The 63,711-nt window shown below is 39.2% G+C and overlaps 8 protein-coding genes across 10 annotated transcripts in view; 4 read left to right on the top strand and 4 right to left on the bottom strand.

Annotated features, from left to right (window-relative positions):
* meis3 (myeloid ecotropic viral integration site 3) overlaps positions 1–2,329 on the bottom strand; it is a 25,016-nt gene extending 22,687 nt beyond the window's left edge. The window contains exons 1-2 of the mRNA XM_088012115.1: positions 2,298–2,329; positions 1,335–1,431 (exon numbers count right to left, since the gene is read on the bottom strand). Coding sequence (XP_087868241.1) covers positions 1,335–1,431; positions 2,298–2,329 — 129 coding nt within the window. The remainder of the gene's footprint in view (positions 1–1,334; positions 1,432–2,297) is intronic.
* Positions 2,330–2,396: 67 nt separating this feature from the next.
* On the bottom strand, positions 2,397–11,877 carry prss16 (serine protease 16). The gene is made up of 13 exons (XM_088012170.1): positions 11,817–11,877; positions 11,460–11,635; positions 10,538–10,637; positions 8,316–8,445; positions 7,644–7,767; positions 7,006–7,083; positions 6,774–6,821; positions 6,553–6,672; positions 5,917–6,081; positions 4,341–4,482; positions 4,082–4,261; positions 3,749–3,894; positions 2,397–2,877 (listed from the first exon to the last, which is right to left on the bottom strand). Exons 1-13 carry the CDS (start codon positions 11,875–11,877, stop codon positions 2,806–2,808), a joined length of 1,542 nt encoding a protein of 513 aa, XP_087868296.1. The 3' UTR covers positions 2,397–2,805.
* Positions 11,878–14,914: 3,037 nt separating this feature from the next.
* LOC106914202 (lysophosphatidic acid receptor 6-like) lies at positions 14,915–16,909 on the top strand. Its single transcript, XM_014980832.2, has one exon. The coding sequence runs from the start codon at positions 14,999–15,001 to the stop codon at positions 15,848–15,850; it is 852 nt and encodes a 283-aa protein (XP_014836318.2). The 5' UTR covers positions 14,915–14,998; the 3' UTR covers positions 15,851–16,909.
* A 5,979-nt stretch (positions 16,910–22,888) lies between these two features.
* Positions 22,889–30,457, bottom strand: itm2ca (integral membrane protein 2Ca). The gene is made up of 6 exons (XM_014980833.2): positions 30,009–30,457; positions 26,424–26,567; positions 26,144–26,332; positions 24,880–24,990; positions 24,010–24,160; positions 22,889–23,924 (listed from the first exon to the last, which is right to left on the bottom strand). Exons 1-6 carry the CDS (start codon positions 30,099–30,101, stop codon positions 23,833–23,835), a joined length of 780 nt encoding a protein of 259 aa, XP_014836319.1. The 5' UTR covers positions 30,102–30,457; the 3' UTR covers positions 22,889–23,832.
* A 1,693-nt stretch (positions 30,458–32,150) lies between these two features.
* cab39 (calcium binding protein 39) lies at positions 32,151–46,086 on the bottom strand. Of its 3 annotated transcripts, none has more exons than XM_014980834.2 (9): positions 45,892–46,086; positions 42,411–42,566; positions 40,092–40,256; positions 37,978–38,096; positions 37,027–37,195; positions 36,177–36,236; positions 35,688–35,753; positions 35,142–35,285; positions 32,151–34,098 (listed from the first exon to the last, which is right to left on the bottom strand). In XM_014980834.2, the coding sequence occupies exons 2-9, from the start codon at positions 42,522–42,524 to the stop codon at positions 33,910–33,912; spliced, it is 1,026 nt and encodes a 341-aa protein (XP_014836320.1). In that variant the 5' UTR covers positions 42,525–42,566; positions 45,892–46,086; the 3' UTR covers positions 32,151–33,909. The 3 variants fall into 3 exon arrangements, with proteins under 3 accessions (XP_014836320.1, XP_014836322.1, XP_014836321.1); XM_014980836.2 differs by lacking the exon at positions 45,892–46,086 and adding an exon at positions 45,050–45,828; XM_014980835.2 differs by lacking the exon at positions 45,892–46,086 and adding an exon at positions 43,333–43,626.
* Positions 46,087–50,444: 4,358 nt separating this feature from the next.
* On the top strand, positions 50,445–53,658 carry LOC106914206 (snaclec purpureotin subunit beta-like). The gene is made up of 3 exons (XM_014980838.2): positions 50,445–50,761; positions 51,110–51,204; positions 51,431–53,658. The coding sequence occupies exons 1-3, from the start codon at positions 50,473–50,475 to the stop codon at positions 51,551–51,553; spliced, it is 507 nt and encodes a 168-aa protein (XP_014836324.2). The 5' UTR covers positions 50,445–50,472; the 3' UTR covers positions 51,554–53,658.
* Positions 53,659–54,457: 799 nt separating this feature from the next.
* her8.2 (hairy-related 8.2) lies at positions 54,458–56,972 on the top strand. The gene is made up of 4 exons (XM_014980839.2): positions 54,458–54,944; positions 55,025–55,120; positions 55,204–55,282; positions 56,245–56,972. The coding sequence occupies exons 1-4, from the start codon at positions 54,882–54,884 to the stop codon at positions 56,604–56,606; spliced, it is 600 nt and encodes a 199-aa protein (XP_014836325.1). The 5' UTR covers positions 54,458–54,881; the 3' UTR covers positions 56,607–56,972.
* A 2,978-nt stretch (positions 56,973–59,950) lies between these two features.
* On the top strand, positions 59,951–63,197 carry her13 (hairy-related 13). The gene is made up of 4 exons (XM_014980841.2): positions 59,951–60,442; positions 60,577–60,663; positions 60,758–60,839; positions 61,918–63,197. Exons 1-4 carry the CDS (start codon positions 60,356–60,358, stop codon positions 62,328–62,330), a joined length of 669 nt encoding a protein of 222 aa, XP_014836327.2. The 5' UTR covers positions 59,951–60,355; the 3' UTR covers positions 62,331–63,197.
* The last annotated feature ends 514 nt before the right edge of the window (positions 63,198–63,711 follow it).

Genomic DNA, 63,711 nt, shown 5'->3' with positions numbered 1-63,711 from the left:
GAGGGCAATGAAGATTTTCAAAGGTTTTTATAAATGAAAATATGAAAATTGTGGCATGTGTTTGTACTTAGCTCCTTTCTGTTGCCCCAAAATAAAATCTAGTGCAACCAAATGTCATCAAAAGTCACCTGATTAGTACAGAATAAATTAGTAAATAGACCCCACCTGTGTGTAATTTAGGATGCATTCACATTAGCACTGTTCAGTCCGCTTTAATCAAACTCTGGTTTGTTTGCAAGTCCTATTCACTTGGGAATGTGTGAATTGGACTCTGATGAAACAAAAAAAAGCTGGTTCTGGTGAGTTTCCTGAGGTCTCAGTTCAATTGAAGTTAATATTTGAATGCAAGCGGAACGGTCGCTCCCAAACCAGTCAGATTTGTTTCAGATTTATTCATGCTAAAACATTTGAAATCCAGATGTTTTGCTTCCTCTTTACCGTTATGTGCTAATATATGTTGATCTGCAGGATGAAATCCTAATAAAATACATTCGGGTTTATTGTCATTGATTGAAAAAACTGTGAAGAGTTTCAAGTCCAAATATTTCCACACAGCACTGCATGTTGAACCAGCGCAAAATTATCCCCGCGTTTACCTGTTGAAGGTACGAACACCTGCCATGCCTCATCATAATTTCCCACAATGCTACAGAAATGTTATGAAAAGTAATCTGAGGGCTCCTACCCTCTCCCCCTCCTCCTCCAGGCTACATTTTTCTCCTCCACCTTCTCATCTGTCCACAGGAGTGAGAGATGGGATGGCGGGATTAATACTCTTCCGCCCAAACCAAGCCGGGGAATGATGGATGGACGGGCGCAGGAAGGGAGAGGAGGAGGAGAGACAGATTAAAGGAGAGAAGTCTGAGGGGTTCATAAATCCAAAACATGGGGTTGGAGAAAGGAGGGGAGACCTGCATCGTATCAGACTCTAATAACATCTGCAAGAAATCTATAAGGAGGTAGACAGAGGTGCAACGAGGGGGTCGGAAGGGGAGAGATGGGAGCGGCGTAATAGCATTAGATGTAATCCAATCATGGCAATAAGATGTGAATGGATGAGTGTGAGCAACTGTGATTATGCAGACGAGAGTCGTATTGAGGAAGGACAGGTCTTGGTGCTGGACATGAGGAAAAGTTCTCACAGGAGCTTTCTGCTGCAGAGACACCGAGAAAACACTGTTTACTTACTGGAGTTTTGTTATTTTGACTCAGAAAATTTAATCGCCCTGCTCTTTCATGAAACCCATGAACTCTCTTCGCGCAGAGGCCGTCTCCACGTTAAGAGCGGTTGTGCAGCCGTGACCTGACTCGGTTCAGATGGAGTGCTTCTTCACCTCCCTCCTCTTCTTCACCACCCCATCGCTGCCCCCCTCACTCCACCTCCCAACCTCCTCCCCTTTATCCACCAGGGCCACATTTTTCATGGCCCAGCTGTCGGAGAGCCGTGATTGGTTGGCTCAGTGGACAGATAGCCGATAGGCTCTGATTAATAGTTGAGGCCCAAGAACTTCCTCATTGATCAACAGGACAGGCTGCAGAGAGAGAGAGGAGGAGGAGGAGGAAGAGCGGTGGTGAGGAGAGAAAAAGCATACCCTGTCGCTCTGCAAGTGCTGGCTGATAATCCAGATAGCAGCTAGTGGAGTTTGTACAAGTGTGTGTGTGCGTGTGTGTAAACTTGCAGTATTGAGGGGATAAAGATTGTTTGAAGCAAGATGCAAAATAAAGGAATGCCGTTTAAAACTCCTTCTTTCTCGTCAGCTGAGCCCTGATGTGCGATAACATCTGAGCTTTAGGTGGATGAGTAAATATTTAGTCTCAGCATAGATCAAATTTTTGTTTTTATTCCATGAAATCCGTTTTTGCTCTCGTCAAGCCGTGATTTAAATCTGCTTTTTTAACGTGTTCAATCCCAGATCGGTGTTTCTGTGTGTGTGTGTGTGTGCGTGTGGGGGTGTGTGTGTGTGTGTGTGTGTGTGTGCGTGTGTGTGTGTGTGTGTGTGTGTGTGTGTGTGCGTGTGTGTGTGTGTGTGTGTGGTGTGTGTGTGTGTGTTACAGTATCAGTGTGTGTTATAAGGCCTGCGTGTCTGTGTGTGCCCCCCTGCTGTTCTGTCCAACCTCTAGTTGATTGATGAGCTTCACTCCCATGGAGGTCAGCAGGGTCATGACCTCCCACTTTTGACCCCCCTGTTGAGAGGTTCACGCATACATGCACACACACACACACACACACACGAACACACACACACTCCTACACACACGGAAACAGATGGCCTTGGGACAACTGCTTCTCCCCTCACCTTTTCTCCCCGAACACACCCTGAATCTTCATGATTTCTCTTGATGTTAGAAAATCAACTGTATCACCTCCTTGGAAAAAGTCAGACACAGCACTCTGGTTTATTTTCAGTTTTTATTTTTTCTTATGGAGAAAAACGAAACAAATCTGACCAAAATGTTCCACCATGACGGGCTTACTGCATTAAACACAAACAGCAGATTAACGGTTCCAAACTTTAATATTGGGTGTTTTTCAGAGGAGTTTTCTTACAAAGTTGCAACACCACACCCTAGTGATGAAATAGTGTAACAGCAGCAAGTGAATCTTGTAAAAACCACACAAAAATATATTTTTTTAATATCATAAAATGCTAACGGCAGCATCCAAATCACACAAGCACAGAGGCTGGCTGCGGAGCTGAGATTACTATGGACACAACAGGAGGAAATGGAGGAAAGCAGTCAGATTCTCTCAGTTTCAGAAAACAATGATAAGAGCTGATCTGGCTTTAATATCACTGATCACAATTATGCTCCTGATTTTGTCATCTTCTCCAGGGCGGCTGTCTTCAACCAGCGGGCGACATGGTTCTCAATTTCCTGAGAGAAGAAAAGCAGGAGAATATTGTGTTTAAAATGTCCTTGTACTAAATAGAGTCTCCATTAGCTTTTAGGGTCCACCGTTATATTAATCGTGCCGATTAGAAAAATATTTAGATAACAGCCAACACCAGGAATATGCAAATTTAGGTTTTAACTTACAGTGACTGTAAATAACCTAATATAAAAGAAAGAGTTTCAAATTTGTCATGTTTTGAAGTATTATGTAAAAGGACTTTAATGTGGCATTAAATGCAGAACAAAAGTTAACATTTGACTTTCACAATGTGGCAAAACCAAAATAAAGGCTACAGCTGATGTTGTTTTGTTGATTATATGTTAATTATGGATTTCATTTAGAATATCAGAGAAAAAGATGTTTAATACTTTTTGAGTTTTATTTGTAAAAAGAAAAATAAGATGAAATCATGTAAACTTTTAAATATGACCAACAAAACTTATCTATGCACTACCTTATGTTGTTCTAGCAAAGGGATGGGCTGATGTGAAAACTTGGGCAAATATCGATATCTGACATTCATATTGCTTTTATGGACAATAACCAATATTTAATGATGGTTACCATCACATCACACTATCACATGACCAACCTCCTCCCTCTCCAGCAACAAGATGGAATCAGATATCGGTTGTTAATATTGTCCCAGTTTAATTTATCGCTCTAATATCGATATGTTAAAAAAATGACTAAATCGACTCATATCGATGGCAGCACCAATATATCTAATGGCCAAAGTTCTAGCCATTTAATCCTGAGAAAATGCATTGAAGTTTATGGTAGTAAAGTATATATGGTTTGAATATTTTTCCAAGTTACAGTATTACACTGGTTTCAGTCAGGAGACCGTACCTGCCTCCCCTTCCTGAGTGAGTGGCGGTCTGTTAGTCTTTCCTTTGACATGTCGGCACAGTGTGCAGTGTCCTTAATGAAAACTGTCTGAGATTCCTCACTGCTGTCCTGAACCACTGACAGCTCCTTCCATGGGTCCACTCCACCTGCGGTGATGATGATACACATGTATTTAATGGCCCTGCTTCGCTGTTTTCTTATCTAATCTCGTCACAACAGACAGTTTCTTGCTGCGTTTGATTGTCCAGAAAAGGAGGCTGTTTCTGCTCACTGTGGTAGGGAGCTTCAATCTTTGCTGGATGTTTTTATTTCCTTCAGTGAACAGAATCTTACCATTAACATACAGGACCCTGTAGGTGTTGGGGTTGTCCCCTCCGTAGTAACTGTTTGTGAAGGCGATGCGTGAAGGCAAAGAATGCTGGGAAATACCAAACACCTTGGTACAGATCTTAGTCTGAGCCTGTAGGGTTACCATCCCAGAGAACGGACAGGTAGTGTCTTCACAGGTCTGATCTGTAAGAGCAACGAAAAAGAAAGTTTAAGGTACAGGAGGAGGGATATTTGAGTGATTATTTGAGTGTGTGTGTTTTACAGAAGCCAAATTCAGTGCAGGTCTGGTAAGTCCACTGTCTCTCTGCTCTTCTTCTGCTCTTGTGAGACGTGTCCATCAGGTTCTTTACCGTTTCCTCGTGAGAAACGTCCAGACACGATTCATCAGAGGTGTTGTGGTACATCTGCACATATTTATTTACACATTAATCATTTTACCTTAGAGCTACTCATTTACAGGTACATCTAGAAAAATTTGAATGTTGCACAAAAGTGTAAAATTTCTTCTATGGAAATTTATTAAAGAAACCCTGAAATTCAGTGTCTCAGTGGACATTAGTCCAATCAAAGATCAATGTTTTAAATGCTAATGTTATGGTTATAGAAAATATGAGCATTCATATGCTCTCAGTACTTGGTTTGTGCTCCTTTTGCATTCATTACTGCATCAATGTGCCGTAGCATAGAGGCAATCAGCCTGTGGCTCTGTGTAGGTGTAGAGGAAACCCAGATTGGTTTCATATCTGCCTTCAGGTCATCTGCCTCATCTTCTTCTTGATAACAGCCCATAGATTTTCTAAGGGGTTAAAGGTCAGGGGAGTTTGGTAGTCAATCAAGAACAGGAACACCATGGTCATGGAACCAGCTTTTGGTACCTTTGGTTGTGTGGGATGGCACCAAGTCATGCTGGAAAATAAAATCATCATGAAGTGCTCTGGAAATTCCTGGTACACAGCTGCACTGACTGTGGATTTCAGAAAACCCAGTGGACCAGAACCAGCAGATGGCACAGCAAAGAAAACCATCACTGACTGTGGAAACTTCACAGTCTTAAAGCAATGTGGTTTCTGTTCCTCTTCACTCTTCTTATAGACTCTGGTACTGTGATTTTTAAATTTACTTTAATATGAAATTAAGACTCTGGACCGTTGCGCAACGGTCCAGTTCCTTTTCTCAGAGTAAGTCACCTCTGATGTTTTCTCTGGTTTCCTGAGGGCTGGCACAGGGAATATGGCATTTGTAGCTCATTTCTAGTATGGTGTTTGTGACAAAGCTCCCAGGGCAGAGGTTCTTCCTGTTGCTGGTGCACTTTTTCCATCCACTCAATTTTCTATTAATGTGCTGGGATACAGAACTCTGTGAGCAACCAGGATCTTTTGTGGTGTTGATGAATGTCTTCAGGACGTCTGTCCAGTCAGTAGTCTTCCTTATTTAGCCTACTGACCCAGAGTAACAGATTGTTCAAAGGCTCAGGAAATTGTTGCAGGTGTTTTGAGTTAATTAGCTGATTAGGATGTGACACCATGCTTTCATTAATGAGCTTTGTCACATTATTTAAATTTTTTGAGCCACTGAATTTTGGGTTTTCATAATCATAAGAAATAAAACTTCACATCACTTTCTGAGATGACTGGCAAGAAATATTGCACTTTGCATAATTTTTTTTATCTGTACCTGTAATATGCACATTTTCTAAAAGTATTTCTTGCTGGCACCACCATATTTTAAGCCCTAAGTGGATTGGGTGAGGTATTCACTGAAATGACTCTGTGCTGACCTCTAGTGGTCATTTCTGAACATGAACATTTAAAATAAAGATCTTAAAAAGCCATTTGAACCTGTGAGAGTTTCACAAGGCGGTTGTAAGCCTCCATCTCTGCCTCCTTCTCCTCACTTGTTTCGGTCATAACACCACACAGCTCCTTTATCGACATCAACACTCCTTCTTCGTTGTACTGCACACTTCCCATGACGATGTCAGCCAAGTTTTGCATCAACTCCATCTGCAGAAAGGAAGTGTGGGCAAAGTGTTCTGTAGGTGCGTTTATCTGTGACATGTATCTGAATCAGAAGATTGCGAAACAAAGTGTGGGATGAACCACTAAAATACAAGCTAAACTACATGGGCTAAATCAATCTTGGTCATTTTTTCATTTTTTAAATTTGTCTGTCAACACTTGTCAAAGTGGGCAGAAAAAGTAAATATTAATTTGCTTCATTTCTTCAGAAAAAAAGAACAAAAATGACCAAAATTAGACTTTCTCAAAGTAGTAATGGGATGAAATGACCAGCACCCCAAGGTAAAGTAAGTTGAATAGTTGATCAAAAGTTATCTTATTGTTTTGAACTCATAACAAATTAGTCTAAATATCCACATCATAGCTTAAATAAAACACTAACTATTTCATCTTAAAAGCTGTCAAATCAGCCCAGAGTTGAAGCGATCAAGTGTTTTGTTTCTGACGAGTCATCACCTGATCATCAGGATTTTTGGGAGTCTGACAGCAGCCGAAGTCTCCAGCCACCTTGGTGAAATTTCCATCCAGCAGCGTTGCTTCAACAAGAACAAATGCCTCCCGCACTTTAGCCAGACACTGCAGACAGGAGATGGAGCTGAATATACTCCACACAAACACAGAGAGGAAGCTAATGATTCTCATTTGATGAATAGACAACCATGTGGCAGCCTTCACACCTTCTCTGAGCCGCCAACAGCCTCATTCATCAGGCCCAAGCCGACAACCTGAGACAGAGGGAATGGCAGGCGTGAGTAAGGAGGAAACACAAAGTTCCAGACTGGAATCTGCTTCTGTTACTTTGGCTGCAGCCACAGGCCGGGAATCCAAAGTTGTATTGTTAAATAGGTTTCTTAAAATGTAGTTTTAAGGTTCAAGGATTTGGTAGATTGTAAATCACAGATTTCGTACGTTGCTATACTCAGAAAAATCCAGCTTTGCCTTCACAGGAGCAGAGGAAGCCACAGCTCCATACACCAGATTTGGAAACTGCAACACAAGAAGAATGGACACAGAAAATATAATTGTGTTGCTTTTTTTTTTTTTTTTTTTAACCTGTGAAGCCTATGTGGAAAGAATATGTGTCAAGTTTAATTATTTATCAAACACGAAACACATACAATAAGTTTTTCCAGAGGAGTTTGGTCATCACTTGACATGTTTCCTGCCAAACAACCGTACTATCATAAGATGTCCAGTTACACTTTTCTTGTCTGTCAGTCCAGAAACATGAGCTAAAATGAGAGTTTGGACATAAGTAGATATCTTGTTCAGCTTGACGTCATTTTATAGTTGTGCTGGTAAAGAATACAAAGACTAGAAGTTTCAACATGTTGTCCACAATGTCACAAACAGCTCAAAACATTAAATATTTTTCATTAATCACATCTGGATAAGATGAAAATTATAAAATTGCAAGAATTATTTCAGAAAAAAGGTTTAGGATTAATTCTTAAATGTTTCTCTATCATATATTTGCCATTTTAAAGTCACATTTATGAAACCACAACATTGATTGATGTGAGAGATTCATTTGTGAAGTGCTGCACCTTTCCTCTAAACCAGGCAGATAGAGATCCTGAGTATGAGCCTCCAAAGCTGATCCAGGTGTTTCTGCTGCTTAGATTGAAGCTCTGACTGATGTACTGATGAAATACAGCCAAGTCAGCAAGTCTGAACCAAAGAGAATAAAAGTACAGAGTGAAAATGACCCAAATATGCTCTTCTTATGGTCTTTTGTCTCAGATTATAGGGTTATGTATGTGTACATACATAACATCTGCAGTATACATGCAAAAGCAGACGGATCTAAGTGTAAAAATGACGGCGCTGTGTTAAGGATGTGGAAAAGCACAGACACTTTCACACACATAGCTGCATAGTGAACAGTGAGGGGCTTTAACAAGGCTGGCACTTGTCCTGATTAAAGGAAAGTGCTCCTATTTTTGAATTACTGTCCTGGAAAATGAGCTTGGTAATTTGAATCTATTAGAGTAGCTGAAAATGACTTTATGTCCATCATTTCCCAAAGAGTTAGAATAAGCTGAGGTTTCCCAAGTTACAATGAAATTGTTCTCTTCATTTAAGTACGGTAAATGTAACACCCAAAAATTTTCCCACAGGCTATAAGCTATGGACAACATTTGGTTAAAAATCTAAAGAATGCAATGAGGTGGAGCGAAACACGCAGACACACACACAGGTGAAGAGCCAACACTAACGCCTGCTGGCTGCTCAGGTCTGCCAGGTTCTCTGTTTTTAGGCCATCAGGATTGATGCTGTCGCCATAGAAACGGTGCTCCACAGCCAGCAGCAGAGCCCTGTGCTCTTTAGCCATGTCAACATGATGACCTGGAAAAACATGGTAAATACCACAAAGACTCAGTGTGAAAGCAGTTTATTCATTTAAACAAGAAACCGAATGGAGCTGAGTTGGACCTGAGTTTTCAAAGCTGTTAAAACGAGTAAAAAGTGATTTTGAAAGTGGAACTAAAAAGTGATTTTGAAAGTGAAATTATATGTGGTCATAAATCTGAAATTAAGCCTGTCTGTCTAATTATTATACTGAAGTTTGGTCTATAATTACTTATGCTGTAACTCATGATGTTTATTCAAGTATTACTGAACTACATGCCTTTGACATGAAGTTCTTCCACCATCAGAAAGAAGTTAATATGTGGGAAGGAAAACATCTGTTAATCAGATGCTAAGAGCTCCAAATAGGTTTTATTATTACCTTACACATAATATTTAATGACTGATTTAGTGTCCTGTTTCACTTTAATGTTTTAAAGTCTGGTTTAAACTAGTGTTTTGACATTTTTATCAAACTCTGTTTGAGCACAGTTTCACCTGAATCTGCTAATATATTCAAGAATTAAACATTGAAATAAAAATTAGACATTTTACAAATAGGATTCTTTTTTTTCTTCTTTTTTTTGAAGAACAAAGAATAAATGAGCTAGCTTTATGCTGCACAAATAATTTTAAAAATAGAATTTCCTTTCTAGGACAAAGAAGTAGAAAATATTACTCTTGAATATTACTATGTTAAGAACAACCTAAGAGATTACAGTAAAGTTGAAGGTATAAAATCTAAAATGAGTTTCAATATATAGCTATTCTCAACATGCAGTGTTTGTTTTTATCACTATTTTATTTAGTTCAAATGAAAAGAATTATGTTTGGTTCATTTTGAGTTTTAAAACAAGTTGTTGATATGTCCCTGTCCTTTTAAAATATTGATATTTTAATATAATATTGTGCAAAAACTACATCTAGAAGTCATAAAGGTGAATGTTCTGCCCAGGCTGGATGTTGGAGATGTTTTGATTAGTTTTAAAAAGAGTTCTATTGGTTTCTCTGTGTTTTATTTTGGAGGAGAATTTTTAGAGAACAGTGCATTGTGGGTAGCAGAGGCTGTTGCAGTTTGGAATACCTGTTGGTAGAGAGAGAGCCTGCCTGTTAATGTGTGAACTGCACCTCTTGTGTTGTCAATCTTTGCTTGCACCTCCGAAAGCAATGGCTTTTCACTGTACTGTTATCACTACGTGTTAGATACTCTGTATGTTAACGTAGGTCAACAGCAAGCCAAACTCAATTTCATGAGCCAGGAAGCTGAGCGTCTTGCTCCTTTAATACGTTTTCTTGACACAACTTGAGCAGTAGTGTAGAAAGCTCAATGAAAAGTTGAGTGAAACTACAAGAAACAGAAAAACAAACATACATCAGCTCTGAATACAAAGAATAAACCTCTTGTGTCTGAACAGAACTAACCTGAGCTTCAGTTAAAAAACAGTTACGTAGCAACTGTTGCTATGTAAATAAAAACTCAGAATATGGCTTTTCTAGAACAAAAAAAACATTTAAAAAACAATCTCAAAATAAACCAACAAAAAAGACAACACCAAAACAGAAGATTGACTCACAACCATTGCTTTCGGAGGTGCAAGCAAAGATTGACAACACAGGAGGTGCAGTTCACACATTAACAGGCAGGCTCTCTCTCTACCAACAGGTATTCCAAACTGCAACAGCCTCTGCTACCCACAATGCACTGTTCTCTAAAAAATTCTCCTCCAAAATAAAACACAGAGAAACCAATAGAATTCTTTTTAAAACTAATCAAAACATCTCCAACATCCAGCCTGGGCAGAACAGTGAATGTATAGATTACATTTCTGGTTTAACATAGTTTTTCAAAGTAAAAGAGATTAAAGATCAAATTATTTGTATATAATTGAATTTTTGTCTTGCCTTTTTCATTTACAGGTGCTGTTTAGCACAAATTTACCACTGTCCAAACTTGCTCCAGTCTCACAGTATCATTTCTGATATTATAGGACTTTCACTGACATCCATTTGTCAAAAATAAATGTATTTACTTGTAAAGTGAGGACAGAGTGTTACATGAACAGATAAAGGCATCTGTGTCCTACGGTACCTGCAAGAACATCAAAGTTATAAATGGGACCTTCTCCACCAATGAAGAGAAACACCGGACCATCGGGCCGCTGCCAATACGCCTCGTTTACGAAGAACCTCTGTGACCCAGACAGACACGAGCAGGCAGAAATAAACAAAGTAATAAATATACAATAAACTTAACATGCAACTAAACACACATTCATAACTGAACTGTCAGCTGAGCAAACAATTTTGAGGACAAAGGTTAATTGAATGCAATGTGGAAAAAAGCTGTAACATATCACATAACAATTGGTGAAGCTATGCGAATACTTTCCAGATGTACTGTATGTTCAGTCACTTGAACTATATAATCATTCAAACAATGGTACTCCTGAGATTCCATTTTTATGAATTTTATTCAGCAACAAATCTCTCAGTGAGCTTGATTACAGATTAAAAGGCACAATGTGAGGAAACATGTTGCTTAGAAAACCTCAGATCAGCACAGAGACACCAAATATCTCAAGTAGAAACTTTTTCAGCAGTAAAGTGACAGCTGTCAGTAGTCATTGCATTAATATTAATACATATGAAACATTGTTGTGGCACATGGAATATTTTCAGAATGCAGTTACCATAGCGAATAGCTTGAAAAGCCATTACACCTCAGAGAAAGGTTAAACTTTCAGCCATCCATGTAACTCCTCATTACTTTACAGGAAATGCTTAGAAAAGTTTCCACTATTTCCTGTTAAGTTATTTTAAATAATCAGTAGGACCATGTGTGACTGCGTATTACTTTAACAGAGAAATGTCCACAAAACTACTAACTCTAAGTCAAGAGAAGATGTTTCTTGGATAAAAATGATTAAAAATGCATTGTATAAAAATACATGTTTTTTTATTTTTATACGAAAATATGGAGCAATGGAAGAGTCCAAAATTATTTAAGTTACCTGAGTAAAGGTCTTGACATTTTGTCGATTGAAGTGGTCCAGCGGCTGGTGAACCCGGCCCTTTGTCACGTGTTGAAGAGGTTTACTTTTGCTAGCAAGGAGCGTCAGGAAAAATTCTTTGTGTTTCCGAGCCTGGAGATCATGGTAACGCTGATTAATCTTTGACAGAATCCGTCCTGCCAATAAAAAAAGTGAAAAAAACACATACTGAAAATTATATAATCCACCAAATAATAAACCTGAGCTGTGTGTGGGAGCTAACCCGATTGTTCTGGTTGTTAAACCTGGTGCAATAAAGAGGTTTTCTCGCTTATGACCAAAACAAAATCAGCTGTGCCCTAAAACACATTTACTCACCAGAATCTACAATATTCAGAAGAAAGAAAAGGACAAAGCCGCAGGCCGGAGAGAAAAGCATCTTTGATCACATTCAGATATTCAAACTGAGCTGGATACATCTCCTGCATGCAGGATTCAAAAGGATCTCATTGTTCTGCAACTTGTTATATACCACCTTGAATGGGTTGCACCTCACTGTCACTTCAGCTTTAGTGTGTGTGTAAAATAGACTGTTCAGCATAAAGGAGCATCAATTTGGTCATGTAATTGGATATTTTTGCTTTGTAATGGCTTTTTTGGAAAGCTTCAGTTACAGGCACTGAGAGGCCGTGTCTTCTTTCACACAGTCCACAAAGATTTATTTAGTTTTGTTAACTTTCTTTCTTTCTTTTTTTAATTACACAACTTACAGAGACAAACACAACAATAAATAAGTACAAATGGTTGCTAAGGTACTTAATTACCTCTTGAAAGTGATCATTTGTTTGCTTTTATTCACAAATAAATATCTGGAAATTATGGAGTATGGAAATACAGCTATGAATCTTTTGCTTTTTACATCTAAAGACTGACCTAGGTGCAGCTTTTGACACAGTCGATCACAAAATATTACTTAGTAGATTCACAACAGTATCTGCAGGACAGTTTTTAGGTGGTTCAAATTATATTTTAGTTTTTGTTTCTATTATAAACTCTGTATTTAAATGTAGGTGAGATACAGAGTTCAACAAAAGCCCCCTTTTGGGTCTCACACTTTTTAATTTATTAATGCTGCCACTGTGAAAGATCAGCTTTAATTTTTATCGCTATGCTAATGACAAACAGCTTTACAACCATGTGTCTCTGGACAACCTGCAGCCAACTGATACACTTTCTACATTTAAGACGGTAATTATTTAAAATTTTGTCTGTTTTGAATGCAGATACTTTTCTTTTAACTACAAAGTTTGTCACTGATCGAGTTGCAAACACAAGGACCAGGCATGTGGGGAGACTAGTCAGTGAAAATAAAGGAACAGAAAATATAATCAACAGGAAATAAAACAGCAAGTTAACCAGAACGTCTTAAAAAAAAACAACAGATCATCAAAAGAGCCCAAAACAGAAGACTGAGAGCTGACAGCTTAGTCTGCAATTCTAAAAAAAAGCCCAGAAACTGTATGTTCTGGGAACAAATTGTCATAAAATAAAAGTATTAATTATTTCAGACACATTCAAGATTTATCCTGAGAAGGTGTCTTGTTTCTTATTTTGACTGGAGCTGGGGAAAAGAAGGTGAATTAGGATAAATATTTCATTTAGTGGGGCTTCCCAATTATGAGAAATATCTAGTGCCAAATCTATGTTTCTTAGCCAATATGCAGATAAAAATTTCCAAGATTACTTGAAGAATTAAGAAAGTTACAGAACTATCCTTTCCCAAGAATATCCAAATCATTATCACAGAAGTGATAGTCAACAAAACAGAGGCATAAAGAGTAAATGGCTAAATAATAGGTTCAAAGACAGAAGCTTCTTCTTTAAATGAAGAAGTAGAAAATTAAGTCAACAGGGGCTTTTGTGGCTTTAAGAAACATAAACCCAGCCTATTTCACCGACTGGTTTGATCTGGCTTCAGCAGAGTGCACGCAAAGGTTAAAGCCGTTTTCTACGGAGGGCAGTGTCACATTTCACACTTCTTTAAAACCAAGAACTTGAGAAAGCACTTCCTGTTAATTCACTATCAATTCCTATGAGAAATATGCTGTTCACGCATTGCCTAATTCTTTAAACACAAGCAGCAGCAGCATTGCTGAGGAGAAATCTTAATTTGGAGGTCAAAGGTGGAGGTTTGTAAGCCTGAGAACATCCCCATCTGTGAAGTACAGGGGTGGCTGCACCATGTTGTGTGAATGCTGTGCAACAAGAAGGACTTAAAGTAGCTGCATCAAGAGGAAGGAAAATGATATGGAAAATAAAGTCATTTCTATTCTTGAAGAAAGCAATGAGCAACCACCTAAATGTTGTTTCAATAGTCTGGCAGGCTGCATTAAAGATGTTTTCTTTAATTTACAAATACTTGACTAACCAAGATGCTATTTAATTCTCTCTAGTTTAAGTTTATGTCCTACATTAGGAAAAAAAAAAAGAACGTGAACACACACACACTATATAAGTTAAATATTTGCACCCTCATGTATTTAAATCTGTATTCATAGAAATCTGATCATTTGGACTATTTTTATCTGATTCTATATGCAGCAGAGTCAAATCAATTAATCAATCAATCAAATTTTATTTGTATAGCACATTTCAGCAGCAAAGCATTTCAAAGTGCTTTACATAATTAAAATAAAAACAGCATGTGACATTGAATAAACAGTGAGAAAGAGAAAGACATTTTGAAAAAGATTTAAAAAGATAAAAACATTAAAACCCGCACCCCTTTTAGGACTTCAGTTAAATGTTGTTTAACTGAACGACAAATGAATCAGACTGAGGGTGAGTCACCTGAGGTGGTGTATCTTACACTACATTTGAAATGTAAGGAAGATATGCATCAGTAGGAGGGTGGTATAAGTTTGGGCGTCTCAAGAGTGTTGTGAAATGTTTTTACGCTACTGGAAAGTTTTGCTAAGAATAAAACTTCTTTCCTCAGCAACTGTTTCCGTTTTAAATAATAATAATAAAAAAAAAACTAATCAAAACATTCTTTTTTTTCCAGAGATAACAGACATTCAGTGAAATAATCTAAAACTAAATGTGAGATTAATGCACTTATCCGTCAGTACCAAGCGCTGAAATAAACAAAAATGAAATGTATTTAATGGATTAGGGACTTTGTTTGAAAATGTCTCACATCACAGGGGAAGTCATTGTTTTGTCATTATTTTAAGAAATAATATCCATGAAAAACAAACAAATTATTTTCAAAGTTGTTTTTATCTTCTTCGAGTATTTTTCCGTGTGAGTAATTTGTTACCCAAAAATGTAACCGCTGCCAAAGATTTGACTTCAGATATGTCTTACTCTCTTCCTCTCACTGTACAGAACACAGAAAGGTTTTTTTAGGGTACGTCAGAGAAACCACAATTCATAGTTAGTCACATAAATTTCCTGTCACTTGCTACCCTCAATTCATTTCTGACGAATGAAAAGCAGGGAGAGGAACTGCTCCTTCAACGGCTTTATTGCGGCAACTTTCTGTAAACAGCGAAATCATGTCTGTGTTTTATGCTGTGGTTTTTGGCTGTATTCTGGTTTTTGGTCTGCCTCTCAACGCCGTGTCACTGTGGATTCTGCTTTTCCACCATGGACTCAGATCACCCATCGCAGTTTTCATGATCAACCTGGCAATCTCAGACCTGATGCTGGGCATCACCTTGCCTATGAGGGTCTACTTCTACGCCACGGACAGTTGGCCTTTGAGTAACTTGACCTGTGTCTTCGTCACGATGCTGTTTCGCAACAACATCCGCTCCAGTTCCATCTTCATCACTTTCATCAGCGTGGACCGGCTGCTGGCTGTGGTTTATCCACTGAAGACACGGCACATACGAACCCTGTCCAATGCCGTGAAAGGAGCTGTCCTGGTTTGGCTCTTCGTGCTGGTGCTCAATATCCCGGAGGGCATCCGTTTCTCAAGACTTTTGAACAGTACGAACGGGTCAAAGTGTTTCGAATCTGTTTACTCTGATATAAGAGGAAAATCATCAACTGTCTACATTCAGTCCACGCTGGAGTTCATCTTGCTGGCAGTCAACGTTGGATGCACCGTCATGGTATTCTGGACCCTGCGTCATCACCTCAGTGAGTCTGCAAAGGTCAACAGCAAGGTGAACGTGATGGTGATTTTTGCCCTGAACTTGGCCATGTTTAGCGTATGCTTCCTGCCTTTGTCCATCACTGCATTAATTAGGACTAAAGGGTCTGACTTCACGCCCGTGATATGTCTCGCTACTGTGAACTGCTGCTTGGATCCTTTGTGTTATTACTTTTCCCTCGATGCCTTCTGGAAGAGAAGAGAGGAAGATGACGTAAGAAGAGATCGGAGGACAAATGAAAGTGAGTGAGAGTCATGATGCTTCACTTCACTTTTTAGTTGTGACTGATTCTTTATGTGATATTTGGTGCCAAGTTTATTTGGTCTGTCCTGTCTTCCTTTCTCTCAACCTGCTTTCTTCTTAAGCAGGACCCAGTCCTCGCCGTCCTGTAGTGATATGTTTGTGGTTATTGCAGCAGACCAGTAGAAGGATGTCACATTGCTTATTAGAATCTGATGAATTGAGAGATTTCAGAGCAAAAAATATATCAGAAAACTGCAAGAGACATACAAAACACACAAAACTGTTTTTTTTTTTTGTTTATCATTTTTGTGATAAACAAAATAAAGATATAACCTGATAGAACAAAACATGTACATTTGTGATCACATGTACACAACATATGTGATGACCTGGGGAATCACAAGGACTTGTGGAAATTACGTTAGCTAGTTGTATGATATGTGGCAACATATTTTTATTTTGTTTAATATGGGAATTTGCCAGTATTTCACAAGTCATTTCCACATCACTTTTCTTAACCACATCTCTTTTCACATGTGCAATGTGATTTTGCATCCGATATTTTCCCACTTATAGTTGCAAACAGAGGCACAAGCTCTTGTCAATGGTTACTTCTCGAGAAACTCAGCTTTTCTTGCTTTAGAATGTTGGTAATGGTGTCACAAAATGTACCTACAAGGAATCTTTGAGGACAAGCAGTGAGAGTAACCATGGCGACAGATGCAGGAATGAAGAAAGCCAGTATCAAAAGCAGTTATTAATGGAGAATAATGTAGTATCTGAGCTACATATTTATGTCTCGGTGACACATCTAAGCTGAGACCTACAGAGAAATGTGCAACGTGCTCACATTTCAGAGCTGCAGGCTGCCGCATAATGAGACGGGTCCCGGTAAAGACCAATGTATACAAGTGATGCTTAAACATAATTATGCCAAATATGAGCAGCTGTTGCCTCCACCAGTAAAAAGAGTCAGAGTGACTTTAATTTTGGGGAGAGGCTTTGTCCCCTCCAGACCTGTCTGTAAATTTTGGCTTGCTTAATAAAAATGTTTATTTATTTAAATTTGTCTTACAGAGTCGTTTTTTTGTTTGTTTGGGTTTTTTTACATGGACTAAGACATTATTTTTCAAAACTATATATTATGCTCACATCTAAACCTACATTCAGCTCCAGCAGTTCCAACCTGGGCTAAATAAACCAGTCTTGATTCAGGAAATACAAGATTAACATAATATGAAATTATGTTACTCTTGTAACACTTTCTAGGTAAAGTGTTGAATTTCATCAATTCTCCCTGATAATTTTACCAGAAACTCACTCTAGCTAGGTACTTAGCCAGAACAGAAGGTCAGAAGTAGCTAACAGAGCGAAACTGATTATCTCATCTTACTTTCTGCAAAGTTTGCACATCAAACTAAATGTATCTTTATTCTTTGATTAGTCTAATGAGGTTAGAATGATAGCCACATTGTACTTATTCTAGCAAAAGACAAAATCAACTTGGTGGTTGACATCAGTCCAGCAGCTTCTGCCCCACAGTTACAGACAGCAACAGAAAAAGTGGCTGATTGTGACTGTAAAGTGGCATTTAACACAAATTCATATCATTAATCCACATAATCATATTTAACATTCAAAGACTACCACAGCTGATAACTGAAACATTACTCTGCATCAAAAATTAAAACGTACCTAAGAAAAGAGGAAATCAAGCTGGTGGTTAACATATTTCCAGCAACGTCTGTCCTTGTGCATTAAATAAGATATAACCCTAAACAAAGTACAAAGCAATAGCTTACAAAGCAATACAAAACATAGCAAAATTACTCATGAAACACCATATATTATTAGATTTGTCTAAACTATATGTTAAAATATGATATTTGTAAAGAAAACACAGAGCTGATTCTAATACATAACCACAGTCACAGTAATAGAAAAAGGGGGAAAAAGCTCAGTTTCCGGTTACTATGGTAACCACCAACTGTCAAGAGCAGCACAGCAGAACTTAAAACACTAATAAAATGTCTGTAGAAACAACCTGTTGACTAAACAAAGTAAATTTAAAGAATAAATAAACAAATTTTGGTAACACTTTATTTGAAGGGGTGTGCATAAGACTGACATGACACTGTCATAAACATGACATAACCTGTCATGATCATAAAGAAATGACAGTTGTCATGAAGTGTCATTCGGTAAATAATAACACTTTTAATGCAAAGTTGCTCTAAAAGTTGTATTAAAAGTCCATTAAAAGTGGCAACTTTGCATGATTTTGTAAATTAAGATAATTTAATGCAAAGTTGGCATTTTTAATGGACTTTCAATGCAGCTTTTTGAGCAACTTTGCATTAAAAGTGTCATTATGAATGACACTTCATGACAACTGTCATAAACATTCATAAAGACTTCTTTATGATCATGACAGATGTTATGTCATGTTTATGACAGTGTCATGTCAGTCTTATGCACACCCCTTCAAATAAAGTGTTACCGAAATTTTTGACAAAATTCACATCTATAATATTTTTTTAATTAAACCCTGTTACACATGTACTGTGGAGAAGTTAAGAAGGAGGTTAAATTCAAAGATCAACAGGGATTCTTCAACATTCGGCTTAACTGATGCACAGACATGGGGCTGGGAAACAAGATCCTCCTTTGTTCAGCAAAGTCCATGCCAACAAACTCAGCAGTTTGAAGGTGACTAACCTGTCATGCACAACAATTGTTTATTTAATTAGATCATAACCGTGCAGCAGTTACTGCTTTTGTATTGCTTAATATGACATTGTTCATCTCTTTTGTGGGTGTTTGAAATAAATTGTCTGTAGTATTAAGGGTGCTGTTTTTTTCTGTAACTTCCTCAGTAGTTGAACCAGCAGCTCAAGTCCCAGACCATCACCAGATGGAGGGCCAGCAGCATAAGCCCACAGCAGACTGTAAGGATGGATTACTTCAGATTTGAAATGATCCAAAACAAATGGCTGCAAGCTTAGCAGAATTCATCCCTCTATTGCAGTGCAAATTTAGCTGCTAATTCAGCACACACCACTTTTTGAGTGCAACACCACAATTGCTCTTTTTGCAGAGCAAATATATCTGATGAGAGAAGTGGAAAGCTGATGTCAGATAATAAGTTCAAGCTTAAGTCAATGTCATATGAATGCAAGAAAGAAACCTAGGTGCAGAATAAAAATGAAAAGTCATGTGTGGATCAAATGGGTGTGAACACGTCTTATTCATATAGGGAAGAGGTTGTCCTATCAATCAATCAATCAATCAAATTTTATTTGTATAGCACATTTCAGCATCAAGGCATTTCAAGGTGCTTTACATAATTAAAAACAAAATAAAAACAGCATGTGATATTGAATAAACAGTAAGAAAGAGTAAGCTCCTACTTATGGAGCTAATCCTTTGGATAATGTCTTGATGAGAAAAGGTTCACTCTGGTATTTAAAAGGACACTAATTTGCTGTGTTAAGGCAATATAAATGGTGAGGTTTAGCAAGATCATTGCTTTGCAGAAACAGTATTTCATGCTCGCGCAGCTACCCACCAGTAACCTTCTAATAATGTTCAAGAACTCCAACAATGCAAGTGAAGTGTGAAATTCTAATTCTAATTTTCTCTCTCTCTCTCTCTGAGCTTCCGTCTATGGCAGAGCTGGTCGCTTGTTGAACTTTCAGAAGTTACGGCGGCTGTATTGTACCACAACAAAGGGAAAATAATGCAGAAAAACAGGTGAAGAACAACTCAAAACCGCTCGTATCCTTCTTGTTACTGTCTCTGCGCCAGCTCTACTCATACACATACACACATTGTAGCAACTGGCTGACAGACAGCTCTACAAGCCGACAGAGAAATTACATTAAAGTGTGCACATCAAACCATGGAAACAGTTATCGTTCAAAAACAGAACATAAGCCCACCAAGCAGAACAGCAAGTGCATTACAGTATTATGTAATAACATGGCAGGCACCTCTTATTCTTCACCTCGGTCTCTTTAATATTTATTTTTGTTCTGTTACAAAAATAACAGAACAAAAAAGTAAAGGGAAACTACTTTTCCCTTTACATGACTGGTGTAACCCAAACACTGTTAACACATGGGCTTGGTGAGGCCTTTTAAAATGCAGCTTATGGAAAATTTCAAAAATAAAAGCTTCATTGTTTCTTGTTCAATCTCTACATATTAAGCTTAAAAAAGGGTTCAATGGGATATTGTCTTAGGACCACACATTCTAATGATAGGGTCAACATGCTAGTAGTTCATCATGCTACTGCTTGCCCACACACTAGAGCTAGCATTTCAGCTAACATTGCCATTTTATATAGGTTTTATACATACTAAATTATGTCAGTGTTGGTCAGCATGCTGTTGATAACCCACATCCTACTGGTAGTGTCAACATGTTACTTGCTCTACATGCTAGTGATAGCCCTCATGCTTATAAGGCTAAGCCAAATTCTTGGCTTAGTCTTATAGCTAAGCCAAGAATTTTAGATGATTATTTTTTTTTTATTTATTAGCTACATTTATCATACTGAACGTAGTAAATGAATGTAAGTCAACATGCTAGTGATGCCTCCCTCCCATTGCTACAGGAATCAATTAAGCTAAACTTACCATTTTAGCTAACTTTAGCTTATAAACTAATGTTTGCACACTGAATGGAGAAATTTTATTTAAGTTAACATGTTAGTGATAACCCTCATCCTACTACTTAGTATCAAAATGCTAGTCACTCATTATTCTAGTGATAGGAATTATGCTATTTTTGTTCTGTTATTTTGTACCTAAAATAAGCATTTTAGCTGATTTTTTATTAGCTCCAATCATACTGAATGGAGTAAGTCAATATACATCAACATGCTGGTGATACCACACATCCTACTGACAGCATTTAAGCTAACCTTAGCATTTTGCCTAATTTTAGTTTATACACTAGTGTTAGTTTACAGAATGGAGTAAGTATGTTAGTCAACATAATAATGATTCGGGTCTGATCAGAACGCTGGCTTCCAACCGATACGTGCGATTTGGCAGGTCCCTTTTAAGTTTCTTCAGAAGTGTTCCAGTTTTGTTATTACTAATATGAACACTGCTGAGCAGAATCTACAAATCTGCTCAGCAAATTTGCTCTACAAATTTTCAAATCAGGTTAGATTGTACTCAGATGTAAGCCACCAAGAGCAGATGTCAGGCAACATATGGACTCATAAAATGGACACTAGAAATCAAGACGGGATTTCTTGTGGCTTCCTAAACAACAAGGTCTTGATTTGTCATCTCTGATTTTGAGCGAACTTATGGGGCTGAATAAGTTCCTTAACCCTTGTGCGTGCAAGAACTGAGGCAAACCAAAGCTTCAGCTGATGCTACCTACTAGTTTGGCAATGAACAGACACAGTGCAGCCTTTTTTCAGCAGGCTCACACTGTTGCTCTCAGGACTTGAGTGACAAATAATAGCAGAGTCATATTAAAAACACTGAGGCTGTGCCGTACAATGTTTCCAATATAAGAGAACTATTGTTGGAGCCTGGAGGTCAGGGGAAAAGTGACAGGATGAAACCCACAGAACTATTACAAATTTTGATTTGCAACGATTTTGTATGTTATGAGATTCTAAACCATGGGGACCGTGTCAGAAAGATCCTCCAGTCTACCAAAACACACTTTGATGTGACTCTGTAACTCTTTACTAGGACAAAAAACATCTCTGACACAGGAAGTGGCTGTGCTTCAGAACAAGCCTTTGGTACAGACATGTACAAGGAAATACATGTAGAGGCTGAACTGAAAAAGAAAGGACTAAGGAATATAAAAAAGCAGTTTACCTGTGAAGTCTCAGAAGAGCTTGTTGAAGATGTCTTGAAACAGCCATTGAATCCTTAAAGGATAGGTTTGCAACACCGGTGGAATGAGTTCCAGATTTGGAGTGCTTCTCAATTTCCAAAAAGTGGATGATCAGGAAATGTGCAAAGAGTACAACAGCCTCTGCAGGACATCATACACTGGAGATGAAAGGGAGATTGATGCAAAGGAGCTCACTGCACTGTGCAGATCAAAAACTCACCAAGCTTGCCTTCTGATAATATGACTTCTCTTGATCTCCTCACTTTCATCCACAAAAAACATTTGGAAGGACAAGAACTGTGTCCCAAGAGTTACCTGCATTCTGCCTGTGAATGTGGCGTTAGTAGAAAGGAGCTTCTTGAAGCTGGAGCTCATCCGGACCCACCAAAGGTCATCCACAGAACAGGAGTACCTCAAAGGTCTTCCAATAATCAGAATCAACCATGAGATGGGCAAGTAGCTATCACATGAGGACATCATTGATGACTTTGCAAGTAAAAATGCCAGGAAGCAGACATTTTGAGGATAGTATTTTACTGTGAATAAACTGTCATGTACTCCATTTTTGTTACTTTGTAGAGTTTGTCAGGTATTATGCTAATAAGATTGAGATTTTATAAGCATTTAGTGTTTTTATTGTAGCACTTTAAAATTGATATTGGCTTGTTGTATTTTCTGATTTAAAGGAAACATTTTTTCTTATTTACTGTCCTAAATCAATTACTCCACAGTATGAAGGAATAAATAAAAGGGAACAAATAGAAGGGGGCCTAATACAGAGCCCTGTGGCACCCCCTTGTGGACTGAAACAAATTAAGAACACAGAACACGAGTTCATGTACGGAGATGGTTACTGAGGTAATATGAAAACTTTGCCAATGGTTTCCCAGAGTCAGAAGTTTTAAGATATAATAAATTATATCCAGTAGGTGGTGCTGAACGGTCAGAATGAAGTCTTTAAGACAAAACGAATACACCTGCAGGCAAAAACATAGAAGCAGCTACACGTCATATAATGCAGTAATCTAAAACAATATGTTGGGATTTGTGAAAAAGTAAGGCAGTAAATGTAAAATTAGGTTACTTCCTCTCACAAAATTCCAATTTGAATTATGTTACAAGACAAATAACCTAATTTTTATAATAGATTCTTTAAGAAAAGGAGAGCCAAACTCTCAGTTTAGTCATTTTTATTGAATTCACAGACAGGTGACATTTGGCAGACAAACTATACAGATCAAAGTTGTCGGGTAATGTGCTCCTTTCATGTCTTTTTGACTTTAGCCCAGTTTCTGATCTGGTCTAAGGCTTTAACATCATTTCATCAAAACACTAAGGTTTTCTCTTCTCTCTTATAGATAAACCACATGCAAGATAAAACCATGTTTAATGAAAAATTAATTTGGCATACTTTTCAGAAATATTTAAATTAAGAATGAGATGTGCGTCTTCACATGGCTGACTAATGGAACATCTTAAACCTAATATATGCAGTCTAAGTACTAATGCAGTGTTCTCTGCATTTTACATCATGATGGGGCTTTTGAAAAAAAATGAAAGGCATAAAAAGGAGCAAGAAGCATTAGGCATATAAGAAAAGATGCAAGCAAGCAACTAGCAGTTAAAAGTTTTACATTTCACAGAACAGAAAAATATTTGATTAACCACTGAAATTCCAAAGGATGACGTTTGTTGAGCGAAGTAAGACTTTGTGCTCCTGGTAGCTGATCATTAGTGAAGCTAAAACACAAATTGACCTCCAGAGCTTTAGGAAAAAGAAGCACTGCCACCTTAATGACACGTGGATACAGTAACCATCGCACACAACAAATCCCCACAGAGGTAGAGGAGAGATGTTGAAATGAGCTTTTATTATTGGCTTAAGGAATTGCTACATGGAAAAATCCTGTGATAAAACAAACAGTTTAGTATTGCATCACCACTTTAGGGGTAAATACCACTAAAATAACAGCAGCAACAACAAAACAGATAGTGGAAAACCATATTTATCCAAGAACAGCCGTAGTAAAGTGCAACTAAGATATGATCAGATCCACCGGAGGGATGGGGGGTGCTACAGTGGCTGGGGTAGTGAGTGGAGATGTGCAGTCAGGTGTTTACGCCCCGTCACAGATCACCGTCTCCACCACGAACGTGTTCTCAAAGTGGCGGATGTGGTGGCAGTCCTTCGCCTCTCGCTTGTTGAGGCCTGCAAGGAGGAACGCAAAACGGACAAGTCAGTAAAAAAAAAATTGGCTCTGGTTTCAGAAACGCTTCTTCTCATCCACACTTACGTCTGCGGGTGACGCGGCGAGTCAGGCGGTACGTATCCTTCCCGTTGCACAGGCGGTAGATGAAAGGCCCCAGCTGACGCATGTTGTGCACTTTGCCGGTCACCACCATCTCTTCATGGATGATGTAAGTCTGAGGCAGGTATGTTCCCTTCTGAAAGAAACAAAAACAGAGGAAATACCGCAGGGGAATATAGTTACCAAGGGGATTATAACAAGGAAAAAGATGTATGATGAGTTTTCATGGCTGTGTTAGCTCATGTAAACAGACAAATTCAAAGAGGACTTATCATGCAAAGTCCACTTTTTGTTCCTCCATTTGCACCTACTGCCTCTAAAAACAGTCCAAGCACCAAGTAAGTCACAATTGGTAGGTACTGCCACATTACCTAGCAACTCAAGTAGAACTACAGCATGTTTGGTCAGCTGGATTTTTGCATGCGCCGTACAATGGCTGCTGGAAACAACTTGTATTTTGTCATTTTCTTATTATTCAGAAACCACTTCCTACATCCTTGATGTATGTGCAGGAGGATCTGCTTCTTAGACGTAAAGATTTATAGTTTTACAATTGCGAATCTGTTTGCAGCCATTTTCACATGTACAAAGTACGAGTGTAAACATTGAGCTGTTGGGCGTGACCAGCAGATTATTTTTATTTAAAGTGATAGAGACCCTAAAACAGATGGAAGGAGCTCAAAATAAGCAGAGCTGACCAGACTAAAGTTTTAACTGCGAATAATTTGGTTCAAAAAGATGTAATGAACAAGTTTTGTGTAGCCCATGGACCTAGCATAATAACATGTCCCCTTTAACATGAAACACTGCAGGCTTCTGGGACGTCAGACAGGTTGACGATGACAGCGGCGTTACCTTGACGTTGATAAGAAGTTCCCAAAGATTGCGAGGAGGCATCACAATGGTGGTGTTCAGCTCAATAACGTAGCATTTGTCCAAAGCAATATCATGGTAGGCGGTTAATCCCTGGAAAAGGTAAGAAGTAAACAATATAATCTACATTTTTGGATTTATTTTTTAATAGGCCTATGATATGGAGAGATGAAACGTGTGGAATTTTTTATTTGAGCTAAAGCTTTTCAAGCCATCACGTCCAAAAAAGAAGATTTTCGTTCAGGAAAGCCTTTATTTCCACCTGAAACATGGTGCCTTATAAAAGTATCAACACCCCTTGAACCTTTTCACCCATTTGTCGAGTTTGGATCACAAAATTCAACGTGTTTTATACTGATTTCATTGTGGTGATCAGCAGCACTGCTCTCACAAATCACTGTTTGGATGCCATACTTGTTAGGATTTTATAGTTCAAATTCCATGCATGCGATTCCAATAAAATATCTGGTCTGCAAGATGGACTTCCACTGACCTCAATCCCCAGTATCGATGCACGTTTTCGTGTTTGAGATGCTAAAGCTCAAAGACACTGATAAAGACATAGTGATAAAAGGAGAGAACCAAATCAAAGGGTCAGAAAGCGGTTTGTTAGTCGTCCCAATATGGACTCTCACTTAACACGACAGGTCTGAGAAGATATGAGGAGGCTGGTGAAACTTGATAGGAAGATGGAGTCAAACAAGGAAATACTGGAAGAAAACCTGCTAAAAATTGTAAAGACTACACTCAGGGGGCTGTTCAACATCCAGGAGGCAACGACCCAAACCATGCAACCAGAGCTTCAGTGGCCACTGAAATACTGAATCTAGTCAGAGTCAGTGTAGACTGACTAGATTTAGGTCTAGTCAGAGACCGAAATCCTATTGATAATCGATTATAAACTAATGTCATTGTGCCTGACTTTTGCGAGAAAGATTGAGCAAAGTTTTCAGTCTGTTTTGAATCAGGTTAGCTGAAAACAAATGCAGACGGTAAAACTGTGTAAAAGAGAAGAAAAAAAATAATTGAGAAAACGTTACATGGGTGTACATATTTTCACAAGGCACAGCGCTTGGAAAGAACAAGATAAAGGGAAATCTAGTAATCACTTAAAGGGACATTACACTATAAATGCAGCATATGTCTGTCTGTGTGTGTGTGTGTGTGTGTGTGTGTGTGTGTGTGTGTGTGTGTGCGCGTGTGCGTGTGTGTGTGTGTGTGTGTGTGTGCGTGTGTGTGTCCTCACCCTGTGGAAATCATGGATTATATCAGCAGGATCACTCCCTCCAAAGTGAGGCACGGGCACAGTGATCTTCTCATAATTGTCAGAAAGGTAGATGCCGACATTTTCCTCCAGCTCCTGGCGTCCACGGAGTGGCGCGTAGACGGAGTCTTCAAAAAGGACCCTGCAGTGAAACAGGTTCTCCTCTGGCATCTGCGCGCGCACACATACACACAAAGATTAACATTCACATCAACAAATCGGTTCAGGAGCCGATCTTGGAGGAATTGCAGAAGAATCTTACATGAGGTATAAAGTAGTAGCGATACACGTAGATGGAGGCCAGAACCAGACCGGCCATGAAGACCACCAGGCCGAACGTCAGGCAGCAAAGCCCGTTGAGGGGCGACTTCTTGGGGCGCAGCGGCAGCACCAGCTCATCCTCATCCTGGAGGGAAGAAAAGGAAAAGTAGAGATGGTTTGATGAGAGATTTGAGCCACATTTTACCCAATTTAGATTTTTCCTCAAGGACTTTTTTTCCACCCCTAGACCTCCTGGTTGGAGCAGCTAATCATTAACATTACAAGAAGATGCAACATCACACATTTTGTAAAAGTTTTACTAATTTCAAAACAAAAAGAAAATTATTGAGCATATTATATTAGCACTTAGCACAATGGTGCCCACATTTTTGCCACAGGCCAAAATCACCAAGTTCAAAGAATTTTATTTGACTTTCCAATTAAAAATACAAAGCTATTTGACAAACCAAGCATGTTACATTTTAAGGAAACAAAGTACGTTGAGAGGTCTGTAAATCATCTGAGACATAAACAGTTTTTGCGCCTGCTGCCTTAAAAGAAAGGCAAACAGTTTCCCAATTTTTGGGTGGAGGTTGTTTGTTTTTTTGGGGGGGTGGGGTTTCTTTAGTAACAGTAACAACAGTGTATAGGTCACTTTTTATTCCAAATATTTACTGCATTTAGCCAAACCGGTGTGTTAGGGGGCGTTTACACGACAACGATCCAACAAAAACGGCACTTTTGTTCCGTTTTTGTTGGATCGTTTACACGATAATGTTCTAATTACGATCTGTGTTTACACAGTAACGGCACACATCGAAAACGTGAAATGTCCTGCCACACCACTAGTTGGTGCTAGATTCTTTGAAACTTAGGTGCACATGCGTAAAAAAGGAGTTGTACCTGAAAGCTGTTACAACTGTTAAGATGGCAGCTACGTAGATTCATTTTGTCCCCCCAAAATAAGTCGATGCCCCCCTGTTAAACTAGTCTGGAGCCGGGGCTGGTCCGTAGTTCTCTACATAAGAGCGCTGAACAAGCAGCCGTGTATTTTGCCACCTGGGCGGTACGGTGTGGTGAAGAGACGCTGAGGGAACCGTATGTGATGGGGAAACAATAACACCAGCATTGTGAGTAGTTTCTTCTTCTTCTGTGGATTGTAGGAAGCAGCTATGTTTTGCGTCATACTGACGAACACATCCGTTTTCTCTGTTTACACGACAACGGAAAACGGTACGTTTCAGAAACATCGCTCTCTGGAAGCCGTTTTCAATCTGTGCCGTTGTCAGAGAAAACATTCGGTGGTTTCGTGTAAATGCACGCTACAAACGCAACAAAACTCTTCCGTTTTCCCCCGAAATCGTTGTCGTGTAAACGGGGCCTTAAAGTTGAGTAAAAGTCACTGATTCTGTACTACAAATGTAAAGCAAAAGTAAAAAATACGTGCAAGTAATAGATACTTGGCGTTGTCCTGAACGTTTTACAGCTTAAAATAAGCCACTAAAATTTCACTGTTAAGCACCTTTTGCTATCCAATTATTTATTACTTAGTCCAAAAATAAAAAGCTTCACACTGTGTTGATGCTAAATGGCAAATCAAGCAGAAAGGGTTGAGCTTTTCATATGCTGATGTTGGAAGTATTATTTTAGCCACAGATGCATCCAGTGTACACTAAAACAAAAAAAAAAGCTACTATTGCATTTTAGGCGATAAAGTGCTTATTTTCTTATTTAAACTAAATAATTGGATCATGTTTTTATTGAACTTTTAATGTACTTCTAATATTGTATAAAAAAGGCTTCAGTGACTACAGAAAAAAAATCTGCAGAATGTGCCCGTTTCTACATCAATCATCAGAACAATTGATGGAATAAATTGTTTACTATAATAATCCTTAGTTGCAGACCGAGTCACAACTTCCATAAAAATAGTGTTTGGGTAGGCTCGACCTGTGAGCGTTTAGCATACATCGTTTAGAGAAAGTTTATGGTTAGCTAGTCAAGGGTCAGGGTGAAAAATCCTCTGATTCTGGATTATAGGAACATTTCTTGGTGCATTTCTAAGCAAACATTTCCAGTTACAAAAATGATGCTCAAGAAGAGAGCTTGGAGGCAGCATCCTTTCTTCCCACTCTTCTACTCAAAGACGATGCGCTGAAAATAGTCTGAATCAAACAACTGCTTAAAAAAAAGAAAAAAAGAAAAATTGAGAGATCCACAAGAAATGAAACGCTGCATTTCAAGCAGGAATTATCAAGCACGGCTCCATTCAGACAAAGTACTGTCATCAAGCCTGCTAAAGCAAACCCAGACTGGGATGGTGGTGAGTAATCTGCCAAAGCCGCCTCCAGTCTCGCAGTCCATCTGCTGGTGCCACGCGCCTCAACCTGTGTGGGCAGAGTGGCACTACATGCTCAGAGCGGGTCTTCCACTCGCAACCGTAATGATTACCTGCAGAAGTGATTCAGCGCCGATTGTGGAAGTGCTGCTGAGTGATTGCAGCAGGTAAACAACAAAAGGTGGCTATTCCTAGCCGAGGAAATGAGGGGAGAAGCAAGCAGGCAGCTCTCAGAAAGGAACATCAAAAGCAAACGACTATTCAGTGAGCTCTAGGGGGAATCAACACAAAAGACTTGGAAGCAGTGGCTTTGTTAGGCAGTACAAGGTGCCATCAGTGCAGCATCTTCCACGGGGTTGATGTTCCCGTCTCCGGCTGTTCTTCAAGGAAGCATTTGGAGAAGGAACACAACAGAACAGGGCATGTGCGAACACACTTTTCTTTGGGATCTTTGTGTTCCGTCGTCTCACTGAGGGAGGACAGTGTCTCTTTCACACCAGCTGACAGCGTGACACACCAACAGGCCTGTCCGTCCTCCGTTCAATACTTTTGGAACATCACAGGAGGACGTCGCAGAAGCAGCTCTGTCCTTCTGTCAGATCCACTTCCTGTGTCAGCGCAAGATCTTATCCACGCTGTCTTGCATTGCAGACCATCATCCTCAGAGCTCTGTCATGTATCATTGATGGAGGGAAGGATGCAGCCACAGCAAAGTTCAGGACTCCCTGCTCTGCCCGCTTTGTCAACTGTAACAAATTATTTTTGCATGCACTGCAAGATTCTGCATCCCATCTGCCATTTTGATTGTCAAAGCAGTTTTTTCCTTCAACTTTACCCTTTTCCATTAAAACGTAAGGTTTGCACTTTAAAACGTCACTGATGGGAGGAGGGGGTGACGGCAGCTAGTCTCTTTTATAAAAAAAAAATCCAATCAGTTCTGAACAAAGTGTGCATGTGAAAATCTTAAAAAATAAAAATAAAAAAAAAACTTGCATGAAGCGGAAAGGGGAGAAGTGGCGCCATGCACCAGCAGATGTAATTCTGTTTGCAGGCAAATGGCGATTGATGCAAATAAATAAATAAATAAATGTGCAGGAGTGCAGGTGCAGGCGGGTTTGCACCAACCGCAGATCGCAGTCTGGACAAAGCGGACATCGCGTTACATAAGACAGCAAAGGACAAAGTGTTAATGTGAGATAAATAAAAATAAAATAAAATAAAATAAAAACAGTATAAAGAAGGTCTCACCATCGGACGGGGGATGAGGATTTCCGTCTTGTCGCCGTCATTCTCCTTGTCCACTTTCTGTCCCGCCACAGGCTGGAAGCTGATCTTCACCATGGCTCACGGTGTGTGCAGGTGACCTCACCTCCTCCTCTGGGCTGTCTCTCGGAGAGGGGGGGTCGATGCTCGGAGACCTGGGTCAAATTAATCAAGTCCCACCAAACAGCGTCTGCAAGGCCGCCCTGCTCTCTTCTCCCCACCGTGGGGCCGTTCAGCTGATTTTGTCTCTCTCCACCGGAAGTGCGAGTGGCTGCTTTTTTTTCCCTCATCCAATAAATTTGGTTCTTAAAGGACCAGTCCGGAGTTTTTTTTTCTGTTCTTTTTCCTTACAGTTGAGCTCCAAGAAATAAAACCATATTAAAAGGCCAATAATTATTGCTGTAATGTTCGTATTTTGTCTTCTTTTCCATCCGTACGGTCACCGACGGGGACATTTTAAACGCACAATTCTAGGTAGCAATAATCACATAACAACGGTGCATTAGTCAGACCCTGCTAAATGGGTCACATAGGAAATCTATTTGCAGCTCCTCTCTGCTCCAAAGACAGCTGTAAAACGCCTGTCAGAGCGCCAGCATTGCCATCATTTGCAATCTGATCGGATTTATAAAAGTACGATCACGTGGTTTTGATATTCAGTTGTCCTGCTGTTGTGCAGGACACTTTCCCACCAAGACCACAAACTTTGATGTAGTTCATAAATCAAAACAAAACTGTTCAAAGATGTGAGATGGTAGGGGAAGGACGGTGTTTGCAAAGTAACAGATGTTTTGGGGTACACCTGTACTGCATAAATAAGTATTTTCTAGCACGACTTCATACTGCAAAAAGATAAAACTGACTATAACTTTTCAGCAAGAGAGGGGATTAGCACACTTGAAATAAGATAAAACTAGATTATTGACTTGAAACAAGCTCCTATATCCCAAACTACCAGAAAAGAGGCATTAAAAGCAATTAAAATAATTAATTAAAATTAAAAGAATTTCAGAAAATAACTTATTTTAATTGTTTGTGTAACTTGGGAAAAATATTTACTTCATCTTGCAGGTTTATTGTATTTTCGCCTTTCTGGAACTCAGGGAGGGTTTAGATAAGAACGGAGTGCTCCTCAGTTTTCAAGGTTTCAGAGGTTTTTGTCAACATAATGCTGAGCCAGAAACGCTGGTTCCCAGATTCCCTGTGAGAAACTTTGTGACAAGGTTCATATCTGAAGGTAGTGACTCTAATTAGAACAGGACAGACTGAACAGACACTGAGCATATCTGCTTGCTGTTCTCCTTATTGCAAAAAATAAAGTGGTGTTTGAGTGAAAAATAGTCAACTTCTCCCTGGAAAGTAAAAGTGACAGTTCATTAGGAGAAACTCCTGTTTTCTTCATTTGAATATTTTCCATTATCACCCCCTAAAATCCTGCAGGTGGACCCTGGGTCTGGCTGTAAAAATGATTACAACGGTAATTTTCTTCTCTTTCCTCTTTTAGCACAGTATTCTACAATATAGAAAATATTTACTTGTGATAGATTAAGTATGTTAATACTGTAAAGGCCTACTTAAAAAATAAAGACTGACATAAAACACTCTACACAAACTTGTAAACTACAGGCACACCTCCAAAGATTGGAGTATTGTAAAAAAAAATAAAAAAAAATAAAAATGTTGAGTATTTTCTTCCCGTCATTTCATAAAGTGAAATATATATTACATAGATTTAATACACAGCGTGAACGTTTTCATTCTGTGTAACTATTATGGCTTATGGACAATAAACCAGACATTTCTGTCTAAATAATTTTTATAACAATCTTACCCAAAGTTCCACTTTAGTGAGACACGAAATGTTTGTTTTTTTGTCAATAATAATGTCAAGGAATGAAAGCTTGCAATATTTCCCTCCAAGTTTCACATTCTGAAAGACAAAAATATTAAATTTTTTCATATTTATTTTATATTTAATGCTTTTTTTTATTATTTTAAAGCCTTTATGTCATTTCAGAAGCAAATTTAAACTTTTAAAAGTAATTCAACATTTCTGAAAGTTAACATGTCCTTTTGTTGTCCTCAGGATGAGTTTTACTCCCATGAATAAAGGGCGACACAGCTGCGTTTTATCTCAAATGTTTATTTAATCGTTGGGCCCAGGCCTTTGACACATCAGAAAGCTCCCACACACTCGCTGCCGAGACTGGAGATAAAGTCAGCACACTACCGTAAACTGTCAAGGATTCGTTTTGTCATTTCAATACTGTCCGACGCTGGAAGGGAGACGGGTCAGGGGGGGCAATTCCAGTACAATCTTTAGTGCAGCATCATGCAGAACCAGTGAAGCAACATGCATGTTCAGAGTGAACGAAGGGGACACCAGGCTCTTGTTGTAGTGTTTTCTGCTCCGAGATGCTTTTTAGAACGTCACTCACTGCAAACGAAGACAATACGTGGTGTGGTTTAAATCAGTTGTTCTCAGCTTCAGCAAACCCAAAAGCACTCTTCTACCCACAATGCTTTACGCTCACCATTGTACTGGAATTATAAAAAGGCTCAAAACACAAAGAGTAGGGTGATGGTGAGAGCGTTATAATCCGGTCCCACTTGAAGCTCACAAACTGTGGGCGGGGGGGGGGGCTAACATGGCACTCTGATGTTACAAACCGAAGCGGTAAGAAAACAGGGAGCAGAAGAAAAACTGCCCCGGTGAAGAGAAACGAATCACCCAGCACCTCGCAAAGTGCAAACACACATGCTTTAATGTTGCTGTTAATGCTCTGCTCTTCCCTCCACTCCCCATCTGCACTGCACCCCTGCACATTTTCTGCAGAGGTCCTCAAAATGTAAATGAACAGACCCAGAGCTGTTACTATGACATTCCTCTGCTGTACAAATTGTTAAAGATCCTATAGGTTAGCTAAATGTGAGCTGGCCCTTTAAGTTATGTACAAAGCAACCCAACCAGCAATCATTTCACCAGTAAAATGAAATGCGGAAACAATGTCACTTTTCTTAAGCTCCAGAAAGTAACCTGATAACAACCAAAAACAGTTTGTTTAAGGTGATATATATATAATATATATTTATGTCAAGGTTAAACAAAAATCTACAAAGCAAAAAAAAGGCATATGTACACGATCACCCTGTCCCAGATAATTAAAAAATAAAAATGACCCAAATCACGGGCTTTAACTACTTTATACCCTACAACCCTCCCTCCTCAGCTGTGCTTCAAGCGCTGTGTCATAAAGCGCACAGGAGGTAATAAATGGTTCTGATGGCATCTGGTTGCTTTGTTAGATGAAGGCCAAGATGCAAACCAAAGCGGCTGCTGGGATGCGCAGGAATCTGAATGCGGCGGCCAGAGGCTGCAGCACCAGCGCCGGCCACGGATCTGTCGTATTTCAAGGCATGCAACAATAGTTCTGAAGCTCTTGTTCGTACCGTTTATCCCAATGTCTTCAGTGGCGGCTTGTGGCCGCATGTTTTATTATTATTATTATTATTATTTGCTTGTGTGCGTATCTGTTTGATTATTGTCGCACCTCTCAGAAAGCCCGCCTTAGTTTGAATGTGTGGATTTGTTCTTTATGTGTGATGAACTGTTGTGGCAACATAATAAATCAGCAGCAGCATCTACTAGTATTTTCTGACATCTTTTGAAAGACAGGATAAAAACAAAAAAAATCTTAAATGTTCTGAGGGGCAGAAGAGCTGGCGACTTCCTGGTGAGCTGACGTGGGTTGGTTTTGTTTTTGTTCCTCAGTTTTTGTTCAGAAGCCAGAGCAGCTGCTGCCGATGGCTCCGTTAAGCAGACGCCGTCTGGATGTTTTCCAGACCAGCTCCTGGCGGCTCCGTCCCCGCCCCGCCGCTCGCCCCCTCAGGCCTCCTGCGGGGCGGGCCTCTTCAGGTCCCTGATCTGTTTGATTAAGTAAGTCTTTTCGTCGTTGAACTGTTCGTCCTCCATTCTGTCGTTCTGGAACTTGCTGAGAAACTCGATGAGTTTGGCCTGGTTCTTCAGCAGGATGTCCAGGATGGGCTGCGTCTTGTTGGGGTTGGCCACAAACACCTGGAGGTGGACGAGGACAAACAGACGAGAGTCGACACACCCGTGTTTTTAATGTGAGAATGTAAGTTAATCATTATATATTGTATATTACAGGCTAATGCTGAGCAATATACCTTTAAACTAACATCTAAAACTTATTTCCTTTCTTAAAAAGAAATGACTACTGCTGGAAAATATTTTCAAAAACGTCCTTATTTTTCAGTAATCTGGGAGTTAAGCTGAATTAAAAGTCTAACTAAATATAAGCTGTAAAATGTGATGGAAAAACAAAATGGTATCACTGAACCCAACTAGTGCAATTATGAAAAAAAAATGAAATCTTTATGAACAGAAAATTAGATTAAATCTCTGTATTGCCCAGCCTTATTAAAGGTACAGCTGAAAAAAAGTAAATATTGCATAAAAGTGTGACATTTATTGCCAGTCATCTCAGAAAGAGAAACTCATATTATATTAAATCATCACATAAATATATCACAAGCTTCTGTTTTTTATAGTTTTGATGGCTTAAGGTTTATAAATAGTGAAAACTCAATTTGAATACTGTGAAAAAGGTCATTTTTGGAAACTCATGATGTCAAACCCTAATCAGCTAAGTAAATCGAAACTCATGCAAAGGATTCCTGAGCCTTTAAACAGTTTCTGACTCTGGGTCAGCCGCTACACAACCACTAGAGGACCGCTGCCGTCATCGACAGCGTTCACAAGGAGGGTAAACGTCCAAAAGGTCATTCCTGAAGAAGCTGGTTGTTCACAGTTTTGTATCCAAGCATATTAACTGCCTTCATGCAAAAAAAGTGATTAAACAGCTGCAGCCCTTTGTCACAGTTATCAGTTAACCCAGAAATGCCCACAGTAAAACGATGAAGCATTGAGACGCAACTGAAGAAAAGTAAAATACACTTCAGAGCAGAAAAACCTGAGATTTTCCAGGTCCATAAATTGAGGGACATTTCACAAACACTACACGCTCACAAACATTCCCTACGATATAAAATCTCCAATCCGTCTTCTGTCCCTGACCAAGTATCGCTCATCTTTACCTTAAACACGTGGAAAGCCTCAAACTGGATGTTGCGGCTCTTGTCCCGCAGCAGATTCATCATTAGCTTGAGATTCTCCGGCTTGCTGATGTATTTCGTCATTATGGTGAAATTGTGCCTGTCGAGAAGCAACTCCCCGAGCAACTAGACAATTTTAGAGACACAAAGTGAAGCACAAATTAAAAATGGTGCAATTCTGTTCGTTAAGCCAAACTAGAGTAATTATTCAGATTTTACAACTGAAGGTCCTCTCTTTGTGGTCAATAATGATCAATATAAATCTGTATTGTGAACTGAATATAAGGTTAAATGTTTAGTATTGACTATGATTCATTTATAGTCATAGTATTCAGATATTAAGTCAAATAAACCTCAAAGGAATTTGCTTCGGTTAAAATAGTGAGTATTTTTTTTGTCCAACCACTAGATGGCAGACATGAGGCGACGGATGCATTCGAAGAAACCAAACGCTCTTCCTTAAATAACTCTCTAAATAGAGTTGCCTCACTCCGAGATCTTTTTATACGTGCAACCGGGCGTTCTTACCTTGAGGGACTGCCGTTTAGTCACGTAGTTTTCTGAGTGTAGTAACTTTTCATATTCACTGAAAAACTGGAGGAGGCGGAGAGAGAAACATGGCTGTGGTTAGAGACAAGAAGGAGATCAAGCACAGACTTTCACAGCGTTTGCTCCGTCTGATATCGACACACACACAAAAAAAATCTCCCACACAATCTGACAGTTACTTTGTGTTCTCATGCTGCAAACGGTGTCCCAAATGGCTACTTTGGACTTGTTAAGGAGGAAGTTGGTGACAAGCTGATCATCCAGACAAAGTGTTCATCTGCTGCTCTTAAAGTTCTGGGTTTCAGTGGAAAAAGTGAACCTGAAAAGTTCAACAAGCAGCTGCAGATTTCTTCTAGAAATCTATTATGACTAAAGCTTAAATCAACTGCAACTGGTTTTGCAAAGTGTTTTCATATTTTAAACCCTTAAAACTTCACTCTCTGCTTAGAGAGTTGTGTGTGAACTCACTCTGTCATAATGCTGCTCCAGAAACTCAGCACTCAGTAGCTTGTGTCTTGTGAGGAGGTCCTGGAAACAGAAACATATACTGTTTGTAGCAAAGGATGGAGCTACAGCTAAAGAAATCCTGCCAACATCAACATGTGAAAAGCTCAGCTTTAATAATTGGATAGCAAAAGGTAATTAATATTTTTTCACAGAATTTAACAGGGTGAAGCTAAAACTATTCACAAGTTTTGTTTTTAAAATCTTAAATGCAAAATGTTCATATTTTTGTACCGTTTTGTCTTAATTACTGCTCTGAATATGTTGTTCTTTCAGAAAATCATCTCTTTTTTTCATCTGAATCCTCCAGTTAAAGATTAATTGATTATTAAATCAGCTAACAATTATTCCAATAACTGATTCATCACAATTAATCACTCCAGACCTAGATTGCAGTAAGGCTGACTCTTAATCTTTAATGCAGCGTAAGATATTTTGGAAAGAGGTGAAGCTGCCACAGATTTGATGCACTTTGTCCATTATAAATGGACAAAATGCATCTAAATCTGAGCCGCTCCAACAGAAAACCCATTATAAACGCCTCATTATAAAATGATCATCTGCTTTAACAAAACAGGTAAAACATCCTGCAGCAAAGGCATTTATAATAGTGACATTAATAACCTCCATTTTCATAAAATAACCTAGACACAACTATAGGACTATTAGAAGGAAGATGGGCTAATGATGCACTCAACTTCATTTCTGCTCATCACTTAAAGTCATTTGAAAATAATATTTTAGTCGTTTTACAGTGTTCTTATTGAACACCAGAGCCAGTGCTGCTCGATTCACCATCAGCTGCTTGACTTACTTTGAAAGTGGCAAATGCATCGGAGGCGATGTCGAACGTGGACATCTCCACGTATCTGAAGAAGTCGTAGAACTGCTCCGACCACAGCGTGATCTTGGCCAGCGGCTCGTGTCTGATGCATTCCCTCAGCATGATGCCGCAGTTCAGGGCGATGTCCGGAGACTCGTACCTGCAGGAAGCAGCGATTTACCGTTTAGCACAGGGGTCTGCAGCCCTCACAATGCAAAGAGACGTTTTTACCCTCCGTCAAGCTAAGAAGCCGTTTAGAGCCACAAATTTAGAATGAAATGCTCAGAAAAAAGGCAATTTACAATTTCTGATAAATATCTACTATAGGAAAAGTGCTTATTATTTTTAAAAGAATTGTTTTTTATTATTTTAAAATAAAGAAAATATGGATACATTTTCTTTTATGGGACGTTGACATTTGCGGAAGATATGTCAATAAATAAAAGCACATATTTGCCAAAATAAAGACAAGAAAAAATATTTTAAAAGTAATTTTAGTGTCATTTTGCTGTGGAAATTCAATGAAATTGTTCCTTGAAATAAACTAGCATGCATTTGTTTTATATCTATTATCTATACTTAAAAGCATTAGTTGGCTCTTTATCAAATTTTAAGCTCTTGTGGAAAGTCCAGAGTCACTTTGTCAGACTCCTGGTTTAACTTTATGGATGCAATTATCTGATTAGCTACAATCTTTATCATGAGGTGTTAAAAACGAAGGTTGAGGAAGAAGAGATTCCAGAGAGGAAAGTATTTTACAGCACATCAAAACATGTCTGCAGTTCATTTAGGCTGCAAAAGAGTGAGAGAGAGCAAAAGCTCAGGAAACATCAAAAAGGATGAACGTATTACAACAACTTTAATCATTTAGAACAAATTTGATATTATACTAAACATGAAATAAAATAAAAGTTTTAAAAAAACATCAGCCTGGACTCTTACCCCTTCAGCAGCATGAAAAGGATGTTTTGCTGGGTACACAGGTACTCTACAGTAGGTGTTCGAGTGCCAATCTGGCGCCTCAGGATGTTGTTGAAGATCTGGGCTACATCCTTTTTACCCTGTTAGCGACAGAAACATAAAAATATCAACCACAGATGCTTGAGACAAATCATGATGAAACTCAAGCTTCAAGTTGTATTTTTGATGCTATTAGGAGTCTTATAATCATTAATAGATTCAACAATATTAGTCTGACTATTTGAGAATGTCAGTAACGGTAAGTGTAGACTGTTTTGTCATTTTTATGCTGCTTCTGATGCAAATCATAACGTAAGTTATTGTCATTCAGCACAGGAAACTAAAGCAGCCAGAGAGGAAGAGCTAATGGACACAAAACAAAAACAACCATTTCATTCAGACCTTTTTCTTAGTTCCTCAAACCCTTTTTTTGTTTCTGTGCAGCAACAACTACAACCATCTGCATCCAGAAGAAATGCTTATTTAGACATTTTAGCTGATGTGCCAGTTTTGTCAGAACAACTTCTCTTTATTTACGGTTCCCTGTTGAAGTATTTGTACCCTTTGACCTTTGAAATTCATGATGTCTTAATCACACCAGCCTATTTTTAGAGGTGGGTTTTATGCAACAAATCGATAAATGGCTTTAAGAGATTTTTAGAACTAAAAAGCTTAAAGTGAAAGCGTGGTGTGCGCTGTATTCAGTCAATAACTGACGGAACCAGGAAAGCAAAAGCTAGATGCTGCCACCACCATATTCCACCTCATGTAGGTGTTTATCAATACAACTGTTTTAATTTTGGAGCCAATACTTGACAATATAATAATGACGTTAATGTGACTCATACGCCACTCATCTTATTTGGTCATTACGTCAATTCATTTTTCTTATCTGCAGAGCATAAATGTTTCTGCAGGATCCCCGGCTTTTTGATTCGAAAATGTCCATCATGCGACCACAGGAAAGATGTGGGTTCACAAAGAAACATGAAAACTTTTAAATCCCTGTCCTGCTTCTGCCTTGCATAATTTGTAATCCTTGATCAGCTCTTTGTCTGAAGTAAGGAGGATGTACCAGTGCAAAAGAGGAAATGAGCGTTCTTTCAGCACAATGACTCATAGATAAGGTGAGTCAGAGCAGCCTGAAGCAGCTGCCTGACATTTTCCAAAGAAACATGAGTTTACACACGTATCAACACCGGCACATCGGTCATGAATAACCATATTTCTCTTCTGCAGTGTAGGAAATCATATCTCTACTCATGCAGTATCCTGCGTGTGTTAAAGGAGCAGTATTATGTGTTTTCCAGGCACACAGTGCCATTTCATAGCACAATAAAGTAACTATACTGCCTTAAGTTGTTACAAAAATGTTGTATATATCAAAAGTAACTTTGGAGTTGGAGCTGAAATTGGGCTTCTGTCTCTTTAAGAAGCTCCTGCTCTTTCCGACGCGTCGCCTTTAGCGTCACAACAATGCTACTCATCATGCCGTTTGCGCCATGAGAGATGCAAAGATTTCTCACAAAAATTATTCCCAATCATAGCCACAACATGGCTATGATCGGGAATAACATTATAACAAGACGTAAACTAAAAAAAAGTTGATGTTAAACAATGTTCTCCTTTAAATAATAAAGAATCATCCAAAACATTTAACATTTTCCCGTTCCTTCCCTCTCACTCAGATCGGCCTGTCAGGACAACAAATGTGGCTGGACGATTAATTGTCCCAGAAGTTATTGCGATAAACGATAATATTGTTATTTTGAGCCCATTTTCAAGTAATAAATAAAGCAAGATCAATGAACTTTAAATTCTAATAAACATTTAACAATGGAACTGGAAGATATTTTAAATATCCAAAATAAATAAATAAAATTAATTTTGAAGTATCTGTAAATAAAATAGTTCTTCAAAAAAAAAAAAAGGTCTAGTTGAGACGAAGGCACCAGACTGAAGACTTTTGTCATCCAGTTTTTGGTAGGAAGAGAAAAACATTAAGTTATGCTAATAGAAATAATTGAAATGATTTAATTTATCATGTGATTAATTGAATTTTATTGTGGCAGACCTACACAAAACTAAGCTCTCACCTCGAAGTCGATGAGCTGCAGGTCGGCGATCAGGGTGCTGAGCAGGCCGCTGTTGTAGAGCTCCTGGGCCAGCTGTGCCACCGCTTCTGTCTGTGGCTCCTTCTCGTTTGTCCCATACAGGATCTCCTTCATCGCCACCAGGCTCTTCGACACCTCCTCTGCAGCCTGAAACATCGCAAACATCCGCTCATGAAGCCGCTCCACTTAGCAGGAAACTGGACGCATTGCTGCTCTGGACTAGAACATTTTGCCAGGTTAGGATCTACAAACCATAAAAATGTTTTTAATTATCAGCAATGCCGGCAGTGGTAACGTCTGTGAAGCATAACAAACTCCATTTCTCTTCGATTATTGATGGTGATTTCGTATCTAAACTGGGGGTTCAGCAGAGAGGAGTCAAAAAGTGTCTTTAGGACAAATTATAAATGTCTTTCAGCGGCCCAGGAAAGAGTCCCGACCTGAATCCTCTGGTCAGAGGTCTGAAAAAGGATGTTTTCCATTTAAACTGATGGAGATGTAGAAGAAATCGGCTGAAGATCAGCGTGCCAACATGACGCCATCATATTCAAGAAGCTTTGAGGCAGCGATTGCTGCTAACGGCACTTCATCAGATTGTTAAAGGCTGTGAAAACATGTAAAGTACTGTAATGTGTAGAGTTTTAGGATAAAAACTTGAATTCAACCCATTTTGAACTCAGACTGTGAAGCAACATGAGGACCTGGAAGTAATGGTTGCGTTTTGGTTCGTACCTCAGTTTTGAGGTCACGACTCAGAACAACAGCAAAAAGGAAACCAGATGCTAGGTTTCACTTTTTCACATAAAAAAATAATCAAATTTTTTAAGAAGTGAGATATAAACCATTAATACCACAAGGAAGTTCTAACATGTTGCAATAAATCTGATCCAATTTCAACCAAACACGAGACCTACAGTCATAAATCAAATAACTGATGGCGACTGAAGCAGCAGGGAAGGAGCAGAGATCTGGCAGTCTGAAAGTTGCGAGTTCAGTTCCAGCTTCCTTCCCTGCCAGATGTCGACGTGCCACTAAACACTAAGTCACCTACCAATCTACTTACAGGCAAGAGCGTCTATAAGCTGAACGAGTAAAGAACAGAAAGCAGGCCAGGAATGTTAGCTTCAGGTAGCTCTGCACCAACTTCATGCATGTTTATAAGGCGATAAATATTTTAATAGGTTCTCTGTAAATAATAGTAAAATGTTCAGCATTTACATGAGGTGAAACATCACTGGGTGATTTATTTAGTGTCCACTGGAGTTATTAAATCAAAGGTGAAACACAATCTTGTTAATTATCAGAAGTTGCAAAGCAACAAGCGATATGACGCAATGGCTTTCTGATAGTTTTACAAACTGCTGATTAAAAACAAGCCGGTCCCGCGTGTCGTTCGCGCCTCCAAAGCCGCACGCCCGGCTTCACACTGAGCATATTTACACAGCTGCTGTTGTGAACGGATTCAGACGTTTCCCTCTAGCGTTACAAATATGCGTGAAATTAATTCCTATCTGCACTGTGACGGTTCGTATTAATACATGTGTTGTGCTAATTAGGGCTGAGACAATTAATCGGATTAATCTTCAACTAATTTAGCAATCAATTAATCATTAACTCGGGTATGTAGACTCAGCTGTTAGCGGGAAGAACAACAAAGTCAGAGCAGTAAATGAGTCAAAACTATATAAGAAATGCACAAACTTTGCATTTAAGATGGAAAATCTTATTTGTCTGTAAAAATGTTCAACCCAGTCAAGCAGGAAAACTTTTCACATGTTGATTGTTTTGCTGCAGGTGATCAAGTGTACACAAAGGAATGCTGTTAATGCATTTTAGGTAATAAAATGTTCATCTTTTTTTTTATATTTGCATTTTTTATGCATTTCTAATGTAAGAAAAGGTTTAAGTAGTTCATAGAAAATCTTCAAAATGTGCCAACTTTTATTCCAATTAATCAAAATAATTGATAGAATAAGTGAGTAGAATAAAGTGATCTACTACTGCCATAAACAGAAAAATATATTTAAAGATTTGTGTCTATTGTTACTGTGATTTGATTAGAGATAATGACATTCAAATCTGATAAAGAACAACATGTTTTTATATGACTTAATCATATAAAAATCATTAACTTTAATGAGAAATTAGGTTCAGACTTTGCATTAACAACAGATGTCTAAATGTAGACAATTTGGATGGGTATCAGGGATGAAAGCTGATTGTGACGCCCCAAACTTTGATGCACGAGCACAACATTCAGGTTGTGTTGGAAACAGGTCGGACTGGAGGGATCTCCTTTACCTTCTCTGCCTTTTTATCGGAGATGTCGTGCTTCTCCAGCACGGTCATGCCGTCCTTAAGGTTCTTGACGATGTCCGCAGGTGACTTGTGGGACTTGCCAAAGGGAAAAGGCATGGCGGAGAGTTACCACGAGTGACCAGGCAGCGGACTGTCCACCTGAGGAAGGAAATGTACAAAATTATAGGAACCTTGTGTCCAGATACTGTATTTAACCTGTTGAAAAACACCATTAATATCCGATTTATGATTTAAATCAACACCTAATTCAATCAATGATTCAAGGACAAATGGAGGGAGAGGTGTATCATTTCACTTCCTGTACACATCACTTCTAAATCTGACCTTTAAATCTTTCACATGTAGAGATTAAACCTGGTGAATCACCTGGTTAAAAGATGAATAATCAGCCATGACATCATCTCAGACCTTTGTATGGGCCTGACCTCTCACTCAGAAATCTAAGCCGTCAAGCTTTTATTAATAAAACACGCCTATAAGATTTTTCCATAACGGAAAACTTTGTAGTTCTGGATCAGATGAAGGAATGGCTGATCCAACAGAATCACACGCACAAGCCCGACCCATCCAACCAACTCGTCAGGACTTTACAGTGAAATGTATATTTCAGATCACAAAAACAGTGCTTAATGAAAACAAGATGAACACATTTATTAGACCTTTAAGTCCTAAACGATCCAGCCAAATGTGCGGTACCGTAATTCTGCCAAACTTTGCGCCATGTGAAAAGTTTCAACGGTTTCGGAAAGGGGAGACGCTGCGCTTTCCAGCCAGTAGCGGGTTATTACGGTAATTTCACGCCCGCCGTAGCAGGAAGTGAAATTATCATGAGGGCCACTTTTTTAATAGACAGTAAATTGCAAAAATAACTCGCCAGATATAAAATGATGTGTTGGAGACCAACCGTTTGTTCTGCAGTCTTCCTCTAGATCTGGAGCGGTCGCCACTTTCTCCTCTGTCTGGACAGAGTCCACATTTAGAAAGCAAAGCTAGCTCCAGGAATATAATGTCTGAGTAGCAGCCAAGTGGGAGATGTATTTATAAATATGCATGTGTCATGTGTGACTAAGCTGCAATATAAAACCGTGTCTCACTAATGACCCGTGCACTTTGACATGCTAACATCTCTGCTGACCCAGACACACCTCGTCGTCAGCAGGCGGCCAAATCCGTCTTTTCCACGGGGCTAAAGCTCGTTAATGTAGTCGTCAGGCTGCGGCCCAGCCTCCCTACGCCTTCCTGCCCCACTTCAGTAACAGTGACGCAAATGAGGAGGCAACACATATGGTAGGTTCAAGACCTGCAGGTCGCCGCTTACCCTCCACAAGTCCTGATCCAAACTGTGTGCTGTAGCAAACTAAGAATCCTTGGATCCATCAGAAGAGCTTCTCATCATAACGGCTCGCTTCAGAAAGTCAATATCAATGATCGATCAAATGATCAATCATTTCATATTTACACCATCAAATGGACCAAATCATGAAGTGATGTGAAAATTTTGGTATTTTAAGGACAAAAATGGCAATAATTCACATAAGTAACAAAAAAATAACATCAGGCAAAATCATTTTTTTAATAAATCAGTTTCTTTCGATAAAAAAAAAAAAACGTATGAACTTTTAACTAAAACCACAGCTGTTTGTGTCTGCTGAATGTTTGGTTAAAATATGTTTGTTATTCATTCAGTGGGTAGAGAATTAAGAAATTTTACTCAAGTAAGAGCAGAGATACTTCATAATGAAATTACTCAAGTAAAAGTAAAAAGTACAGCGTAGTGAAAATACTCCTAAAATACTTTTAAAAAAAGTTACTCAGGTGAATGTAATTGAGTAAATGTAACTAGTTACTACCGATTCTGCCCACAGCTAAGGCTGCAACTGATAATTTGGTGAGACTCCTCAGGAAGTCCATGTGATTTTTGTGATTTTATTTGGACAAAAAAGCAAAAATATGACTCAAAAGAAAAACATTTTGCACCAATTAACATTTAAAGTGGCTGACAGAGTCAGAGAAATCAACACTGAGCTTGTGATTATTCTCTAAACGATTCTCATAAAATTTTAATCTACTATAAGCATTTTCTTTTTGTGGTGTCTACACTTGAACTTTACAAGAGTTGTTTTCAATAACTTTGACTTAACTATTTTATCTGCACAAATAATAATATGCATGGGTCAAATTTAGGTGGACTTGGAAAACATATGCAAACAACATTTGTGTATAGAAGAGTATAGTTTTGTAATAGTTTTGCTCTTGGCCAGAACCATAAAGAATCCTCTTGTTCTTTGGAAGACGTAGGCTGGATTAGATAATGAAAAATGAACACTGATAAATCTAAAACAAACATTACCAGCTTACAGCTGTGAAACCACAGATGTCAGTGTGTTTTGCTTCTAGCGGAGGGTGCTTCCTGGTTTTAAATTAGCTTCATCAATGATAGGGTTAAAGCTACATATAATTTTAAAAGAAGACAAATAAAAACCTATTGTAAAAAGTGCATACTGTTGAAATTAGGATTCAAAATCTGATGCTCCACCGGAAGAACGCAAACATATCAGCGTGGCACAGTCATAAGCAACTCAACCTGCAGCATATTTCACATTAACTCAGCCCAAACTGACTCCATTCCTTGCAGAAACAAGCCGCGGTGTTGACTGAAGTGTCTACATCTTCCTGAAAGCAAATAAAGCTGTGAGAAATCCCGTAAACCTTCCACCGTGGCGCACACACCCTTCAGTCCGGGCAGGAACAGGTTCTCCACACACCACCTGACACACAGATCAATTACTCATAGCTGGCGCTCGTTAACCTCATCAGCTTATTTATAATTGTGCAGCGACGCCTTTCTCTGTTAAAACTGCTGCTACTAGCTGAAAAGACTGGTAAAAAAAAAAAAAAAGAGAAAAAGAGAGAGGGGACAGGGCCTCGGTAGCTGACAGTGAGCACCGCCCATCCGTGATCTCCATGCCTGCTTTGTGATGGTGTGCAGCGCTAACAAAAACGCACCTGAGTCGATTCAGTGCCGTGCACGTTAACAACACAGTTAAAACAAGGGTCGCTTGTGTCGTCTCCACTGTTGAGCTGAACTTTGCTCAGAAGCTAACGTGGCCTATAACCTTTCAATCACTGTCCAACAAACAGAGCTACTGCTGCAGCTGGGTAGCGTCCGAAAGCGTCTTAACTCGACCAGGATTGCTCGAAGCTCACAAATCTTTTATGACAGAAGTTAGGGTGACCCGTGTTAAAATGCGTCTGGGTAAAGCCTGGAAAGCTGAATTTAATGCGCAGAGCATATTAGGTTAGACAGCTAACTTAGCCTAATGCTAATCAGGCCTGCCAGCGGCTCCTCGCTGAAACCCATGCCTGTCTTTAGAAGCAGGCCAGCTTCACCCAGCCTCGCTTTGCTCACTGTTTATTTCCTTGTTATTACTTCATAACCAAATGTAAATACACAACAAAATACCTTGTATATGACGTTGTCGACGTTTTTCCCCCAACTGTTAGGACTGCAAAAGGCAATTCAGATAATCCGTGGAAGAAACGGGTTTTGTTTTGTTCGTCGACTCCCCTTATTTTACTGTTGATAATTGTGCGGCCCCTGTTACCTCCTGGTTCTTTCTCTGAGCCCGATTGGTAACGCTGGCGGCGCAGCAGTCGTGGCTGCTGTGACGTCTTACCGCCACCTCTGGCCGTTCGGTGGTACAGCAACAACGCAGGTTTGTTTCTGCAATAATAGTACATGACCACACGAGGGCGCCATTATCCCGTTACTAAAGCGCTACTGGAAACGTGTTTCGTTTATATGAGGAAAGACAATTTAGTTCTCTATATCCTGTTCAATTAAAGAACTAATGTGGATATTTGTGAATTATTTCATGTAATTATACAAGGGTTATTAAATTGCAGATGTATTACTGCCAGACAACTCAACATTGTGTCAAACATTCAAACTCCCTGAACTTTTTTACCTTTTGTTATGTTACAACCACATATTTCAATGTATTTTTGGAAGATTTCAATGATTGATGAAGACTGGTTGCCACAAATTACTATGGTGCTTCCACTACATTCAAAGTAAAAAAAATTTCCAATAAGATTTAGTGTCTGGATTGACCCCAAATGGTTGCTATGGAAGATTAAATAATTTTTTAAAAGAATCAAAGCAACATGTTTTGATAAGGGAATAACATAATTAAATGATGTAAAGCTCAAAAAAATGATTTTGCATAATTCCACCCCTTTAAATAGAGTTTGGTGACATTCTTAAAGGTTGGGACAATGTTTTATAACCTACAGCTGCTTTAATTCTCTATAACCTTATCCCCGCAGTGTCGCTAAGTCACCATGATGCTCATTGTTCACTAATGTCTCTAACAAATGTCTATTGGCCTTTATAAACCATTTGCATTTATACTGAAATTAAATTATGCTTGAGAGGACTCCATTTACTTACTACATGGCTTCCAATGGCAGTTGTTTGCACTTGATTTTTTTAAGGGATATTACAAAATGTACAACACAGTTTTCAGACTGTTATTTTGTGGAGAGAAAAAAACTGAAAACCATAAAAACTTGTAAACAAGTTTTGTGGAATTCTCATAAAAAATTTGATTGGCTAATCTTTTCACAGAACTACATTTGTGTACTTCAAACTGAGTAATGCAAATTCTGTAATTTCTGCATATGGTGCAGTCTTAATCCAACCTTTGCATAATAGTGTCATAAATACATATCTCTGCAAGCAGAAAGAAAGGAAGCTCTTTTCGCTGCACATTCTTTCATATTCACTCCAACATTTGACTCGAGCTGCTGTGTACGTGGGAAAAACTCCAGTGAGAAACAGGTAAGGCATCATTTAGTTTAAATTGCTGTAACTGTCAAGTTTCAATACAGTAATTTTTGACAGATTTAAAATGTGCAAACATGCCAGAATTAAAGTTGACATACTTTTCATACTCTTTTAATATTAATGTATTTGTAATTATCTGCATAAAATATTCTGCTTTTTGTCATGTTCTAATATTCATGTTTTTTGAGAAACATCTTGTTTTATATGTAAAAAGTTCTACATTAATAAAAATGTAATCACTTTTCTTACGGTTACAGTAGAAGATAAGAATAATTGTCCCACATTTTCTTTCAAAGGTGAAAAAACATAAACTTTTATTGTTAGGTTTTGAGTGTTTTCTCCATTCTTCATTTTACTCTCAGGTCCTCACAGTTAACTTCTGTATGCATTATGGATGGAAACGCTATTAGATACACACTTCTCCTCGGTAAGTGTAACAGCTTTGTGGATTTTGTTTGAATTTTTATTCTTAGATAAACATTAAATTTGCAATATCTTCCTGTGACGTAGTAATATGTAAAATGTTTTGCTGCTTTCTTTTTAAATAGACAGCTGGATAACACACTCTTAGACACAACTGATTAAAAATTCTCACTTTATAAGGTGATGTGCAGAAAATCATTTTTATTTGTGTGGAGTTCATTATTTTTGCATTCTGAGTAATTAGCAGGGATCTTTAAGTTCAAGCCTGGAGGGCCGGTGTCCTGTTACTTTTAGATGTGTCCCTGGTCCAGCACACCTGAATCAAATGGCTGAATTATGCAGCCAAGTTCTCCAAAATAATCTACAGTCTGATTATGCGACTCAGATGTGCTGAAGAAGAGATACATCTTGAAGTTGCAGGACATCGCATCTCAATGCCTACACTACACTTTTATCACAGGAAGCTTTTTACTTCTTTATTTAAGTAAAACAAAATACTACTTGCAAAATTCTTGTGAATAATAGGATATGGATCAGTTCGTGCTGTCAAATGTGCAAAGAAATGCAAATTCACATCATTTTCCACAGAACTACTTTCAGCTCAATTTATAGTTTCTGCCAACATCTCATTTGCATACGAAGCGAGACTGAGGTCCGCCATGAGTAATGTCCTGTATACGGATCTAATTTTTACCAGAACGTTTTCCTGTGCATGACAACAATGTGGAAATCTAAACAAAAATAAAATAAAATAAAAGTAAAAAGAAACACTAACTGTTTCCCATAATTGTGCTCTAAAGGCTATGGAAAAAAGCAATAGCAAGCTCTAGACAGCAAGAGAAGATTCATGAGTTTCCTATTATCAATAAAAGAAAGATTCATTCCTAGATCTGTGAAGCGTTATTTACCCCTAAATTTCTTCTTTTTTGCCTTTTTGCTCACCACTGTTTCATGTTTTCAACATTTAGAAATGTCAAAAAGCTAAACCAGGTGTAGTTTCTGAGAGAAAACAAAATGTTACAGTTGAAATAACAAGTAAAGCAAATTGGAGAGTAGTAGAAGAAGAAAATGAGGTCCTCCAGCAGCCTAAACCTATATCAGCACAACTACAGCAACAGCCCAGAATAACCTAAGGCAGCCTGTAAGGAAAGTTTAAAGCCTGATCTTCAAAGTAGGGTGTCTATTTTGAGTGCTATCATTTGATGAAACTTGTGTTTATTGTTTCAGGGTTGTGTGTCCTCCCTCCATGTTTTCCACAAGTGTATCATGTTGTAAATGAAAGAAAGAGCTGGACTGAAGCCCAGAGGTACTGCAGGGAAAAATACACAGACCTGGTCACCATCAGCAGCACTGAAGACATGGCCCGGGTGAAGAACATACTCAAAGACGAAACTGATGAATTCTGGATTGGGTTGTATGGTGACGTTAATAACTGGAAGTGGTCTCTGGAAAAGGATGGATTTTATGAAAAAGGACAGGCTGATTTAAGACTGTGGAACTCAGGGGAACCAAACAATGCTGACGATCATTTTCTGTGTGCTGATATACAACGACTAGCTGCATGGTCTGACTACTGGTGCACTTATGATAGACCGTTTGTCTGCTACAGCGGTAAGAGAACAATAGCGGCTCTGTTTCAATGTTGTTTTCAACTCTTACTGCAAATTAGGTTTGAAATAAATAGATTAAACAAAAGAGCATTAATGTTTAAATGACACTAATGTTGCATGGAGCTTTTTTTACATCCAAATTAAAACCTTAAGTTTCAGTGAATATCATGTTACACCCTGAACGGATTACATCACTACTGATCTAAAAATACTAGAGTCCACTCTAAAGTGTTCACAGTTATATAAACAAGTCAGATATGTTGATGGATTTTGTTGTCTGAGACACGATGAATCAAAACTGGATCTTTTGGGGCCTTTGGATCAGTCAGTATGTCTGGAGCAGGAAGAATAAAGTAAAGCTGGGGAGGCACATGTGGTAGAGGTGGAGATGGCGCCCCCTATAGAGGATTTTAGTCCTTGATGCAACCATCCAGGGTTCGATTTCCAACCCTGAGATCTCTGCTGCACGACTTCTCCTCTCCTCCCTCTATATTCATGTCCTGCATAATTTTAGTGAATAAAGGACACTGGTGCTACAGAAACGCCTCAGTACAGTGAAGTGGATCAGAGACACTCTGGGGTTACTTTGCTTCCTGTGGCACAGGAAACATGCAGAGTGTGGGCGGATAGATGGATTCACTCAATTATCAGGAAATTCTGGGCAAAAAGTGTTTCCCTGTTTTTGAGAAAGTTCAAGTTTGACCCCGAGTATATCTCAAAGTTCAGCAAGACTTGATGCTCAAAGAAACTCAGAAAGATATCACCACAGTTGTCTGACTTGAACTCTATTGAAAATCTTTAGTGGGGTTTCAAAAAAGTGATTGCAGCATAAAAACACCCCCCTCTTCCCAAAAAATATTAATTAACTGGAGACTTTTGCACTTAAAGAGTGTGTTATAGTCTGATTTGTGTTTAATCCGGAGAAGCCACTTGTAATATATATATATGTATGTATATGTGATGGTCTCTTATGGGCCATAAGAGCAGTCTTAATATGTGCCATATTTCATATTAGTCTCTTGTTTCTAGTTTCTGCTTTAGCATTAAACCTTTTGCATTTGTATTTCAGTAAATTTATGAGCACCTGACATATTACTCATAAAATATCTTTTGTTTGTTTTATATAGGCTCAGCTCCAAAATACATCTATGTGACGACGCCGATGTCTTGGGAAAAAGCTCAACTTTACTGCAGGGAAAACTACATAGATCTGGCCAGTGTGAGGAACACATCCGAGAACCACGAAATCAATGTGCTTGTGGATAACTACGCATGGATTGGCTTGTACAGAGAGTCTTGGAGGTGGTCAGACGGTCAGCGCATGAAGATGACTTCATTCCGTAACTTCAATACGAGTCAATCAATAAATGTCCAGAGCTCCTGTGTGACTACAACAAAGAGTATGTGGAATATAAGACTCTGTTCCAGCACATATCCTTTCATCTGTAATGGTGAGTCAAACATACACTGTGTGCAACCGGCTATGAACTCTGTTGTAGTCAGACATGCACAGTAATTCACAAGGCTTTTCTAAAGATTCTTACTTTGCCTCCTGTTTCCTGGTCTGTTCCTTTTGTTCCATACTGTAGATTTATGCTTACTTTGTAAAATAAGTTTCAACTTACCATCGGCCTCCAGCTTTGTTCAAAATTAGAAAAATTTGAGGATAAATTAATTATTCTCCAACCTAATTAATTACAAAAAAAGAATCTAACCACTGGTGCCAAAACTCAAAACTTTCTCTCACCTGTAAATGTCTTTATAGACGTCTTCATGATTATTTTTTATTAATCCTTTAGGACCTCCTAAGAAGATGAGGGTGGTAAAGATTATGTTGTCCAAATCAGATTCCTCGTTGGACCTGGAAAAATCGCAGGATGCCGTCTTGCAGCAGGTAAATAAGGGGAAGTTCTGATTTCCAGAGGTTATGTTTTGTTGTGTAATTATTCACTTACAAGCAGTACAAAACTTTCATGTCTTTTATTTTATATAATCTGTGCAGCTGATATGTATCATCCTATTTTAAAAATAAATGTGACGTTTGAGATGAACAGATGGCTGTTCTTTTTGGACGTTTGGGGTTGAGGAGACTTTAAATCCTGTCCTCTTATTTCTTCCAGCTGAACCTCAAACTGAAGGGCTATGGCCTTGAAGACGTCAAACTGAAATGGATCAACCATTCTGATGGAAAGACGTTTCACTTGGAAAAGAAAGGAGACAAAAAAACAAAGGGTAACAACTAGAGGTGCACTGATTGCAGATTTCTGGCCGATCACAGATTAATGATCACAGATCTCTTAAAACTCCTGACCTGCCAATTCTGATTTTGGCCGATACCAATTTTTTTTTTATCTAAAATGTTGCTAAATGTAGCAAGAAAGTTGATGAGTTGCCAACAGTGAGATGACTGTTGTTAACTGCAAACATATAGACCTGATCTGGTGGGACGGTCTGCTGGTCATAGCTCTCTCACAGCAGAGCAGAAGAAGATAACAGTTGATTTAAATGTCTTTGCCGAGGTTGATAAAATCGGTAACTAAGATCGGCTTTAGATGTAAAAATCGGCCGATCACCCATTTCCCAAGATTAGGGACATCGGCACTAATAAATTGGATGGCCGATAAATTGGTGCATCCCTAGTAAAAACGTGAGACGGAGAAAAACTTTCTTCTCTGAAAAAGATGGCAGAGCAGTTTTTGATTTGCTTAAAGATAATTCTCCTGACTGACATTCAGTCAGGAGATCATAAGCAGTGGTGGTCTAACAGTATCTCATGTTACAACTTCAAAATAATTTAATTTCTCCTGATCTTTGATTTTGCATTCTGATCTTTCTGTAAAGTTTGTTGAATTGATGTTTGTATGAATTCTGCCTTAAAAAGCCAGGTTTGGTTGGTTGTTATTACCTTGTGTTGCATTTTTTGGCATCTCTGTCATGGGTTGGCTGTTAAAAGGAACCAAATTCAGGAAGAAGGCTATCCATCTGTCCACCATCCATCCTGAAAACCCGCCTGCTGGCCAACTTTCAGTCCACAGAGGAATCATTGGTCACCCCTCCCATGCTCTCACTGCATGTGGGAGGGGCCTAAACGACCAGGTGTCATATGAAGTTGTGATTAAGTTGTGTGCCAGATTTTTTTATCAAAATAAAAAATTCAAACTCCAAAAAAAAACACACAAAAAAACCCGATGCTGGTGGACCAACATGAACTGGATGGTGGGAGGGAGTGAACACCAAGGCAACAAATTGGCATGGAGACAGAAGAGGCAGCAGCGCTCTGAATCAGCTGCAGCTGTCTGACTTTCTAAGGCAACCTGTGTGAAGACACTGTTACACAAATCAATGCAACTAAATATAAATGCATGCTGGATTTTGCTGGAATATTTATCCTTTAATCTTAATGTTCTTCAGGTGATAAAAGACTGACTTTTTATGTGTCTTTGAAAGTTCAGGTCTGAGTTTTACATCTGTTTGGGCCTCATTAGCTGTTGCTAGCTGTAATAACTGATCTATGTGCTGGACTTTGGCTGCTCCCCCTTTAGTTTTGTTTCTGTTCAGCTGAAGAAAGTTTTGCCACATTCATGCATTGATTTACTTTAAGCATCTATTTAGTGCTTGGCTGGGATCAGAGTCACCTGATGACATCACAGTGGAGAGCTTTGTAGCATATCCACAGCTATGGTAGCTCATTGTCAGCAGTTACTGACCTAAGACTGAACATACCTTTGATCATTTGTTATGAAGATAAGAAGGTCATTTCAAAGAATATGCTCAAAATTATGCTATTTATTTAAATTATGATCCTATAAATGTTTGGAAGATGATGGATGGATTTGTGGCCACAACACTTCCTAAGGACTCTGTCCTAACTGGTCACTTGTCAGACCCTCAGCCTCCTCCTCCTGCTGGACTGTCCACACACTCTGAAGGTTATTACTTTCTTCATGCTGATTAGGTTCAGATGAATGCACGCTTTTGTCCGGCCCGGTTTCCCACGACCCGGCATTCGCCTGGCAGTCGCGTGGCTCTGATACAGGGGGCCCCAGCTTTGAGGTGGGGTGAAGGGGTGAGTGAGACGAGGGGAGAGGACATCTGGCCGGTTTGACATCTGCTAGCAGCAAATGTTACCCGGAAATGTTTTTAAGCTCAGAATATGATCAAAGCAAGAAGTGAAGACGCCCCTTATTCTTCCAACTGTGGATCAAGGTGGATTTCAAAGAGATCGTGACACACTACACCAATTATCATCAGTGTATTTATGTGGAATTATAGACCAACACAAAGTTGCCATAACTGTAAAGGAAAATGTTGTTTCAAATGTTTTGTACAAATAAAACTCTAAAAAGTATGAGACGTTTGTTTTCACTCCCATGAGTTCTTACTTTAAGTTTTTATTAAAGTGTTTGTCTATCAGCTTGGACGAAGGCTTCTTACCGATTCTCAAGAATGCCAGAAATTCTGATATTTAAGTCTGGACTTTGATTAGGCCATTTTAACACATAAGCAAATCTTGATCTATGGTTAGAGTAGATGTCCTACTCAGACGTTACCCTTCACCAACATCTCCAGACTGCAGCAGGATTTCTTCCAGTATTTTTATGTTCATCTTGACATCTATTATGAGCATTTACTCTGACTCTGCAAACTGAAGATATCCACACAGTGTGATGCTGCCACCGTCAGGTCTCACCATGGCAACGGTATGTTCAGTGTTTTTGATGAAGGTAGTTTATGTCTCATCTGAACTTAGAAAACTTTTCAAAACTGATTTGAATAATGAACTTAACACTGTTTGGGAAAAGGGAACAAGGGCAACAAGTGACTGAACTGGAATAACTTTTTTTTTTCTTAGTAAATTTGTTGTAAATTGTTGATAAAGAGTAAAATAAATATATAAATAAAATGATTTAGACTTAGATTAAATTAAACATTGATGGTCTCTGGTCATCAGACTTATAGTAAATTGGTTTCACTGGATTTTATTTAGGAACATCAAATTAAAAAGGGGCTAAATTAAAAATGTGCACATCACTGTAAATTGAAACAGTAAAAAAAAAACGGAGTTTGAGGCTATATTGTTAGAAAATCTCACCATTTCAGTCCATTTGTAGGTGATTTGTCTCTCTCTTGTGTGGCAGTGAGCCTTGTGGAAGAAGGTTTTGGCCTTTCCTCAGACAGAGCAGTCTAATGTTGCTCTCACTGTGAGAATGGGCCCCGGGCTCCCCAGGGTGAAACAAGGTAATTGCACCTTCTTGTTCAACACAGGGAGAAAAGGGAAACTCAGGGTTTTTTCTGCTGTTGTGTGGGGGGAAGGTCGTGCTTGGTTTCAGGCTGGACATCTGTTGCTGGTGAGACTTTTTTTTTTTTTTTCTGGGCTCTGCCGGTCACTGAATGAAGCCAGTGACCTGTCAGACTTGACTGATGGGGACCCCGTGTGTGGGAAAATCCTGCAGGCAAAGAGTTGGGTTATTCACATGCTAATCGCGGCCTATAAATAAGAGGGTCGTGGCGCGCCGAGGACCCTAGAGACGCGCTGAGACTCAGAAGGGACAGAAGCACACCGGGTTAAACATGACTGCATCTTCTGCGGCGCACAACGCGGAGAAACCCCCCAGAGCCAAGGAGGAGAGAAAGGTATCGCTCCGTTTAACGTAGTATCGTGTTTTTATACTCATTGGTGTGCTGCTTGGCTTCATGAAATGTTGTTGTTGCAGCTGAGGAAGCCGCTCATAGAGAGGAAACGACGGGAGAGGATAAACAACTGTCTGGATCAGCTGAAAGAAACTGTGATCGGAGCCTTTAGGCTAGATGTGAGCGCAAACACGTGTCTCCCATCTGCTCTTTAAGCAGAGTTGTTTTTTTTATTATTTTAGCGCGTCTTTCTTCTCCACAGCAATCCAAACTGGAAAAGGCAGACATCCTGGAGATGACGGTGAAACATTTACAGAACATCCAGAATAATACACTGAATGGTGAGGAAGTTTAGGCTTGTTTTTGACACGTGTGGTTTCACGTTTATTGTTTTATTGTTAAAAAAAAAAACATTATATTTTACTATATTTTCTGTAAAAATGTTCCACTGTGTTCGCTTATAATAACTTAGAAAAATCTCCAAACAAAAGCAATCTGAGCTACAGCCACACTACTGCTATTAGGCAGCAGAGGGCAGCATAGGCGCATTACTTATGGCCGCTTAAAGCCCCAAGCAAGAAAAAAATTAATAAAAATATGTTAGCATAGCTTTATATGTTAACTTAGCTATTAATAAGATAAACAATGAATTATTTATCTTATTAATATTATTTATCTTATTAATAATAAATAAATTATGTGTTTGCTGCCATTTACTGCTTCCTATTTCTGTCTTATGAGCATTTCTACATCAATAGCAATGTAAAAAAATAAATCATCATATGCAATATATAGTTATCATAGTCGTAACATACAAATATACATAATTGAGCCAATCAGACCCCCTGTTAGCAGCCATTACTGTGACCAAATATTTCTTTATCTTGTTGTAAATTGATGAATATTGGTACATTGCTTGAGTTTTGTTCCCAATCAGTTCCAAACTTTAACAACACACAACTGCAGTTCTTGTGTTTCTTCTGTTATTTTCTGCAATCTTCCACATTTTACTGTCTTGTTGTCTAGATCTAAATGCTACAAAAAGTAAAGTTATAAAAATATTTGATGAATAGAGATGTTACTTGTGAGGTGTAATACATGGATCCTCCACCAGAGGGCAGGATTCGATACAACAGGGGATTGAGGAAGATACTACTGTTGTGTGCATAATATGAAAAACATTTTTTTATAAAAAATATATTTTTTTTATTCAGACAAGCATATTGGGGCTTTATATAAATGCGACACTGGATGCTCATTGCAGCACTAACTCCTTCTGTTTTTCTCTCTCTTTCTCATCCAGACCCAACGTCGGGCCTGGAGGCCCAGCAGAGATACAGCACAGGCTACATCCAGTGCATGCATGAGGTCCACAACATGCTCCTCACCTGCAACTGGATGGACAAGACCCTCGGCTCCCGGCTCCTCAACCACCTTCTCAAGTCCCTTCCCAGATCCAACCGAGAGCTGAGCCGCCCCACACAGAGGCAGGACGTGCCACTTTGGACCAGCCAAGGTTTCCCTCCCTCACCCAGTAGCAGGGACGCCCCGACTGGGAGGCGACACCAGAAAGAAGATCCACCCGGTCGGGTCGCTGAGCTTCAGGAGAGGCCAGGACTCCACAGCTCACACCTGGGGATGCTGGAGATGTGGAGGCCGTGGTGAACTGGTGGATCGACGATCTTAATTGTCCGTTTTGTTAGACCATCCTCTGTTATGTATCTTATAGATATTCAGAAGACAAAGAAGTGGGGCGGTTTTGTTCCAGTGCTTTTAGGTGTGCTATGATGACTCAGACCTTTTCTCAGTACTTCCCTAAAGAAGTGGATTTCTTGTAGCCTGCATTATAGAAGGCTCTTATTAATATTTCCTTTATTTATTGTATTAACATCTATTTATTTCTTAATATATGGCAGGATTTTGCTTCTTTGACCTTTTGTTTGGTGTTGCATAGATTTCTGACCTCATTTCTTTACTATTTAACCTAAGCATTAATATTAATGATAATAAAGTCTTACCTACTCATTAAAAGCTTAATCGACTACTTCATTTATCTACAGTTGTTCTTGAACGATGTGTGTTGACAATAAGACTTTTGCAAAAGGACATTGCAGAAAGTCGTCTTTGCTGATTATTAATGATACATTAGTTTAAACCTAAAATAAAGATGCATTATTTTATTTTAAAGTGCAGCCATTAGTTGTTTGACATAATTTTAAAAGTCAAGACCACTGACACAAATTGATTATAGTGACTCCAATCCATTTACATTTCTTTTTTCCTCTTTGGGTCACTGTTTCCAACTAGAAAAACATAAATACATTACCAAGAGTTGGCATCAAACAAGCAATTTTTCTGCTGCTACGTTAAGGTAATGGAGCAGAAAGACACTCTACCCTGAGATCCAACATGTGTCCTTACAGGGTGCAAACAGACACACTGTTTCTTGGAAAACAGAAATGTACTTTTCCTGCATCCCTTTGGTGTTAAAATGATGATGTTAATGTCAGAGGGTTGTACTAATGCTAAATCTAAATCTAAATTTAAACTTTTACCTTTTATGTAGTTTGCACAAGTAAGTGAAATGTTTACCATTGACAAAAAACTGGTGATGAAGTCCATATAAATAGGCCCCATTTAAAGTCATTTTTCAACCTTCTTGTCTTAATGTAGACCTTAATTACTCAAATTCATATTTTCAATTGAATATTTAACTTAATATGTTGTGTTAAACCCAAAACCGAGCCCGGTTCTGGTAAATCTATATTTGTCCTCGGTTAGCAAAATACCCTAAACTTGTTTATTTTTAATGCATAAGATGTGATGCATTTATTACAGTGTAAACGATCAGATAAATGACGACTCTCCAAGTTGCTGCTTGAAATATTTCGTGGATTGTTGATGTTTTCCTATTCCATGGTCATTCCTTTCTGCTATAAATAACATTTTTAATTAAAAGCATGACACTTCTGCTTTCTTCTCAAATTTATAGCTTTATAGCCGACAGCATATCTTCACAAAAGAGTTGGACAATGAGCCGCTGCAAGTCGTAATTGGATTTTATTTGCACTTTAGAATAAAGTTATCAGATGATTTGCTATTGATTGTTTTCTGCGAGGATTTCTCAGTTTGGAAAAAGGCGATGTGAAAGCAATTATGTTTGTAATCTGTGAGTTCTTAGATTATTTTACTCTTGCTGTTGTTGTTATGATCGCCTAAGGCATGCAGTCAGGTGGATGGTCCAAAATAAGAGGGAGAAAAACAGAGAGGGGGACGTCTGGTCCCTCAGCGCAGCTCCACAACAAAAGCAAGCCGAGACAGCTGCTCTCTCTCCCCTCTGCGCGCACCATTACAGCCCGGGAACAGTAATGTGAAGGTGGCGAGGTGCCAAAAACACAAAACTCCACTTCAAAAGTCTGCAGCGCTTCCTTCAGTTGTTTCCAGACATTTTGCGCGCAAATTGGACAAATACTGTGCGTGTAAAAACAAAAACAAAAAAAACCGCACCTGGAAAACGAATCAATTCATTTACCTGCATGGGTTCACAATTGCTTGCTGTCTTTTTTTTTCTCCAAACAGACGGCTCTCCTCCATTATGGGGACGATTAGCATGATAATGGTGTGTACAGAACATGTATAATAAGGAGGGCAGAGGGGTGAGGGGCCTCGTTGGACAGAAACAAATAGACACTGTGCGTAAGGACTATCCAGACGTAGTACCGCACACTTTTTACCAAAAAAGAAAACAATAATATGCTATAAATAATCTGCAGGGTGCATGGTGCTTAATTTTAGCAGGACATCTTCATAGTTGCCACTGCACTCAGAGACACTGAGTCGCGGTCAGTGGAGCAGGTTATCAATAAAAATCATCTCTCACGCAGCGGGGGGAGACTACGTGAGAAAGCCGCTACGCTCAAATACGAAGACACCAAACAACAGAGAGAACAAACGAGGCGCAGGCCAACACCTGTCGCTTTCTTTTTGGAGAAGGGCCCTTAATTCCCCCGGCTGATTCAGTTCTGGCCGAGGGGCCGCCAGCAGCAGCTGCCAACTGAAGGCATCACGTTACATCCGCCAAACAGCCGGGTGGATCTGCTGAGGCTCAGGCAACAACTCCCAGCGCAAAGAGAGGCGGGAGGGCAGCGAAACTTATGCACACAAAATCCCAATTAAATACATTGAAATTTGAAGGGGGAAATGGAAAAACGTTGAACACCGTCAGTCCAATAGAGTTGCATTAAAAACTATTGAACATTCAGAATATTACTAACAGTCAGAGGTGGGTAGAGTGCCCACAAATTGTACTCAAGTAAGAGTAGCACTACTTCCATACTTTTACCTCAAGTAAAAGTAGTAGTCATCCAAGATATTACTCAATTAAGAGTAAAAAAAAAAAAGGTATTTAATTAAAAAAAAAAAAAAAGCTACTCAAGTAATGTGATTTTGAACTAAAAAGGAAAATAAAATCTTACAAATAATTAACATGAAAACAAAATAGTAAATTTAGGCAAAAACAAAAACTCTTTTCCAACTGAAATGTGTTTAAAATCAAACTAGAAACATGAAATACCACAGTATTTACAGTACTTCCAGTGACAATAGTGTTCACTTTGCCTAATCAAACCCAGTCAGCAGGTAGAAACTAACTTTAACAAATCTGATTACAAACAAGTCTCACTTTTCTTGTGCATTGCAGTTACTCTTAATAGGTCGAAATTTTACTTAAGAGTAGCAATACTTAATCATCATCAATATCATTATCAGTAACAACTGTAAGACAGAAGTTGGTCCATATAAAAGCACTAATTAAAATATTGATAAATAATAAAAAGATAGTAATACTCAAATAAAAGTAAAAAGTAAGGTGTAGTAAAGAAAAAAAATACTTCTAAAATTTTCAACTCAAGTAAACATCACGGAGTAAATGTAACTAGTTGTCACCCACCTCTACAAACAGTAAATGACTTAAAGCATGCTTTATTTTATGCAGCGGATTTAAAGCGCCAGCTGCTCATTACGGGGGAATAACTGCGCGGCCGTTCCCCTAACCCAACATATTGTGTGATTAAAGCCGGTCCATCTTCTCGGGGCGCTCACCGGGGTTGACCACAGACAAAGGAGCTGATCGCTGATTGGCTCCGGCCGTGTGCGCTCTGTTGGCCCTCAGTGCCTGCAGCTCCAGCCTCTATTCACATGTTAATGAGCCCCTATAAATACCAACAACAGCCAGTCAGCGCCGGCAGCACGACACACAGGGGTGGTACAATAAACACAGGGCGCCTCGCCTGCCTTTCTCCCCTCCTCCGTCTGCCTGTAACCGGTTCTGTTTGCCAGCTGCCCCCCTTTCACGGACGACACAGAAGGCGAAAAGCTGCAGTGGAAGAAGCCACAGACGCGGCGTTCCGACCAACATGGCCCCCGCTGCCCGGCCCGGCACCGCCGGACTTTACATGGAGGAGGACGAGTCCTGCTACGGGATTCAGAAAGCGGACAGAAAGGTGCGGCAATGATGGTGTGGCGCACTTGTCACGCTGCGTGCAGAGACAAGGGGATGTTTTACTACGTTTCTAAGTTAATCGCATTTATATTCCAAGTGAAGATAAATGCTCGTTTTCTTTCTGGAATCCTTTAGGTCAGGAAACCTTTGGTGGAGAAGAAGAGACGAGCTCGCATCAACGAAAGTCTGCAGGAGCTTCGGACGCTGCTGGCGGATACAGACGTGAGTATGCGGCGCACACGCTGGACCGCAGTATCTTACTGCAGGCCGGTTTATTTCATGGAGCTGATCTGACTTTTACTTTCCTTTTCCGTAGCTCCATTCCAAAATGGAGAACGCAGAGGTTCTGGAGATGACAGTGAAGAAGGTGGAGGATGTTCTCAAGAACCGGACTCAAGGTCAGAACCAAAATTATTCACCTTTTAGCAGATTGAGAGTTACAGAATGACACAACTTTTATACTTCTGTGATGCTGAAAAAAACAGATTTTTTTTCTGAATAAACTGATTCGTTTCAGTTGTGATAACATGTATTGATCATTTTGTATTCACATACCATTGAAAATGTCTTCATTATTGGTCCATGTTGGCAAATATTTTGAATTGACATGATAGTTTTATTGGGAGATATTTTATCATAAATAGTATCATGATTAAAATAATATAATTTATTATCAGCTAGAGAAACTTCAGCTTTAGCGTTTATATCTTAGTTCTTTAGTTCAGTTCAGACATGAGAGTATTTCATAGTTTCTACATCTGTTTAAAAGAGTAAAAGAAAATGCTTAACATAATTTAACTGCTTTAAATCGTGATTACCAAGTAAAATATGGGAAAAACAGTTTGTTTGTTTTTTTTTTTTAAGTGAAATCATAACCAAAGAACATTTTTGGAGGATTCCAAACTACTGCACTACTTCTTTTCCAGCTTCCTGCAGCAGATTTTTACTTATATGTTTTAATCAGACCTAAAATAAAACTGGGGATCAGAAACCCTGACCAGTTCGTCTTTCAAATAGTTGCTGTGACATTTTATTTATTATTGTTTTACTTTTGATTCAAAGACATAAAGAAAAACATAGAATACATTCTGAGTTTTAAAATTGTTTTTCCACTGTATGTTGTCCCTTCAGCTGTTTTGCTCTTTGGAAGAGTGACACTACTTTGTTATTTTCCTACATTACTATTAGAACTTTTATGTGATTGGATCCATGTTTAATCTTGCTGTTAGGGAAAACTGCAGCCATCCATTTTCAGCCTGCCGACCTGCAGTGTGCAGCATCTTCTGGAGGAGGGACAGCAGTAATATTCTGTTCAGCCTGGCACTTTGTTTGGGATTTTATTAAAAACATTTCATACCGTAGCACTGATGTGACAGAAACTAGTTTATGTTTTTTTTCTTCTTGATCAGTTTACTGCATGCAGAGCCGCTGTGCAGCAGTACTGTAATGTCATTTCCTTCGACTCTCCTCCCTCAGAGGCCGATGCACTCAGCCGGGAAGCCAGCGAGAGGTTCGCAGCCGGCTACATCCAGTGCATGCACGAGGTCCACATGTTTGTGTCCAACTGTCCGGGCATAGACGCCACGGTGGCGGCCGAGCTCCTCAACCACCTGCTGGAGTGCATGCCGCTGAACGAGGACCACCTCCAGGACGTCCTGATGGACCTGATCACGGACACTCCAGGGACCAACGGCAGCACTTGGCTCGGCACCGCTGAGGGGCCCTGCCCGACCCCGGCCCTTTCCAACTCGTCCACTGATGAATTGTGCTCAGACCTGGACGAGACGGACAGCGAGCACAACCAGAGCTCGACGGAGGGAGCGGAGAGAGGGGAGGCCCTGAGCATGCCCACCGTTACATACCCTCAGTGTATGTGGAGGCCTTGGTAGGAAAGGTCTGTAGCTGCAGCTGGGATCTGCTGGAAACAGGAATTGTGGGATTTCTTTAATGTGAAGCACCACTGCGCCTCCTTCAGAAAGAGAAAACTCCACCCTGCAACACATGAGCACCATTTGCTGCGGAAGCATTTCTGGACTTATTTAACCAATTCAAGAACTGCCAACTGACATGCACTGAAAGTCTTAAGATGATCGCCCCGCACTGATTTCCATTTCTATTAACGGGACCAAACCTAGCTTCTGTGGACCTGGATCTATTCGCTCTTATTGAGGTGCAGCTACTGTACATCCTTTCTTCTGCATTTTGGGAAGTGTAGAAATTCACTAAATAAATTACAAGTTTAGGCAGACGGAGCAACATTTGACCCATAAGCACACATATAGTTCTTTTGGAAATCACAAAAAAAAACTTAATAAGTGCACTAAAGGGTAGAGTTTTTCCTTTTTCTTATCAGCAGGGCCCCAATTCTTGTGGGCCGCTGGAGCTTGGGACCTCCTGAAAGGACTCTCCCCCTTCCTTCCTCAGTCCTGACACCCTGGCTTTGAGTACTCTCTTAAGACTTCTCTTCACACCTGGGGGATAAAAGAACGTCCCCTCTCAACACTTAGAACCCAACAAAGGACAGAAAAGGACCAGTTGAAGGCGGTCACACTTATTCTGTGTGTAACTGTGTACATGGAGTTTGGATGAGGAGAAAAGCTCTTTTTAGCACCTGAGAGGTCTGGCAATGCCTCTGATTAATATAAATAATGGTATTTCGTGTATTGCTGTAGCTTATGAGACACATAGCCTCTTTACGTTGTAACAATGTTTAATTAACTGTTTGAATTTTGCTGAATAAAATAATGTAGCTGAAATGCTTTTGGCTGATGTAGTGTGAAACTAAATCAATGCACAAAATCTGTGTGGCAGTTCTGAGACCTTTTCCGATTTTGTCACATAAGAAGCACAAAATTTGATGCGCTTTGTTGGGATTTATGGTATAAGTCAACACAAACTAGTTCGCTCTTGGGAAAATGAACTTGAAGGATGGGTCTTAAAATGTTTAAAAATAAAAATCTGAAAAGGTTTTTTTTCTTTTTACTTTTTGCAATTTTTGCTTGAAACCTCTGCATGCTCTGTCAGTCAATATGTTCAGGTTGTCCTGCTGAAAGGTGAAACTCCGCTTCAGTCTCAAGTTGAACAAAAGCAACCCCACATAACGAGGCATCTCGCACCTTGTTTCACTTGTAAACTTGTTTATCTTGAGCTGAAATTAGTTTCCTGCCAGGTTTAGCATCATCGGTACAGGCCAAAAAGCTACATTTTTGTCCCGACTGCTTCTTCCTCAGCATGGCTTGTGGCAAACATCAAAGTGGACTTTCTATGCTT

The sequence above is a fragment of the Poecilia mexicana genome, unplaced genomic scaffold, assembly GCF_051168715.1.
Source record: "Poecilia mexicana isolate PSO_F unplaced genomic scaffold, ASM5116871v1 scaffold_13, whole genome shotgun sequence".
NCBI lineage: Eukaryota > Metazoa > Chordata > Actinopteri > Cyprinodontiformes > Poeciliidae > Poecilia > Poecilia mexicana.
This window is presented reverse-complemented; position numbering and strand designations above follow the sequence as displayed.

Bases quoted from the DNA above. Each gene is read 5' to 3' on its own strand.
- prss16 (XM_088012170.1), bottom strand. From the start codon at position 11,877: ATGCTTTTCTCTCCGGCCTGCGGCTTTGTCCTTTTCTTTCTTCTGAAT. The intron at 11,636-11,816 runs GTGAGTAAATGT...TTTTATTGGCAG, and splicing joins TCTGAATATTGTAGATTCTG to GACGGATTCTGTCAAAGATT. The intron at 7,768-8,315 runs GTTAGTGTTGGC...TCTTTGGTTCAG, and splicing joins GACCTGAGCAGCCAGCAGGC to ACTTGCTGACTTGGCTGTAT.
- LOC106914202 (XM_014980832.2), top strand. From the start codon at position 14,999: ATGTCTGTGTTTTATGCTGTGGTTTTTGGCTGTATTCTGGTTTTTGGT.
- itm2ca (XM_014980833.2), bottom strand. From the start codon at position 30,101: ATGGTGAAGATCAGCTTCCAGCCTGTGGCGGGACAGAAAGTGGACAAG. The intron at 24,991-26,143 runs GTGAGGACACAC...TACCTTTTCCAG, and splicing joins TAATCCATGATTTCCACAGG to GGATTAACCGCCTACCATGA. The intron at 23,925-24,009 runs GTAAGTGTGGAT...TCCTCCTTGCAG, and splicing joins TCGCCGCGTCACCCGCAGAC to GCCTCAACAAGCGAGAGGCG.
- cab39 (XM_014980834.2), bottom strand. From the start codon at position 42,524: ATGCCTTTTCCCTTTGGCAAGTCCCACAAGTCACCTGCGGACATCGTC. The intron at 40,257-42,410 runs GTAAAGGAGATC...GCGATGTTTCAG, and splicing joins CCGATAAAAAGGCAGAGAAG to GCTGCAGAGGAGGTGTCGAA. The intron at 37,196-37,977 runs GTAAGAGTCCAG...TGCTTCCTGCAG, and splicing joins CTTTTCATGCTGCTGAAGGG to GTACGAGTCTCCGGACATCG.
- LOC106914206 (XM_014980838.2), top strand. From the start codon at position 50,473: ATGTCTTGGGAAAAAGCTCAACTTTACTGCAGGGAAAACTACATAGAT. The intron at 50,762-51,109 runs GTGAGTCAAACA...TTAATCCTTTAG, and splicing joins ATATCCTTTCATCTGTAATG to GACCTCCTAAGAAGATGAGG. The intron at 51,205-51,430 runs GTAAATAAGGGG...TATTTCTTCCAG, and splicing joins AGGATGCCGTCTTGCAGCAG to CTGAACCTCAAACTGAAGGG.
- her8.2 (XM_014980839.2), top strand. From the start codon at position 54,882: ATGACTGCATCTTCTGCGGCGCACAACGCGGAGAAACCCCCCAGAGCC. The intron at 54,945-55,024 runs GTATCGCTCCGT...TTGTTGTTGCAG, and splicing joins GAGCCAAGGAGGAGAGAAAG to CTGAGGAAGCCGCTCATAGA. The intron at 55,121-55,203 runs GTGAGCGCAAAC...TCTTCTCCACAG, and splicing joins TCGGAGCCTTTAGGCTAGAT to CAATCCAAACTGGAAAAGGC.
- her13 (XM_014980841.2), top strand. From the start codon at position 60,356: ATGGCCCCCGCTGCCCGGCCCGGCACCGCCGGACTTTACATGGAGGAG. The intron at 60,443-60,576 runs GTGCGGCAATGA...GGAATCCTTTAG, and splicing joins TTCAGAAAGCGGACAGAAAG to GTCAGGAAACCTTTGGTGGA. The intron at 60,664-60,757 runs GTGAGTATGCGG...CCTTTTCCGTAG, and splicing joins CGCTGCTGGCGGATACAGAC to CTCCATTCCAAAATGGAGAA.